The sequence below is a fragment of the Lolium rigidum genome, chromosome 3 (genome assembly GCF_022539505.1).
Source record: "Lolium rigidum isolate FL_2022 chromosome 3, APGP_CSIRO_Lrig_0.1, whole genome shotgun sequence".
NCBI classification, from domain to species: domain Eukaryota; kingdom Viridiplantae; phylum Streptophyta; class Magnoliopsida; order Poales; family Poaceae; genus Lolium; species Lolium rigidum.
The window spans coordinates 346,315,594-346,387,682 of record NC_061510.1 but is presented as its reverse complement, the minus strand read 5'-3'; the positions used below and the strand labels follow the sequence as shown (position 1 = coordinate 346,387,682).

At 43.9% G+C, this 72,089-nt stretch overlaps 1 protein-coding gene across 1 annotated transcript; it reads left to right on the top strand.

The window, feature by feature from the left end:
* Nucleotides 1–51,137: 51,137 nt before the first annotated feature.
* Nucleotides 51,138–59,745, top strand: LOC124704001. Its single transcript, XM_047236232.1, has 14 exons — nucleotides 51,138–51,294; nucleotides 51,889–51,979; nucleotides 52,090–52,174; nucleotides 52,270–52,354; nucleotides 55,680–55,749; nucleotides 56,668–56,737; nucleotides 57,437–57,482; nucleotides 57,560–57,809; nucleotides 58,100–58,305; nucleotides 58,452–58,526; nucleotides 58,662–58,731; nucleotides 58,836–58,916; nucleotides 59,031–59,110; nucleotides 59,207–59,745. The coding sequence occupies exons 1-14, from the start codon at nucleotides 51,161–51,163 to the stop codon at nucleotides 59,283–59,285; spliced, it is 1,422 nt and encodes a 473-aa protein (XP_047092188.1). The 5' UTR covers nucleotides 51,138–51,160; the 3' UTR covers nucleotides 59,286–59,745.
* Nucleotides 59,746–72,089: the final 12,344 nt, after the last annotated feature.

Below are 72,089 nucleotides of genomic sequence, written 5' to 3'. Positions count from 1 at the left end.
TAACTCAATATGAGGTAGTGACCATGTTCTACAAACTCTCATATTGACTTGGTTGATGACATTAACTTATGATCAAAGTAGTGTTAAATTGCATGAGGTACTCTACCTCATTTAAATCATTTTTCTCAAATGATGATGATGAATGGTTGAGCTTGGTCAACATGGATTCATGCATGATTTGTTGCAGGAAATTAAATCTTAACCAGATTCAATGAGAGGAGATTATTTCCTCCAAGAACTAAAGAGAGCATTAGTTAATAATGGTAATGAGAGGAAATTATTTTTCTTCAAGTAAGAAAACAAGTTCAACCCACATGTTATGTATATGATGATGCTAGGATAGTTTGTGTGAACCCCTTTGTGTGCTTAAACTAGATCTTAAGCTCGTTTGGTGATTGTTGCCTCGTATCCGTTTTTAGACGCTAGTACCGAGGAGTACCAGGAGGAGGAGGTCTACTACCAGGAAGAGGAAGACCACTTTGACCAGTACACCAACCAAGGCAAGATAATATTCTTGCAAGTGCAAAGCTCTCTTGAGCAAGGCACCATTCCACCTTACCTTATGTTCAATGATCCTATCCCAAGTTTATACCTTGCAAGTTTTTACTTTGTTTATTTAAAGCTTACTTTTATAGTTAACTTTGGTCTAAGTATAGAGTAGAGCAAGAGTATCAAACTTAGCCTAAAAAGCTTATGAGTTAAGTAGCACCCCTCAAGACTAGTTGCTAGTGCTAACAAATAAAATTGACTACTCTAGATGGGAACTTGTGAAGTGAAGTGACTTTGAAAACCTTGGAATGATGAGTCATTCTATTGAAAGATTTTGAAGGTGAATATGACTTATGAATGATTTGGTGAACTTTGATAAAACCGATGGTTGGTTTGAATGCGATACCTTTCCAATATTTGAGTACCCCCACAATACCTGATTATGGGTAGGGCTTAACTGGAAGTTTATGCATCTTAGTATGGGTTCCCTCTCGAACAAGCATCATAGGGGTTATGCCGAGGCTGCCTCCGTTACAAGTGATATGATGTGAAATGAGGTGAATGTACGGCCCAAGCCCTGTGCGGTTCCTAGTGCCGACGGTTTGTCCTCACACTGGGAGGCCAAGCTCATGGGGAGAGGTACCTATACTAGGGTATGTAAGTGAAAGGTTATGGTTGATGATCCGCGTATTGAGTTACGATGATTTAGGGTTATCCCTGATGGATGTAATCGAATGTTGTGGCACAAGTGTGCAACCTCTGCAGAGTGTAAATCTATTCGAATAGCCGTGTCCACGGTTACGGACGGTTGGAAAGGCCATATTGTACCTTTGTGAGATGTTTTCTTGAAAATGGTTGATGAATTGAATGGTGGCTTGACTTGAATCACAACTGAGTTGTGGGAATGACACTAATGTTCCCACTTGAGTTAGTTAGCATATGAGAGATTCTTTTATCAAATGCTTGTGAAATAAAATTGGCTTTATGCAAATAAAACTAGAGCTTAGCACCCCATTACTAGAATTGATAGTACTTACACTAGTATTAGTTTGCGAGTACTTTAAAGTACTCACGGCTGTATCCCTGGCTATTCCAATGGCCAGACTATGAAGAGGAGCCGCAGTATGAAGACGACGGCCAACAGGACGTCTACACCAACTAGGAGTTCTTCTAACGTCAAGTGTTGGCCTGTGGACTAGATAGTCCCCTTCTATTACGCTTCCGCTATGTAATGTGCTCGTTGATCCTTAGATCAACTATTTGTGTAATATTGGATCATGTGATCTGAATTTATAAGACGACTATGGTTTGTAATGAATGATGACTTATGATATCGACTGTTATGTCTCGCAACAACAATCTTCCTGGGATTGCGATGTATGGCATAATAGGCATCTGGACTTAAAAATCCGGGTGTTTACAATAACTTGTATGACGCAACGAAGTCTCTCAATTTGTCCCTGTCGCAATGCAACAGCTCTCAACCCTGTAAGATATTCGCAACTCCACACACTTGCGCACGTAGCCGCCGACCACGAAGCGGTAAGTTGCAACCGTCTAATTCCCAATGGAACAGCAGATCACACAAGACTTTTAGGGTATACACCAAATCAATGCAATATGGTGTAGAAATTCGATAGAGTTGCAAAGCAATCAACTATGAACTAGGGTTTATCTTAAACGTGGTCTAAACCTAATTTGGGGCGTCCTGGGCACTTATATAGGGGTTCAGGACGACCAGAAGTCGAAAAGATACATAGAAAACCGACCCAGATTGGATCTGGTCGAGACAGACTCGGACTCGGCCGGTCTGGGGGCCGGTCGACCGAGACTGGAACCGGGTGGTCCGGTTTCAACCGGGCCAGGGACCGGGTAGTGACCGGATGCGGGTCGTGTGGCTCAGTACACCTGCTCAGTTGGCACCAGCTGGGAATCCGGTCGGCACCGGGCTCATCCGGCGTGTGGTCCGGTTGGACCGGGCCTAGGACCGGGCGTGGTGGCCGGTCTGACCGGGCCTAGCACCGGCCTGGACTTCTTCCTCCTTCGCGCATGCCTCCCTCTCCTCCCTCGCGCGTCCATGGGATATCTTCATGTCCAGCTCCATGTCCAGCTCCATGTTCAGCTTCTTGTCCAGCCGCTCCTCTCCTCCTCGTGCGATGCTTGCTCCTTCTTCATACCTGATCATACATAAGTAATATGACTTAGGCAGTATAAAGTTCTCATCGATCAAAGTATTACTTAGGAACAAATTCACCTGTTGTTTAAGTAGCTTCGCACGAGCTCTTGTTATTGGTCCAATCCTGACTTCATTGGACTTGAGCTTCACAGCAGCATCATCTTCATCTTGTAATGACAGAGGTAATAATGTAGTAGGGATGTCCTCATCATCCCCCCCCCTTCAAAAGGCGTCGACCTCGACGCTCCAAGGTCTTCTCCGTCATATGGTGTCAAATCAGCACATTGAAAGAATTGCTGACACCAAACTCATCAATTGGAAGATCTATCGAGTATGCGTTATCATTGATCTTGGCAAGCACTTTGTAAGGACCAGCACCACGAGGAAGCAACTTGGACTTCCATAGCTTCGGGAACCTATCCTTGCGAAAATGTACCCATACCATATCACCAAGCTTGAACAACATGTCCTTGCGCTTCTTGTTCACCCTTGCAGCATTGCTCTTGCCTTTCTTCTCTATCAACTCTTTAGTCTTCACATGAATCTTTCGCACAAAATCTTCCCTCTTTGATGCCTCCATATTGATTCTCTCATGTATGGGCAAAGGCAACAAATCAAGTGGAGTAATGGGTTTGAAACCATCCACCACCTCAAAAGGACACAACTCTGTGGTAGAATGTACCGCCCTGTTGTAAGCAAACTCCACATGCGGCAAACAATCTTCCCACTCCTTCAGGTTCTTTTTGATCATGGATCTCAACAGTTGTTACAATGTTCTATTCACCACCGCAGTTTGACCATCAGTTTGTAGATGCCAAGTAGTGCTCAAAAGTAGCTTCGTCCCCAGCTTTCTCCAAAGCGTCTTCCAGAAGTAGCTCATGAACTTCACGCCACGATCAGAAACAATAGTCTTCGGGAATCCATGCAGACGTACAATCTCCCTGAAAAACAGGTTAGGAATATGCGACGCATCGTCGCTCTTGTGGAAGGCAATAAATGTGACAACTTAGAGAATCTATCCACTACCACAAATATAGAATCATGGCCTCTCTTAGTACGCGGCAAACCCAACACAAAATCCATACTTATGTCTTCCCATGGTGTAGTAGGTGCTGGTAAAGGAGTATACAAACCATGAGGCTTCAGCTTGGACTTGGACTTGTTGCAAGTAATGCACCTCGAGCATGTGATCATCGAGCATGAGTAGCGTCTTCTCACGCCCAAAGTGAACAATCAAACCTCCAGCATGTGATTCCTGCAATAAGAGTAAACGCACATACGATTCTGGAACACATAGTTTGTTAGCTCTAAACAAGAACTCATCATGTATGTGATATTTCTCCCATGCTTTACCAATAGCACACAAGCGATATGGTTCAGCAAAATCATGATCAGTAGCATACAAATCACATAATATCTCTAATCCAGGAATTTTAACATCAAGTTGAGTCAATAGCATATTCTTCCTTGATAGAGCATCAACAACAATATTATCTTTTCCCTTCTTATGCTTAATAATGTATGGAAAAGACTCAATGAACTCAACCCACTTAACAAGACGCCTATGCAAGTTAGATTGAGCTCTCAGATATTTTAAAAATTCATGATCAGAATGTATGATAAATTCTTTTGGCCACAAGTAATGTTGCCAAACCTCAAGAACTCTAATTAAAGCATACAATTCTTTATCATATATAGGATAGTTCAACTTAGCACCAGAAAGTTTCTCAGAAAAATATGCAATTGGGCGACCCTCTTGCATCAACACACCACCAATTCCAATACCACTAGCATCACATTCAATCTCAAATTGCTTATTGAAATCGGGAAGTGCAAGCAACGGTGCGGAAGTTAACAATCTGTTCAGTTCATCAAAAGCATAATCTTGGAAGTTGTTTACTACTGTAGCAACCTCTCCTTATCTTAGTTTTGTGCATTGTTGTGCCAAGTAAAGTCGTTGATAGTAAGGTTCATACTAGATTTGGATTACTGCGCAGAAACAGATTTCTTTGCTGTCACGAATTTCGACCTGCCTCTCTGTAGGTAGCTCAGAAAAATATGTCAATTTACGTGCGTGATCCTCAGATATGTACGCAACTTTCATTCAACTAGCACAGTGGCCCTCGCAAACGCGAGGGCATTGTCTTAGTAGTGTCTGAACTGATCTCTTTTTTGTATGACCAAGGGATGTCCACCATGAGAAGACACCGAATTGCAATACAGCTCAAACTTTCCCCTTATCCCTAACGATCATTCATAATTCATAGATCCTGTGTTCCATTATACCCTATTAGATAGAGATAGTACTTAATATGATATTTCTTCCAATGGTACTTAACATGATTGTCTAGTACCAAAATTATTCGTTTCAAGTTTGAATTATGGAAGTGCATGTGTGTGCGTTTCGTGATACTTTTGTGTAATTAAGCCTGTTGCTAACGTGGTATGCGAGGATACTCATCCACCTTGATATAATTTGCTTTACAACTTGTTGATCTGTTTCTGTGCAAAGAAAAATGGAACAGGAAGTAACCCCCTACAGCCATATATAGCTCCAATGGTGTAGCGTCAAGTTATAAACAATATAATTACTGTGTAATACACCTGTGTGCACTTCCATAACAGCAGAGTTTAACCAACAATAAAATAAATTGTTCTCGTTTGAGAGCCCTATTCTTGAAGACATATTTTTTGAAACTGAGTGTATATTATGCAATCTTTGTCTTTCTCTCACCAAATAATTACTGAGGCATTGCACGTCTCGCAAAAAAAAAAATCTCAAACCGCTGATAAACTCAGCTTGCATCCAAAAACGAACAAATTTATACTCGAACTGTAAGGGATATATATTAAGCCTGTTAATTTTCTTGTGGGTAAAGCTTGTTGATTGATGCTGCTATCTCTATAATTTAAATAAACTAAAAACTATGAGATAATACCTCATAAAACAAAAAATATCTTTAATCTAGAGTAGTGTTAAACATACATATTCTTATTTCTCCAAACGCGACAACAGAAACCTGTAAGTAAAATCGAACTTGAGTTAGCTTGTTCGGCTTTTGAAGGCAGAAAATGGTGAACATTAAATCCTGGTACCTTCAAATTTTCTTGAGTCGAATCAATCACACTTTTTGGTCCCATGATCCAACCCTTCCTCTCCATAGTCCATTTTAAACCTTGTACTTGTCGGCCATAGCTAAACCAAACCCCAAACTTACAATCCCTGAAGTTAGCACACTCAAGTTAGCAATCCCAGTCTACTTCCAACCTTTGGTCCATTCCAAACGCGGATTGACTATATGAAAAAAATTGTTGCTGGGATCGGTTAGTTTGAGGCTTTGGTTAAGTGCCTTTCGTTCTTTTGTTGGGCCGGCCCAGTCCTAGCAGACCAGTACGTAAGGAGGCTGTGCCTTGGTTTTCCTCTGCTCACGCGACTCAGGCGTGACGGCCATGGCGATGACCAGATGAACGCTGCGGTCGGCGATGATCGTGACGACAAGAAGAAAAACGAAGGAAAGGTAATGCCTCCGGCCTGATCCTCCTCCGTCGCCCGTTGTTTGTCTATTTTGACGCCATTAGGTTTAGCTTTTTGAGCTGCGATACTTTTCAGGAAGAGAAAGTTAGGTTTTTGATCGAGTTTGGGGTGATTGGTTCGGATTTGCATTCTTATGTGTTATTCCATTGCATTGTAGGAATTTTGTTCTGAACCATGGACCCGACAAAGATACTCAACGTGCGATTTCACTTTGGCGGCGAGTTCGTCCGCATTGGCCGTAGTATGGACTACGTGGGTGGAGATCAAGCGATTTCAGAGATAGAGAGGGACAAGTTGTCACTGCAGGAGGTTAAAGGATTTCTTAAAGATCATTTAGAAGTGAAGGATTCAATGAAAATGTATTTCCATGTTCCAGGGACTGAACTTGCTGAAGGTTTGGTTTTTCTACATGATGACATTGGTTGTGTGCATATGGCAGAGTATGTATGTGTTGATGGAGTTGCAGATGTGTTTGTGGAATATCATGGGGAGGAGGAGAATGTTTACAATAGCAGTGGAAGTGATTTTGAGGATGATTATGTGAATCTGTTTGGAGAAAAACCTGATGAAATAATTAGTGCTGAAGTTGTTAAATCTGATGAAGAGATTGAAGCGGTGGTATCACAAGTGTGCAATCCTAGTCAGGTTTCTTCGCAAAGGCCATCTTTTGAAATGCAAGAACCCCATGTGTTACCTGAAACTGAAGACAGTGGTGATAGTTCAGATTCTAGTGATGACAATGAGTACATGCCACACAGTGAAGATAGTGGTGAAGATTCAGAAGTAGTTGAATTGAGGAAACATTCTAGGAAATTTAAGAAGAGAATGAAGGATTCAAAAAGCTGGATTAATTCAGATAGTCCAGTTCCAGTAAATCTGATTGCTAATATGGAAGAACAAATAGGAGATGAGGAGAAGGACTGGAATTTTGAGTCATCTGATGAAGACTACAGCTATGATGAGGATTCAGATGGAGAGATTAAGAGGAGGAAAAGCAAATATCTCAGATTTAACCCTGAAGCAGATATTCCTCACTTTGCATTAGAAATGGTATTTAGAAGCAAAAACCAGGTGTGCAAAGCTTTGAGGAGGTATGGAATAGTTACCAAAAGGACCATAGTGTTCATCAAATCAGAAGTGGATAGGGTTAGGGCCAAGTGTGGGTGGCCAGGCTGTCCTTGGCTCATTTATGTTGCAAAATCAACAAGATGTTCCAGATTTCAGGTGATAACATATATATGAAGATGAACAAAGGTGTGCAAATAACAGAGACAACAAGCTTGTCACTGCCAAGGTTATTGCACAAAGATATGAACACTTTATCTTAGCAAATCCTATGTGAAAAATTGAAAGCATGCAATCAACTATGCTGCAAGATATGTGTGCTGATGTGTCAACTTCTAAGTGCAAATATGCCAAGAAACTAGTGATGGACAGACTCATGTGTGGACTGAAAAACGAGTACACTAGAGTGTTTGATTATCAGTTGGAATTACTTAGGAGCAACCCTGGTAGTACTGTGGCAGTTTGCTTGGATCCAACCAACATGCACCAAAATATTTTCCAGAGTTTCTATGTTTGCTTTGATGCACTGAAGAAAGGTTTCAAGGCTAGTTGCAGGAGAGTGATTGGACTGGATGGATGCTTCTTCAAAGGTGCAGTAAAGGGTGAACTTTTGTGTGCGATTGGCAGGGATGCCAACAACCAGATGTACCCAGTGGCATGGGCAGTAGTTGAGCAGGAAACAAATGAAACATGGGCATGGTTTATTGGCCTTCTCATCAAGGATCTGGATATTCATAGTAATGGAGCAGGGTGGGTGTTCATTTCTGATCAACAGAAGGGTTTGATCAAAGCTATGAAAGATTATCTTCCAGGTGCAGAACATAGGATGTGCGCTAGACACATTTATGCAAACTGGAGAAAGAAGTACAGAGCACATGAGTGGCAGAAAAAGTTCTGGGCAGTTGCCAAAGCAGCAAACAAACAAGATTTTAATTATTACAAGGCCAAACTTGCACAAGAAACACAAGATGTGGTAAAGGATACGATGAGAACACAACCAGAGCATTGGGCAAGATCATTTTTCTCACTGGGAAGCCACTGTGAGTCAATTGACAACAATATGTGTGAATCATTTAATCATGCAATTGTTGAAGCAAGATTTTATCCAATAATTTCCATGCAAGAGAAAATCAGGAAAAAAATCTTTGTTAGAATTCAGGAACAAAGGAAGAAAGCTGAAAAGTTCCATGGGAAAATTTGTCCAAGCATATTTAATAAGTTGAAGGCCAGCATTGCAAGGACACAATTCATGGAGGTTCTATGGAATGGTAAAGATGGATTTGAAGTAAAGTTGTTAACTGGGAGAAGAAGACAGTATACTATCAGTCTTGACAAAAGGAGTTGCTCTTGTGGATACTTCCAGTTGTCAGGCATTCCTTGTTCCCACGCAATAACAGCCATCTATAAGAGCGGGAAATTAGTGGAAGATTACATTGCTCCTTGCTACTCTATTGATGTGTTCAAGAAGATTTATGAGCACTGCTTGCAGCCTGTAGAAGGTGAGGAGATGTGGCCTATTTCAGAAAAGCCTAGACCCCAAGCTCCAGGATATGTGAGAATGCCAGGGAGGCCTAAGAAAAATAACAGGAGGAGGGAAGAGCAAGAGAAACCAAAAATAAAGAAAATGAGCAAACATGGCATTGTGATTGTTTGTTCTTTATGTGGCAATCCTGGACACAACAAATCTGGATGCAAGAATAATCCAGAGAGGGGCAAAAAGAAGTATGCACACCTTGTGAAGACTAGCAGAAAAACAAAGACAACAGAGGTATTATTTCTGTGAATTTTGGTGATTTGCTCTAGCATTTAGGATTTGGTCAAATTAAGGTGGGTAATAACAGTATCCATAGACATTAAAAATGCATTTTGCATAGGCATATCTCATAAAATATGAATCCATTATCCAACGATAAAAAATAAACTTCAAAGAATAATTTTGGAAATATATAGAGTAGATCCCTATATTAATTTTACTAAAATGCATCTGTACAAATGAACGATGTTGATAAGAAAAAACAGCAAATGAGACATGACTGACTACGCCTTCCATTTTACGATATACAGAAAAAAACATTAGATGATAAATAGTTGCAAAATAATAGAACATCAGAAGCCCATCGAGGACCCATAGTACCTAGGGAAATGCTTATTTCCAGTGAATTCAGATTTGGTCTCTAGCAGGGTATGCACGGTTCTATTTTACATGTGTCGGGCGAATCTAGGACGCACTTGTCTTTACGGCCAATGTTTTTATTTTTCCTGCTCATCTGCAAGTTCTAAAGATAAAATCAATTCCTGAGCAAACATAAGACCAACACAGCCTTTTGCAAACTGACACCGAAAGAACATTATTCCATTGCATTTACTTTACTTACTGATTGTAGTTGAATAATTGTCAGTTTACTTGATTTCATTGCATTTGTAGGCCCCGCAAGCTTCTTCACCTTCGCAGCCTACTGCACAAACTCAACCAGCTGCACCTGCAGCAAGATCTGAAGCAACTGCACCTACTTCAAGATTTAAACCTCCCAGGAAGAGTTCTGGAACTGTAGAAACCGGAGCATCTGCAAGTGCACAAGCTGGACCTTCTGGAAATGCACAAACTGGAGCAAGAAGAGGGAGGAAGAGAGCTGCATCTTCAGTTCCTAGCTATTGCTACTTCACATGTAGTGGCAACTAGTAAATTTGCTTGCCATTTGTGTGCTTTTGATGATCATGCACTACACTCTGTGCTTGTCATGATCGTGGATCAAGTAGTACTAATTCCGAGTTTGTATGTCGTGTTGCACTGGTTGTCATGGATCAAAGTAGTAGTTATTCCCAACAATTCCTAGCTATTGACGATTAAGGTTGTTCTTATCTTATTCATTTCAAAAAAATTAATACAAAATAGGAAGATCAGTAGACTTAAAAGCTGTTGAAATTGCATACCAAATGATATCATATATCAATACCACAATCTCTCCATTACATAGATCAGCATACATTATTCAAGTTGCATACATCACTTCACTAGTAGCACTAACCACATTTTTAGACACCATCATATCACTTCTCTCAGTTCTTATCTTAAGAGCTGCAATTTTTGCAATCTGTGCAAGCTGAGCTTGCATTGCATTGATCCTCTATTCCTCTGTGCTCATGAACTCAAACCTGGGAAAAAATTGTAGCGAACAAGCTCTGTAGATCATGCCTCACGTGCAGCCTGTGGAAGCCCGTCCTTGGCAAGCAGCTTCTCCATCGCATCAGGGGAGCACAACTAGTACTGCACCTCCCCAGTGCCCGGCTGCAGGAACACCTCGCCAGCTCCAGCTTCTCGGCCGTCCGGTGGAGTCCATGGTCTTGCTGAGGACCTTGAGAGTGAGGGCAACAACATCCTCGCGGGTGATGTTGTCGTGGTAGTCAAGCCCGTAACGCTGGGCGCGAAGGCGGGTGCTATTGACGACAACCACGCCGTCCGCCACGAGGATGCCGATCGAGGATCGAGCCGACGATACCGATCGCCTCCATCACGTACTCCACCTGGCGTAGACGGCCCTCCGGCCGCTGTCGTCGACCGCCGCCGCCGGCCGCTCTCCTCTGCTCTGATGAATCCTCTTTCCCCAAATTAGTCAATCCAACTCAAACCCTATTTCCTCAGCGAGATGGTCGAGTCCAACCTAGCAGTGGGCCAGCTCAAGTCAACAATCCCAGGGTTTGACTTGCCACGTCTACAGATTTCTACTAAAACGAACCAAAGGTTAGAAATAGACTGGGATTACAAAGTTGAGTGTGCTAACTTCCGGGATTGTAAGTTTGGGGTTTGATTTAGCTATGGCCTATAAGTACAAGGTTTAAAACGGACTTAACTCTATTTAGTTCAGCAGTTGATCGAGAATGATATATAGAAAAGACAAACCTGATGGTAGCCCTCTGACTCATCGCCTGAAACAAACGTGTGCAGATCAATTTTCGTCAAACCACTCTTTTTCATCAAAGCTTAATTAACTTGTAAGCTTCTAGCTAGCTGCATGGTGACAACAATCCAACTGGTATACATAGGTCGTTCATTAATTTGCTAATTTAATCAGCCTCGGCACCTGGATGCATATTTTCGACCAACTAAAACGGCACACTTCATAACCATTTGATGCATGCACGAATTGGTGCAGCAGATGGGCGCCCTACACGGCTACACTTGAGCCAGCACCTGAACTCGATAGCATCGAATCATCGACTTTATCCACCTCCACCACGACATCAACCTAGCACTGGGTGAACACATAAGAGTCAAATATGAGGTACAAAGGCATTGCATTGCTTCCCTAAGCTTCCCTCCTGGCTTATGCGGTATCAGACTTTGTCTCCACCGTTGGCAAGCAAGATTGCTAGAGCTAGAGCAAGGCTGGCCTACATTCACAGTGCTAAAACAATGACAGGCACGATAAGAGGGTGTGTTCCCAGCTAATTCCCACCCAACAGGTGGACGCATCTTCTTCCCAAATTCTAACTCCGATGCTGTCCCCGGCTACACTTCCGTGCAGCTCCCGCCGCACAGTCCTTGCTCCCTTGTCCCGCGTGCGTGACAGTACCAACCAGCTGCTGCGGCCGCCTCCGCCTATTCCCCTTCCGCTCGACCACAGCAGCAACAACACAGCTCACCACCAGAACCCAGCGCCACCGCTCCGCATCGGGCCCTGCTCCGGGTCGGCAGCGAACTGCTGTACCGTGCGGCACCATCAACATGCCATGAAATCCTCATGTGCGTGCATATGCACGCCTAGGGCCTAGAGTCATCCAGGTGCTACAACAAATCGCCGCCGGTCGAAAAGATTGCGCCAGTCGGCTACTCGTGATTCTTCGTGCGTTCTTGGCGGCCGGCTGTAAACGATGGAGGCAACACGCCTTTTTGTGTCGAGGTATTTTGCTTATTCTGATCGCTCCTACTGCTTTAGCGCAGAACCACCTATCTTGCCTTCAAAAGATCGCAAGGTATCCTAAATATGGAGTTATTATGGGTCACATAGATGGGTTTATGTTCAGAATTGGTAGAAAGGAAATCGTAGGGATAAGAGAAGGGTCTGTTTTTTTTTGTGTGGATCTGGACGTGTTCCAAACATTAACGTGTCAATGTTACATAATTACGTGACTTAACTACATCTGTTTTCTAGATAAATCACGGCCGTGACTTTGAGATCTAACTGTTGAAATAATTAGATTGATGTGGATTAATGTGATGCCTCGAAAAACACCCTTATTTTGCTTTTAGTATGTAATAGATTTTAGCATTTTCATTTGAGCAAGTCTGGTGCCTCAATAAAATCCATCTTTACGGACTGTTCTGTTTTGACAGATTCTGCCTTTTATTTCGCATTGCCTCTTTTGCTATGATGGATGAATTTCTTTGTTCCATTAATCTCCAGTAGCTTTGTGAAATGTCCAGAAGTGTTAAGAATGATTATGTCACCTCTGAACATGTGAATTTTTATTATGCACTAACCCTCTAATGAATTGTTTTGAGTTTGGTGTGGAGGAAGTTTTCAAGGATCAAGAGAGGAGGATGATACAATATGATCAAGGAGAGTGAAAGCTCTAAGCTTGGGGATGCCCCGGTGGTTCACCCCTGCATATTTTAAGAAGACTCAAGCGTCTAAGCTTGGGGATGTGATGTCTACGGGAGCTTCTATTCTTGTAGACAGTGTTGGGCCTCCAAGAGCAGAGGTTTGTAGAACAGCAGCAAGTTTCCCTTAAGTGGATCACCCAAGGTTTATCGATCTCAGGGAGGAAGAGGTCAAAGATATCCCTCTCAAGCAACCCTGCAACCACAAAGCAAGAAGTCTCTTGTGTCCCCAACACACCTAATAGGTGCACTAGTTCGGCGAAGAGATAGTGAAATACAAGTGGTACGAATGAATATGAGCAGTAGTAATGGCGCCAGAAAAGTGCTTGTTGGCGTGCAGTTGATGGTGGTAATATTGCAGGAAGTAAAGATGCGATAGAAACGAGTAAACAAGCAGCGATAGCGATATTTAGGAACAAGGCCTAGGGATTATACTTTCACTAGTGGACACTCTCAACTTTGATCACATAACAGAATAAATAAATAGATGCTAGACTCTACACTCTCTTGTTGGATGATGAACACCACTAACTGTGTAGGATTACACGAACCCTCAATGCCGGAGTTAACAAGCTCCACAATATTCGATGTTCATGTTTAAATAACCTTAGAGTGCATGACAGATCAACATAACCAAACCAAGTACTAACATAGCATGCACACTGTCACCTTCACACTACGAAAGGAGGAATAGATCACATCAATACCATCATAGCAATAGTTAACTTCATAATCTACAAGAGATCACAATCATAGCCTACGCCAAGTACTACACGATGCACACACTGTCACCATTACACCGTGCAGGAGGAATAAACTACTTTAATAACATCACTAGAGTAGCACGCAGATATATTATGATACAATACACATTGCAATCATAAAGAGATATAAATAAGCACTTCACTATGCCATTCATAACGAGTGAATAAGTATTCGTGAAATATAGCCTAAGAGACCCACACGGTGCACACACTCGTCACCTTTACACACGTGGGACAAGGAGTCTCCGGAGATCACATAAGTAAAATCCACTTGACTAGCACAATGACATCTAGATTACAAGCATCATCATATGAATCTCAATCATGTAAGGCAGCTCATGAGATTATTGTATTGAAGTACATAGGAGAGAGATGAACCACATAGCTACCGGTACAGCCCCGAGCCTCGATGGAGAACTACTCCCTCCTCATGGGAGACTGCAGCGTTGATGAAGATGGCGGTGGTGTCGATGGAGGAGCCTTCCGGGGGCACTTCCCCGTCCCGGCGGCGTGCCGGAACAGAGACTCATGTCCCCCAGATCTTGGCTTCGCGATGGCGGTGGCTCTGGAAGGTTTCTCGTACCGTGGCTTTTTCGTATCGAAGTTTTAGGTCAGGGACCTTTTTATAGGCGAAGAGGCGGAGTCGGAGAGGCGACGAGGCGGTGACACACTAGGGGGGAGCGCCCCCCCTAGGCTGCGCCGGCCTATCATCTGGGGGCCCAGTGGCCCCCTACGCGGCCTGTCGGGTGTTCTGGAAGCTTCGTGGAAAAATAGGATGTTGGGCCTTGATTTCGTCCGATTCCGAGAATATTTCCTTACTAGGATTTCTGGAACCAAAAACAGCAGAAAACAGGAACTGGCCCTTCGGCATCTCGTCAATAGGTTAGTTCCGTAAAACGCATAATAATGACATATAATGTGTACAAAACATGTAGATATCATCAATAATGTGGCATGGAACATAAGAAATTATCGATACGTCGGAGACGTATCAGCATCCCCAAGCTTAGTTCCTGCTCGTCCCGAGCAGGTAAACGATAACAAAGATAATTTCTGGAGTGACATGCCATCATAACCTTGATCATACTATTGTAAACATATGTAACGAATGCAGCGATCAAAACAATGGTAATGACATGAGTAAACAAATGAATCATAAAGCAAAGACTTTTCATGAATAGTACTTCAAGACAAGCATCAATAAGTCTTGCATAAGAGTTAACTCATAAAGCAATAAATCAAAGTAAAGGTATTGAAGCAACACAAAAGAAGATTAAGTTTCAGCGGTTGCTTTCAACTTATAACATGTGTATCTCATGGATATTGTCAATATAGAGTAATATAACAAGTGCAATATGCAAGTATGTAGGAATCAATGCACAGTTCACACAAGTGTTTGCTTCTTGAGGTGGAGAGAAATAGGTGAACTGACTCAACATAAAAGTAAAAGAAAGGTCCTTCGCAGAGGAAAAGCATCGATTGCTATATTTGTGCTAGAGCTTTTATTTTGAAAACAAGAAACAATTTTGTCAACGGTAGTAATAAAGCACATGTATTATGTAAATTATATCTTACAAGTTGCAAGCCTCATGCATAGTATACTAATAGTGCCCGCACCTTGTCCTAATTAGCTTGGACTACCGGATCATCGCAATACACATGTTTTAACCAAGTGTCACAATGGGGTACCTCCATGCCGCCTGTACAAAGGTCTAAGGAGAAAGCTCGCATTTTGGATTTCTCGCTTTTGATTATTCTCAACTTAGACATCCATACCGGGACAACATGGACAACAGATAATGGACTCCTCTTTAATGCATAAGCATGTAGCAACAATTAGTGTTCTCATATGAGATTGAGGATATATGTCCAAAACTGAAACTTCCACCATGATTCATGGCTTTAGTTAGCGGCCCAATGTTCTTCTCTAACAATATGCATGCTCTAACCATTAAAGTGGTAGATCTCTCTTACTTCAGACAAGACGGACATGCATAGCAACTCACATGATATTCAACAAAGGGTAGTTGATGGCGTCCCCAGAAACATGGTTATCGCACAACAAGCAACTTAATAAGAGATAAAATGCATAAGTACATATTCAATACCACAATAATTTTTAAGCTATTTGTCCCATGAGCTATATATTGCAAAGGTAAAGAATGAAAATTTTAAAGGTAGCACTCAAGCAATTTACTTTGGAATGGCGGAGAAATACCATGTAGTAGGTAGATATGGTGGACACAAATGGCATAGTGGTTGGCTCAAGGATTTTGGATGCATGAGAAGCATTCCCTCTCGATACAAGGTTTAGGCTAGCAAGGTTATTTGAAACAAACACAAGGATGAACCGGTGCAGCAAAACTCACATAAAACACATATTATAAACATTATAAGACTCTACACCGTCTTCCTTGTTGTTCAAAACTCAATACTAGAAATTATCAAGACTTTAGAGAGACCAAATATGCAAACCAAATTTAGCAAGCTCTAGGTGTTTCTTCATTAATGGGTGCAAAGTATATGATGCAAGAGCTTAAACATGAGCACAAAAATTGCCAAGTATCAAATTATTCAAGACATTTTAGAATTACTACATGTAGCATTTCCCGATTCCAACCATATAACAATTTAACGAAGAAGATTCAACCTTCGCCATGAATACTATGAGTAAAGCCTAAGGACATATTTGTCCATATGCAACAGCGGAGCGTGTCTCTCTCCCACACAATGAATGCTAGGATCCATTTTATTCAAACAAAACAAAAATAAAAACAAACCGACGCTCCAAGCAAAGTACATAAGATGTGACCGAATAAAAATATAGTTTCAAGAGAAGAAACCTGATAAGTTGTCGATGAAGAAGGGGATGCCTTGGGCATCCCCAAGCTTATACGCTTGAGTCTTCTTAGAATATGCAGGGGTGAACCACCGGGGCATCCCCAAGCTTAGACTTTTCACTCTCCTTGATCATAGTACATCATCTTCCTCCCTTGACCCTTGAAAACTTCCTCCACACCAAACTCGAAACAAACTCATTAGAGGGTTAGTGCATAATCAAAAATTCACATATTCAGAGGTGACACAATCATTCTTAACACTTCTGGACATTGCTCAAAGCTACTGGAAGGTAATGGAACAAAGGAATCCATCCAACATAGCAAAAGAAGCAATGCGAAATAAAAGGCAGAATCTGTCAAAACAGAACAGTCCGTAAAGAAGAATTTTATTGAGGCACCAGACTTGCTCAAATGAAAATGCTCAAATTTAATGAAAGTTGCGTACATATCTGAGGATCACTCACGTAAATTGGCATAATTTTCTGAGTTGCCTATAGAGAATTAGGCCCAGATTCGTGACAGCAAAGAAATCCGTTTCTGCGCAGTAATCCAAATCTAGTATGAACCTTACTATCAAAGACTTTACTTGGCACAACAATGCAATAAAATAAAGATAAGGAGAGGTTGCTACAGTAGTAACAACTTCCAAGACTCAAATATAAAACAAAGTTACTGTAGCAAAATAAACACATGGGTTATCTCCCAAGAAGTTCTTTCTTTATAGCCATTAAGATGGGCTCAACAGTTTTAATGATGCACTCGCAAGAGATAGTATTTCAAGCAAAAGAGAGCATCAAGAGGCAAATTCAAAACACATTTAAGCCTAACATGCTTCCTATGAAAAGGAATCTTGTAAATAAACAAGTTCATGAGGAGCAAAGTAACAAGCATAGGAAGATAGAACAAGTGTAGCTTCAAAAATTTCAGCACATAGAGAGGCATTTTAGTAACATGAAAAATTCCACAACCATATTTTCCTCTCTCATAATAACTTTCAGTGGTATCATGAGCAAACTCAACAATATAACTATCAAATGAAACATTCTTATCATGAGTCTCATGCATAAAATTATTACTCTCCACATAAGCATAATCAATTTTATTGGTAATAGTGGGAGCAAATTCAACAAAGTAGCTATCATTATTATTCTCATCATCAAATATAGGAGGCATATTGTAATCATAATCAAATTTATCCTCCATAACAGATGGTAATAAAAGACTACTATCATTATAATCATCATATATGGGAGGCAAAGTATCATCAAAGTAAATTTTCTCCTCAATGCTTGGGGGACTAAAAAGATCATGCTCATCAGAACAAGCTTCCCCAAGCTTAGAATTTTCCATATCATTAGCAACAATGGTGTTCAAAGCGTTCATACTAATATGTTCCATAGGTTTTTTAATTTTCGCATCAAACCATCCATGTCTTAAATCAGGAAATAGAATAAGAAGCTCATTATTGTCCATTATGCCTAACTAGTGTAAACAAGAAACAAAAAGATGCAATTGCAGGATCTAAAGGAAATAGCTTCGAGCACACACACAACGGCGCCAGAAAAGTACTTTACCTGGGACCGGAGTATGAGAGCCTTTTACCTTTCCTCCCCGGCAACGGCGCCAGAAAATAGCTTGATGTCTACGGGAGCTTCTATTCTTGTAGACAGTGTTGGGCCTCCAAGAGCAGAGGTTTGTAGAACAGCAGCAAGTTTCCCTTAAGTGGATCACCCAAGGTTTATCGATCTCGGGGAGGAAGAGGTCAAAGATATCCCTCTCAAGCAACCCTGCAACCACAAAGCAAGAAGTCTCTTGTGTCCCCAACACACCTAATAGGTGCACTAGTTCGGCGAAGAGATAGTGAAATACAAGTGGTATGAATGAATATGAGCAGTAGTAACGGCGCCAGAAAAGTGCTTGTCGGCGTGCGGTTGACGGTGGTAATATTGCGGGAAGTAAAGATGCGATAAAACGAGTAAACAAGCAGCGATAGCAGTATTTAGGAACAAGGCCTAGGGATTATACTTTCACTAGTGGACACTCTCAACTTTGATCACATAACAGAATAAATAAATAGATGCTAGACTCTACACTCACTTGTTGGATGATGAACACCACTAACTGTGTAGGATTACACGAACCCTCAATGCCGGAGTTAACAAGCTCCACAATATTCGATGTTCATGTTTAAATAACCTTAGAGTGCATGACAGATCAACATAACCAAACCAAGTACTAACATAGCATGCACATCTGTCACCTTCACACTACGAAAGGAGGAATAGATCACATCAATACCATCATAGCAATAGTTAACTTCATAATCTACAAGAGATCACAATCATAGCCTACGCCAAGTACTACACGATGCACACATCTGTCACCATTACACCGTGCGGGAGGAATAAACTACTTTAATAACATCACTAGAGTAGCACGCAGATATATTGTGATACGAAACACATTGCAATCATAAAGAGATATAAATAAGCACTTCACTATGCCATTCATAACGAGTGAATAAGTATTCCGTGAAATATAGCCTAAGAGACCCACACGGTGCACACACTCGTCACCTTTACACACGTGGGACAAAGAGTCTCCTGGAGATCACATAAGTAAAATCCACTTGACTAGCACAATGACATCTAGATTACAAGCATCATCATATGAATCTCAATCATGTAAGGCAGCTCATGAGATTATTGTATTGAAGTACATAGGAGAGAGATGAACCACATAGCTACCGGTACAGCCCCGAGCCTCGATGGAGAACTACTCCCTCCTCATGGGAGACAACAGCGTTGATGAAGATGGCGGTGGTGTCGATGGAGGAGCCTTCCGGGGCACTTCCCCGTCCCGGCGGCGTGCCGGAACGGAGACTCCTGTCCCCGCGATCTTGGCTTCGCGATGGCGGCGGCTCTGGAAGGTTTCTCGTACCGTGGCTTTTTCGTATCGAAGTTTTAGGTCAGGGACCTTTTTATAGGCGAAGAGGCGGAGTCGGAGAGGCGACGAGGCGGTGACACACTAGGGGCGCGCCCCCTAGGCCGCGCCGGCCTATCATCCGGGGGCCCGATGGCCCCCTCCGGCGACTCTCGGGTGTTCCGGAAGCTTCGTGGAAAAATAGGATGCTTGGGCCTTGATTTCGTCCGATTCCGAGAATATTTCCTTACTAGGATTTCGGAACCAAAAACAGCAGAAAACAGGAACTGGCCCTTCGGCATCTCGTCAATAGGTTAGTTCCGGAAAACGCATAATAATGACATATAATGTGTACAAAACATGTAGATATCATCAATAATGTGGCATGGAACATATGAAATTATCGATACGTCGGAGACGTATCAGGATGCCCAAGGCATCCCCTTCTTCATCGACAACAATATCAGGTTCCTCCCCTGAAACTATATTTTTAGTCCATCACATCTTATGTGCTTTGCTTGGAGCGTCGGTTTGTTTTTGTTTTTGTTTTTGTTTGAATAAAATGGATCCTAGCATTCATTGTGTGGGAGAGAGACACGCTCCGTTGTTGCATATGGACAAATATGTCCTTAGGCTTTACTCATAGTATTCATGGCGAAGGTTGAATCTTCTTCGTTAAATTGTTATATGGTTGGAATCGGGAAATGCTACATGTAGTAATTCTAAAATGTCTTGAATAATTTGATACTTGGCAATTGTTGTGCTCATGTTTAAGCTCTTGCATCATATACTTTGCACCTATTAATGAAGAAATACGAAGAGCTTGCTAAAATTTGGTTTGCATATTTGGTCTCTCTAAAGTCTAGATAATTTCTAGTATTGAGTTTGAACAACAAGGAAGACGGTGTAGAGTCTTATAATGTTTATAATATGTCTTTTATGTGAGTTTTGCTGCACCGGTTCATCCTTGTGTTTGTTTCAAATAACCTTGCTAGCCTAAACCTTGTATCGAGAGGGAATACTTCTCATGCATCCAAAATCCTTGAGCCAACCACTATGCCATTTGTGTCCACCATACCTACCTACTACATGGTATTTCTCCGCCATTCCAAAGTAAATTGCTTGAGTGCTACCTTTAAAATTTCCATCCTTTACCTTTGCAATATATAGCTCATGGGACAAATAGCTTAAAAACTATTGTGGTATTGAATATGTACTTATGCACTTTATCTCTTATTAAGTTGCTTGTTGTGCGATAACCATGTTCCTGGGGACGCCATCAACTACTCTTTGTTGAATATCATGTGAGTTGCTATGCATGTCCGTCTTGTCTCGAAGTAAGGGAGATTTACCACTCATTTATTGGTTAGAGCATGCATATTGTTAGAGAAGAACATTGGGCCGCTAACTAAAGCCATGAATCATGGTGGAAGTTTCAGTTTTGGACATATATCCTCAATCTCATACGAGAACATTAATTGTTACTACATGCTTATGCATTAAAGAGGAGTCCATTATCTATTGTCTATGTTTTCCCGGTATGGATGTCTAAGTTGAGAATAATCAAAAGCGAGAAATCCAAATGCGAACTTTCTCCTTAGACCTTTGTACAGGCGGCATAGAGGTACCCCTTTGTGACACTTGGTTAAAACATGTGTATTGCGATAATCCCGGTAATCCAAGCTAATTAGGACAAGGTGCGGGCACTATTAGTATACTATGCATGAGGCTTGTGATGTCTACGGGTGCTTCTATTCTTGTAGACAGTGTTGGGCCTCCAAGAGCGGAGGTTTGTAGAACAGCGAGCAAGTTTCCCTTAAGTGGATCACCCAAGTTTTATCGAACTCGGGGAGGAAGAGGTCAAAGATATCCCTCTCATGCAACCCCGCAACCACAAAGCAAGAAGTCTCTTGTGTCCCCAACACACCTAATAGGTGCACTAGTTCGGCGAAGAGATAGTGAAATACAGGTGGTATGAATAAATATAAGCGATAGTAACGGCGCCGGAAAAGTGCTTGCTGGCGTGTGGTTGATGGTGGTAATATTGCAGGAAGTACAGATGCGAGTAAAACAAGTAAACAAGCAACGATAGCAATATTTAGGAACAAGGCCTAGGGATCATACTTTCACTAGTGGACACTCTCAACTTTGATCACATAACAGAATAAATAAATAGATGCTAGACTCTACACTCTCTTGTTGGATGATGAACACCACTAACTATGTAGGATTACACGAACCCTCAATGCCGGAGTTAACAAGCTCCACAATATTCGATGTTCATGTTTAAATAACCTTAGAGTGCATGACAGATCAACATAACCCAACCAAGTACTAACATAGCATGCACACTGTCACCTTCACACGACGAAAGGAGGCATAGATCACATCAATACCATCATAGCAATAGTTAACTTCATAATCTACAAGAGATCACAATCATAGCCTACGCCAAGTACTACACGATGCACACACTTTGTCACCATTACACCGTGCGGGAGGAATAAACTACTTTAATAACATCACTAGAGTAGCACACGAGATAAATTGTGATACAAAACACATTGCAATCATAAAGGGATATAAATAAGCACTTCACTATGCCATTCATAACGAGTGAATAAGTATTCCGTGAAATATAGCCTAAGAGACCCACACGGTGCACACACTCGTCACCTTTACACACGTGGGACAAGGAGTCTCCGGAGATCACATAAGTAAAACCCACTTGACTAGCATAATGACATCTAGATTACAAGCATCATCATATGAATCTCAATCATGTAAGGCAGCTCATGAGATTATTGTATTGAAGTACATAGGAGAGATATGAACCACATAGCTACCGGTACAGCCACGAGCCTCGATGGAGAACTACTCCCTCCTCATGGGAGACAGCAGCGTTGATGTAGATGGCGGTGGTGTCGATGGAGGAGCCTTCCGGGGGCACTTCCCCGTCCCGGCGGCGTGCCGGAACAGAGACTCCTGTCCCCCGGATCTTGGCTTCACGATGGCGGCGGCTCCGGAAGGTTTTCTCTGGTTTCTTCGAACGTGATAGGGTTTTCGCGACGGAGACCTTAAGTAGGCGGAAGGGCAGCCTCGAAGGGGCCTCGGTGGGCCCACACACTAGGGGCGCGGCCCCCTCCGCGCCGCGCCGGGGTGGCGTGTGGGGCCCCCGTGGCTCCTCTCCGGTACTTCTTCGATGCTCCGGAACCTTCCGGGGAAAATAGGATGCTCGGGCGTTGATTTCGTCCGATTCCGAGAATATTTCCTTACTAGGATTTCCGGAACCAAAAACAACAGAAAACGAGCAAGCGGCCCTTCGGCATCTCGTCAATAGGTTAGTTCCGAAAACGCATAAATATGACATAAAGTATGCATAAAACATGTAGATATCATCAATAATGTGGCATGGAACATAAGAAATTATCGATACGTCGGAGACGTATCGGCATCCCCAAGCTTAGTTTCGCTCGTCCCGAGCGAGTAAACGATAACAAAGATAATTTCTGGAGTGACATGCCATCATAACCTTGATCATACTATTGTAAGCATATGTAATGAATGCAGCGATCAAAACACTGGTAATGACATGAGTAAACAACTGAATCATAAAGTAAAGACTTTTCATGAATAGTACTTTCAAGACAAGCATCAATAAGTCTTGCATAAGAGTTAGCTCATAAAGCAATAAATTCATAGTAAAGGCATTGAAGCAACACAAAGGAAGATTAAGTTTCAGCGGTTGCTTTCAACTTGTAACATGTATATCTCATGGATAATTGTCAATGCAAAGTAATATAACAAATGCAATATGCAAGTATGTAGGAATCAATGCACAGTTCACACAAGTGTTTGCTTCTTGAGATGGAGAGAAATAGGTGAACTGACTCAACATAAAAGTAAAAGAAAGGCCCTTCGCAGAGGGAAGCATTGATTGCTATATTTGTGCTAGAGCTTTGGTTTTGAAAACATATAGAGAGCATAAAAGTAAAATTTTGAGAGGTGTTTGTTGTTGTCAACGAATGGTAGTGGGCACTCTAACCCCCTTGCCAAACAAACCTTCAAAGAGCGGCTCCCATGAATTATTTTTATTTTTGGGTGGCACTCCTTCCAACCTTTCTTTCACAAACCATGGCTAACCGAATCCTCGGGTGCACGCCAACAATCTCATACCATGAAGGAGTGCCTTTTTATTTTAGTTTTATTATGATGACACTCCTCCCCACCTTTGCTTTCTCAAGCCATGGCTAACCGAATCCTTCGGGTGCCGTCCAACAATCACATACCATGGAGGAGTGTCTATTTAGGTTAATTAATTTGGGACTGGGAATCCCATTGCCGGCTCTTTTTGCAAAATTATTGGATAAGCGGATGAAGCCACTAGTCCATTGGTGAAAGTTGCCCAACAAGAATGAAAGATAAACACCACATACTTCCTCATGAGCTATAAAACATTGACACAAATCAGAGGTGATAAATTTTGAATTATTTAAAGGTAGCACTCAAGCAATTTACTTTGGAATGGCGGAGAAATACCATGTAGTAGGTAGGTATGATGGACACAAATGGCATAGTGGTTGGCTCAAGGATTTTGGATGCATGAGAAGTATTCCCTCTCAATACAAGGCTTAGGCTAGCAAGTTTATTTGAAACAAACACAAGGATGAACCGGTGCAGCAAAACTCACATAAAAGACATATTGTAAACATTATAAGACTCTACACCGTCTTCCTTGTTGTTCAAATTCTTTACTAGAAATTATCTAGACCTTAGAGAGACCAATTATGCAAACCAAATTTTAGCAAGCTCTATGTATTTCTTCATTAATAGGTGCAAAGTATATGATGCAAGAGCTTAAACATGAGCACAACAATTGCCAAGTATCAAATTATTCAAGACATTCTACCAATTACTACATGTAGCATTTTCCGTTTCCAACCATATAACAATTAACGAAGCAGTTTCAACCTTCGCCATGAAAAATAAAAGCTAAGAACACATGTGTTCATATGAACCAACGGAGCGTGTCTCTCTCCCACACAAGCATTTATTCAAACAAAAACAAAAACAAAAGCACACAGACGCTCCAAGTAAAGTACATAAGATGTGACCGAATAAAAATATAGTTTCAAGAGAAGGAACCTGATAATTTGTCGATGAAGAAGGGGATGCCTTGGGCATCCCCAAGATTAGATGCTTGAGTCTTCTTGAAATATGTAGGGATGAACCACGGGGGCATCCCCAAGCTTAGAGCTTTCACTCTTCTTGATCATAGTATATCATCCTCCTCTCTTGACCCTTGAAAACTTCCTCCACACCAAACTCAAAGCAAACTCATTAGAGGGTTAGTGCATAATCAAAAACTCACATGTTCAGAGGTGACACAATCATTCTTAACACTTCTGGACATTGCTCAAAGCTACTGGAAGTTAATGGGACAAAGAAATCCATCCAACATAGCAAAAGAAGCAATGCGAAATAAAAGGCAGAATCTGTCAAACCAGAACAGTCCGTAAATACGAATTTTATTGAGGCACCAGACTTGATCAAATGAAAATGCTCAAATTGAATGAAAGTTGCGCACATATCTGAGGATAATTCACGTAAATTGGCATAATTTTCTGAGTTACCTACAGAGAATTAGGCCCAGATTCGTGACAGCAAAGAAATCTGTTTCTGCGCAGTAATCCAAATCTAGTATGAACCTTACTATCAAAGACTTTACTTGGCACAACAATGCACAAAACTAAGATAAGGAGAGGTTGCTACAGTAGTAACAACTTCCAAGACTCAAATACAAAATAAAAGTACTCGTAGCAAAATAAACACATGGGTTATCTCCCAAGAAGTGCTTTCTTTATAGCCATTAAGATGGGCTCAGCAGTTTTAATGATGCACTCGCAAGAGATAGTATTTGAAGCAAAAGAGAGCATCAAGAGGCAAATTCAAAACACATTTATGCCTAACATGCTTCCTATGAAAAGGAATCTTGTAAATAAACAAATTCATGAAGCATGATGCAATAAGCATAGAAAGATAAAACAAGTGCAGCTTCAAGATTTTCAGCAAAAAGAGAGGTGTTTTAGTAACATGAAAATTTCTACAACCATATTTTCCTCTCTCATAATATTATCCAGTAGCATCATGAGCAAACTCAACAATATAAGTATCACATAAAATATCTTTATTCACATGCATAAAAGTATCATTACCCTCCACATAAGCATAGTCAATTTTATTGGTAATAGTGGGAGCAAATTCAACAAAGTAGCTATCATTATTATTCTCATCATCAAATATAGGAGGCATATTGTAATCATAATTAAATTTATCCTCCATAACAGGCGGTACTAAAATACCAATATCATTATAATCATCATAAATAGGAGGCAAAGTATCATTAAAGTAAATTTTCTCCTCAATGCTTGGGGGACTAAAAAGATCATGCTCGTCAAAACCAGCTTCCCCAAGCTTAGAACTTTCTAGATCATTAGCAACAATGGTATTCAAAGTGTTCATACTAATATGTTCCATGGGTTTTTTAATTTTCGCATCAAACCATCCATGTCTTAAATCAGGAAATAGAATAAGAAGCTCATTGTTGTCCATTATGCCTAACTAGTGTAAACAAGAAACAAAAAGATGCATTTGCAGGATCTAAAGGAAATAGCTTCGAGCACACACACAATAGCGCCAGAAAAGTACTTTACCTGGGACCGGAGTATGAGTGCCTTTTACCTTTCCTCCCCGGCAACGGCGCCAGAAAAGTGCTTGATGTCTACGGGTGCTTCTATTTTTGTAGACAGTGTTGGACCTCCAAGAGCAGAGGTTTGTAGAACAGCGACAAGTTTCCCTTAAGTGGATCACCCAAGGTTTATCGAACTCGGGGAGGAAGAGGTCAAAGATATCCCTCTCATGCAACCCTGCAACCACAAAGCAAGAAGTCTCTTGTGTCCCCAACACACCTAATAGGTGCACTAGTTCGACGAAGAGATAGTGAAATACAGGTGGTATGAATAAATATAAGCGGTGAGTAACGGCGCCGAGAAAAGTGCTTGTCTGGCGTGTGGTTGATGGTGGTAATATTGCGAAAGTACGAGATGCGATAAAAACGAGTAAACAAGCAGCGATAGCGATATTTAGGAACAAGGCCTAGGGATCATACTTTCACTAGTGGACACTCTCAACTTTGATCACATAACAGAATAAATAAATAGATGCTAGACTCTACACTCTCTTGTTGGATGATGAACACCACTAACTGTGTAGGATTACACGAACCCTCAATGCCGGAGTTAACAAGCTCCACAATATTCGATGTTCATGTTTAAATAACCTTAGAGTGCATGACAGATCAACATAACCCAACCAAGTACTAACATAGCATGCACACTTGTCACCTTCACACTACGAAAGGAGGCATAGATCACATCAATACCATCATAGCAATAGTTAACTTCATAATCTACAAGAGATCACAATCATAGCCTACGCCAAGTACTACACGATGCACACACTGTCACCATTACACCGTGCGGGAGGAATAAACTACTTTAATAACATCACTAGAGTAGCACACGGATAAATTGTGATACAAAACACATTGCAATCATAAAGGGATATAAATAAGCACTTCACTATGCCATTCATAACGAGTGAATAAGTATTACTGTGAAATATAGCCTAAGAGACCCACACGGTGCACACACTGTCACCTTTACACACGTGGGACAAGGAGTCTCCGGAGATCAAATAAGTAAAACCCACTTGACTAGCATAATGACATCTAGATTACAAGCATCATCATATGAATCTCAATCATGTAAGGCAGCTCATGAGATTATTGTATTGAAGTACATAGGAGAGAGATGAACCACATAGCTACCGGTACAGCCCCGAGCCTCGATGGAGAACTACTCCCTCCTCATGGGAGACAGTGGCGTTGATGAAGATGGCGGTGGTGTCGATGGAGGAGCCTTCCGGGGGCACTTCCCCGTCCCGGCGGCGTGCCGGAACGGAGACTCCTGTCCCCCGGATCTTGGCTTCGCGATGGCGGCGGCCACGGAAGGTTTTCTCCGGTTTCGTCGAACGTGATAGGGTTTTCGCGACGGAGACCTTAAGTAGGCGGAAGGGCAGCCTCGGAGGGGGCCTGGTGGGCCCACACACTAGGGGGGCGCGGCCCCCCCTCTGGCCGCGCCAGGGTGGCGTGTGGGGCCCCCAGGGCTCCTCTCCGGTACTTCTTCGATGCTCTGGAACCTTCCGGGAAAAATAGGATGCTGGGCGTTGATTTCGTCCGATTCCGAGAATATTTCCTTACTAGGATTTCTGGAACCAAAAACAGCAGAAAACAGCAACTGGCCCTTCGGCATCTCGTCAATAGGTTAGTTCCGGAAAATGCATAAATATGACATAAAGTATGCATAAAACATGTAGATATCATCAATAATGTGGCATGGAACATAAGAAATTATCGATACGTCGGAGACGTATCAGCTTGCAACTTGTAAGATATAATTTACATGATACATATGCTTTATTACTACCGTTGACAAAATTGTTTCTTGTTTTCAAAACCAAAGCTCTAGCACAAATATAGCAATCAATGCTTCCCTCTGCGAAGGGCCTTTCTTTTACTTTTATGTTGAGTCAGTTCACCTATTTCTCTCCACCTCAAGAAGCAAACACTTGTGTGAACTGTGCATTGATTCCTACAAACTTGCATATTGCACTTGTTATATTACTCTATGTTGACAATATCCATGAGATATACATGTTACAAGTTGAAAGCAACCGCTGAAACTTAATCTTCCTTTGTGTTGCTTCAATACCTTTACTTTGATTTATTGCTTTATGAGTTAACTCTTATGCAAGACTTATTGATGCTTGTCTTGAAGTGCTATTCATGAAAAGTCTTTTCTTTATGATTCATTTGTTTACTCATGTCATTACCATTGTTTTGATCGCTGCATTCATTACATATGCTTACAATAGTATGATCACGGTTATGATGGCATGTCACTCCAGAAATTATCTTTGTTATCGTTTACCTGCTCGGGACGAGCAGAACTAAGCTTGGGGATGCTGATACGTCTCCGACGTACCGATAATTTCTTATGTTCCATGCCACATTATTGATGATATCTACATGTTTTATGCATACTTTATGTCATATTTATGCATTTTCCGGCACTAACCTATTAACGAGATGCCGAAGAGCCAGTTGTTGTTTTCTCGCTGTTTTTGGTTTCGAAATCCTAGTAAGGAAATATTCTCGGAATTGGACGAAATCAACGCCCAGGGTCCTATTTTTGCACGAAGCTTTCAGAAGACCGAGGGGGAAAGGAAGTGGGGCCACGAGGCGCCGACACCACAGGGCGGCGCGACCTGGCCCTTGGCCGCACGGCCCTGGTGTGTGGGGCCCTCGTGTGGCCCCCCGCGTTGCCCTTCCGTCTACTTAAAGCCTTCGTCGCGAAACCCCCAGTACCGAGAGCCACGATACGGAAAACCTTCCAGAGACGCCGCCGCCAATCCCATCTCGGGGGATTCTGGAGATCGCCTCCGACACCCCGCGCGAGAGGGGAATCATCTCCCGGAGGACTCTTCACCGCCATGGTCGCCTCCGGAGTGATGAGTGAGTAGTTCACCCCTGGACTATGGGTCCATAGCAGTAGCTAGATGGTCGTCTTCTCCTCATGTGCTTCATTGTCGGATCTTGTGAGCTGCCTAACATGATCAAGATCATCTATCTGAAATTCTATATGTTGTGTTTGTCGAGATCCGATGGATAGAGAATACTATGTTATGTTGATTATGAATCTATTACCTATGTGTTGTTTATGATCTTGCATGCTCTCCGTTATTAGTAGAGGCTCTGGCCAAGTTTTTACTCTTAACTCCAAGAGGGAGTATTTATGCTCGATAGTGGGTTCATGCCTCCATTAAATCTGGGACGGTGACGAAAGTTCTAAGGTTGTGGATGTGCTGTTGCCACTAGGGATAAAACATTGATGCTATGTCCGAGGATGTAGTTATTGATTACATTACGCACCATACTTAATGCAATTGTCTCGTTGTTTGCAACTTAATACTGGAAGGGGTTCGGATGATAACCTGAAGGTGGACTTTTTAGGCATAGATGCATGCTGGATAGCGGTCTATGTACTTTGTCGTAATTCCCAATTAAATCTCACAATACTCATCATATCATGTATGTGCATTGTCATGCTCTCTCTATTTGTCAATTGCCCGACTGTAATTTGTTCACCCAACATGCTATTTATCTTATGGGAGAGACACCTCTAGTGAACTGTGGACCCCGGTCCATTCTTTTACACCGAATACAATCTACTGCAATACTTGTTCTACTCGTTTTCTGCAAACAATCATCATCCACACTATACATCTAATCCTTTGTTACAGCAAGCCGGTGAGATTGACAACCTCACCTGTTTCGTTGGGGCAAAGTACTTTGGTTGTGTTGTGCAGGTTCCACGTTGGCGCCGGAATCCCTGGTGTTGCGCCGCACTACATCTCACCGCCATCAACCTTCAACGTGCTTCTTGGCTCCTCCTGGTTCGATAAACCTTGGTTTCTTTCTGAGGGAAAACTTGCCGCTGTACGCATCACACCTTCCTCTTGGGGTTCCCAACGGACGCGTGCTGTACGTGTATCAAGAAGCCTCCCTTCAAGCCTCTTCCTCCTAAAGAAGGGAACGAGGAGAAGGAAAAGAAGAAGAAGAAGGGAACGAAGAAGAAGAAGAAGAAGAAGAGGTGGAATAAAAAGAAAGAGGTAACAGCATATCCCCGCGTGTACGAGATAACGATAGGTAACCGTAAGTATGTTGCTCCTAATGATTATTATGATAATGAATCTGAGTACAATGATCTTCCTATGCCCTTTACCTATATTAGTGATCATGATTTGGAAGAGCACACTACTTTTGATATTGAAGATCTCTGGGACACTAATTTTGAAAATGATGATGTTAATAATTGCCATAGTATTAGTACTATCCATGTTTCTTCCCATAATGATATAGAAAGCTCTAAGCTTGGGGATGAGGTGTTTGAAAATCCTTTTGCTGCTGATGATTATATGTTTGATACATTTCCCTCTAGTAACAATGATGGTATGTTTACAGATGAACACACTGTGGAAGATAACTATTCTATTTCTTATGATGACACTATGCCTCCAATCTTTGACAATTATTATAAAGAATACTATGACATAGGTTATAATTACAGTCATCCTCGTGAAACTTGCCATAGTTATGGAGGGATTACCCAAAACCATCTCTCTAATATACAGCTTGTCTGTCATATTCAAGTTCGTTATGATGACTATCATATTTTCAGTCCACCTACTATTGAGGAGAAAATTAATTATGATTACAATATGCCTCCTATATATGATGATTATGGTGATGAGAATAATAATGATAGCTATTTTATTGAATTTGCTCCCACTACAATTAATAGTAATGACTATGCTTATGTGAAGAATGATACTTTTATGCATATGAACCATGATAAGAATGTTTTAAGTGATGGTTATATTGTGGATTTCATCAATGATGCTACTGAAAGTTATTATGAGAGAGGGAAACATGGTTATATGCATCTTAATAATATTAAGTTTCCCCTCTTTATGTTGAGAATCTTGAAGTTGCGCTTGTGTTGCCTTTCTATGCTTATAGCATTATGCTTACATGACTTGTTTATTTACAAGATTCCTTTTCATAGGAAGTGGGTTAGACTTAAAAGTGTTTCTTATTTACTTTTGATGCTCTCTTTTGCTTCAACTCTTATTTCTTGCGAGTGCATCATTAAAATTACTGAGCCCATCTTAATGGCTATAAAGAAAGCACTTCTTGGAAGATAACCCATGTTTTTATTTTTGTTACTGTTTTGTTGTGTCTTGGAAGTTGTTACTATTGTATCAACCTCTCCTTATCATGTTTATTTCATTGTTGTGCCAAGTAAAGTCTTTGATAGTAAAGTTGATACTAGATTTGGATTTCTGCTGCAGAACAGCATTTTTAGCTGTCACGAATTTGAGTTGATCTCTCTGTAGGAGAATCTAAAAATTCTGCAAAAATTCATGAGTAATCCTCAGATATGTACGCAACTTTCATTCAATTTGAGCTTCTTCATCTGAGCATGTTAAGTGCCTCGAAAAAATTCGTCTTTACGGACTGCTTCTGTTTTGACAGATTCTGCCTTTTATTTCACATTGCCTCTTTTACTGTGTTGAGTGGATTTCTTTGCTCCATCAAATTTCAGTAGCCTTGGGTAATGTCCAGAAGTGTTGGGAATGATTGTGTCCTCGATGAACATGTGAATTTTTGATTATGCACTAATCCTCTAATGAGATTGTTTTGAGTCTGGTGTGGAGGAAGTTTTCAAGGATCAAGAGAGGAGGATGATATGATATGATCAAGAAGAGTGAAAAGTCTAAGCTTGGGGATGCTCCCGTGGTTCATCCCTGCATATTTCAAGAAGACTCAAGCATCTAAGCTTGGGGATGCCCAAGGCATCCCCTTCTTCATCAACAACTTATCAGGTCACCTCTAGTGAAACTATATTTTTATTTAGTCACATCTTATGTGCTTTACTTGGAGCGTCTGTATGCTTTTATTTTCGTTTTGTTATTTTCATTTTCTGAATAAATCGGATCCTAGCATTCCTTGTGTAGGAGAGAGACACGCTCCGCTTTTTCATATGAACACTAGTGTTCTTAGTTTTGCTTGGCGAAAGTTGAAAGCCGCTTCATTTATTGCTATTTGGTTGGAAATAGAAAATGCTTCATGTGGTAATTGGTATATTGTCTTGAATAATTTGATAATTGGCAATTGTTTTGAGCTCTCAAGTAGATTATGTTTAAGATCTTGCATCATGTAGTTTAAACCTATTAGTGGAGAACTACCGTAGAGCTTGTTGAAATTTGGTTTGCATGATTGGTCTCTCTAAAGTCTAGATATTTTCTGGTAAAAGTGTTTGAGCAACAAGGAAGACAGTGTAGAGTCTTATAATGCTTGCAATATGTTCGTATGTAAGTTTTGTTGTACCGGTTCATACTTGTGTTTGCTTCAAACAACCTTGCTAGCCAAAGCCTTGTACTGGGAGGGAATGCTTCTCGTGCATCCAAAACCTTGAGCCAAAACTTATGCCATTTGTGTCCACCATAACTACCTACTATGTGGTATTTTTCTGCCATTCCAAAGTAAATTGCTTGCGTGCTACCTTTAAAAATTTCATTCCTTGTCTTTGCAATACATAGCTCATGGGAAAGTATCCTAAAAAACCATTGTGGTAAAGAATATGTCGTTTATGTATCTTAGTTCTTATAAGTTGCTTGTTGAGCGGTAACCATGTTTCTGGGGACGCCATCAACCTGTCACACCTTTGTTGAATATCATGTGAGTTGCTATGCATGTTCGTCTTGTCTGAAGAAAGAGAGATTTGCCATGAGTTAAATGGTTTGAGTATGCATATTGTTAGAGAAGAACATTGGGCCGCCAACCAAAGCCATGTATCATGGTGGAAGTTTCAGCTTGGACATTAATCCTCAAATCTCATATGAGAATATTATCTGTTGTTGAATGCTTAAAGCATTAAAGAGGAGTCCATTATCTGTTTTCTATGTTGTCCCGGTATGGATGTCCTCAAGTTGAGATCTATCAAAATTGAGAAATCAAATGCGATCTATCTCCTTGGACCTTTGTACAGGTGGCATAGAGGTACCCCTTTGTGACACTTGGTTGAAACATATGTAATGCAATGATAATCCATGGAAGTCCAAGCTAACTAGGACAAGGTGCGAGCACTATTAGTATTCGATGCATGATGCTTGCAACTTATAGGAGGTTTTATGCATAACACATATGAATTATTACTACCGTTGACAAAATTGTTTCCATGTTTTCAAAACAAAAAGCTCTAGCACATGAGTAATCCCTGCTTCCCTCTGCGAAGGGCCTTTCTTTTACTTTATGTTGAGTCAGTTTACCTACTTCTTTCTATCTTAGAAGCAAACACTTGTGTCAACTGTGTGCATTCATTCTTACATGCTTACTTATTGCACTCATCATATTACTTTGTGTTGACAATTATCCATGAGATATACATGTTGAAAGTTGAAAGCAATTGCTAAAACTTAAATCTTCCTTTGTGTTGCTTCAAAAACTTCTATTAAGAATCTATTGCTTTATGAGTTAACTCTTATGCAAGACTTGTTGATGCTTGTCTTGAAAGTACTATTCATGAAAAGTCTTTGCTATATGATTCAGTTGTTTAGTCATTATCTATTTATTAACAAACTATAGACCATTGCTTTGAGTCACTTCATTCATCTCATATGCTTTACAATAGTATTGATCAAGATCATGTTGGTAGCATGTCACTTCAGAAATTATCCTTTTTATCGTTTACCTACTCGAGGGCGAGTAGGAACTAAGCTTGGGGATGCTTGATACGTCTCAAACGTATCTATAATTTTCTTATGTTCCATGCTAGTTTTATGACAATATCTACATGTTTTATCCATACTTTATATCATTTTGATGCATTTTCCGGTACTAACCTATTAACAAGATGCCGAAGCGCCAGTTCCTGTTTTCTGTTGTTTTTGGTTTCAGAAATCCTACACAGGAAATATTCTCGGAATTGGACGAAACAAAAGCCAAACCTCCTATTTTTTCGAGGGACACACGGAGCCGGAAAGGCAAGCCAGGGGGAGGCCCAGGGCCTCCACACCATAGGCTGGCGCGGCCAAGAGGGGGCGCGCCGCCATATGGGGTGGGCCCCTCGGGCACCCCCTCGCGCCGCCCTTTCGCCTATATATTCCTTCCGTCGCGAAAACCCTAAAATAAGAAGTCATATTCCACGAAGAGTTCCGTAGCCGCCGCCATCGCGAAGACAAGTTTCGGGGGACAAAAGTTTCTGTTCCGGCACGCCGCCGGGATGGGGAATTGCCCCCGGAGTCATCTCCATCGACACGACCATCATCTTCATCACCGTTGTTGTCTCCCATGATGAGGGGGGAGTAGTTCTCCCCCAAGGCTGAGGGCTCTACCGGTAGCTATGTGGTTCATCTCTCTCTCCCATGGTGTGATCTTTATGTGATCATGAGCTTTGTATCACTATTAATCTATGTGCTACTCTAGTGATGTTATTAAAGTAGTCTATTCCTCCTCCATGATGTAAAGTGGACAGCGTGTGCATCATGTAGTACTTGGCGTAGGCTATGATTGTAATCTCTTGTGGATTATTAAGTTAACTATTACTATGATAGTATTGATGTGATCTATTCCCCCTTTCATAGCTATTGTTGACAGTGTGTATGCTATGTTAGTACTCGGTCTAAATTGCAATGGTATTATCTTGGATTATGATTTGATGAGGATATCCCTATGTGTGGTGTTTGTCAAGTACTTGATGAACTTTGAGTGGAGCTTTTGTAGCCGCTACGTGATGATTAGTGATTCCAATAGGAGAGTAATTCAGAGTAGCACAAGTGAAGAGAAGTTATTTAATTGTCCAATTATGTGATCATTGTTGAGAGTGTCCACTAGTGAAAGTATGATCCCTAGGCCTTGTTTCTAAGCATTGAAACACCGTTTCCAACAAGTTCTCGCTACATGTTTGCTTGCTGCCATTTTTATTTTAGATTGCAATTACTACTTATAATCATCCATATTACTTGTATTTCATTATCTCTTCGTCGAACTAGTGCACCTATACATCTGACAAGTGTATTAGGTGTGTTGGGGACACAAGAGACTTCTTGTATCTTAATTGCAGGGTTGCTTGAGAGGGATATCTTTGACCTCTACCTCCCTGAGTTTGACAAACCTTGGGTGATTCACTTATGGGAAACTTGCTGCTGTTCTACAAACCTCTGCTCTTGGAGGCCCAACACTGTCTACAGGAATAGAATCGTGCGTAGACATCACCGGCGTGCATCTGCACCAGACCGCCTCGGCCACGCGCGGGACGCGGGCTAGCGAACTTGAAGGGGCACCACGCGCCGGCGAGGAAGCCCACCGCGCCGGCATGTTTCTAGGCGGAGGCGCCCTCTCGTCAGCGAGGATGTGCCGCCGGCATCGATATGACGCGAGAGAGCGGAGGCCTTCGAATTGGGAGCGGGAGCGGAGGGAGGAGGTCCAGATGGTGCAGTGCCGGCGAGATCAGATCGGAATTGAGGTTCGCTGGAGCTGCGTACGAGACGGGGGATCGAGGGAGATGGAAGATCGAGGGAGACTTTTTTTCCGTGAGGAAACCAGTCCGTGTGGCTCTGTGCGTGTTCGGCTGTGGCCTGTTGGCTTTTTTTTGTATGGGACGGAGATGGAATAGAATGGGTGGACTACGGGTTAAGTAAAAAAATAGATACGAGGCCGTTTTTACAAAATGTCCCGTCGGACACTTATTTCGGACCGGAGGGAGTATGTTATTTGCAGACAACAATGTTTCATTCTTTTAAAGAAAATCAGAGGATTGTGGTTGAATTAGATGATACTCTGAAGTTGTATTGTTTGGCCTTGGGCCAAACGATCAATGTTGACAAATCCTCAATTTACTTCACTAAGTGGTGTGCGGGAGGAGTGAAGGAAGAGGTTAAAGGTTAAATGTATTCTAGATGTCGCAAATGAATCTCTCAATGATAAGTATCTTGTATTACCGATAACCTCCAAGTGCAGGGGATCACCGCAGTACAATTCAATAAGTATTTGAGTGTCGAACCCATGAGAAGCAAAAGGTAAACTATCTATTTCCTAAAGCCCTATAACCCACTTATATGACCTTCTATGCAAAGCTAGGATCTATAATGTGTGTGTGTGTGTGAAGAGTTTTTTTACTATGAAACTATATGTGCTGAAATTAAAATACAAGAAGTAAAAACTAATGCAAGAAAATTAAAGTGCAATAAAATAAAATGTGATGAAGTGAAGTAAAGTGGAGTAACTCAAGAGAGTAAGTGTTCTAGCAAATGGCTACTTCATTTGTATGGTTGTCATAATTAGTGAAGCATAAAGATAGTCTTTTTTTATAGTTTCTTCTAGAGAGGATTCATAAATAGATGTAGCCATAAACATGAGCAATTACACCACTAGTGATTTATCCCAAGGCCAATTAAGAACAAACAAGAGAATTATTAAGACATAAAGTCTAACCATCGCTGAAAGTTTAAAGGTCCCCATAGTTATACCCACGTTGATTAACCATGAAATAATACTACATGAATATCTAAGAATTAGGACATGATTTCTGTCAAGCTGCCACTATCTCTCCTCCTATCATCATGAAACGCTAACAACCTTATGCATCCACAAACATATGTGTGCACTCATATATCAGTACAAAAGATCATCATAGTAACATATACTTGTATGCAACCATCATAAACTATCTCACAATTGCCATGAACAAGTCACTACTCAAACAAAGACATGGAGACACAAGGGAAATTGATAGATTGCAATACACATCATGTTTGACAAGAGATTATAAAAGGGTAGATGAAGATGTTGATGTAGAAGTTGATGAAGAGGTGCAGCCCGTGGAGGAGATGCCGGTGAAGATCCCCGTGGCGGTGGCCACAGGAGGCGGCGTCAACGGCAGGAGGGCAGCGCCGACAGCATGAGGGCGGCGGCTGCCCTTGGGGGAAGCGGCCCCTTGCCCCTTCTTCTTCTTCTTTGGACTTGGTGCTTGTGTGGAGGATTTTCGTCACAATGGATGGATGCTTCCAAAACAAGGGTTTCCCATTAATATATAGAGGTGGAGATGCCATCTTAGCCATGGGATGGATGCCCCTTTGATCCAAAGACTCTTGAGTACCTCTAGAACGTTCCTAGAACTCCCCTCTGTACTTTTATGAGGGCATCTCCAACGGGACGACGCAAACGGACGCTGAGCGACCGTTTGTGTCCGCGCGGTCGAAAAATGCATCTCGAACCAAGCCCAGCGGCTCGACGCATAGTGATCGGGCTATCCGCAGAGACGCAAACCTGGCCCAAATATGCGCCTCGGATGAATCTCCGCGGACGTTGCACGGATGCGCCGAGTGTCCGCTCACGTCTGACGGACGTTTCGTCGGGCCCGCCTGGCAGCGACCCTGGATCGATGCGTCTTCTTAGCCACTCCAGTCACTAGCTACGAGGCGTTGCTTTGGCAGTCCGCGCCACGTTAATGGCGATGCCTCGCTTGCCGAGCGGCAACCGCCTAGCTCTGCCAACAACTTTATGGCGATGACATGCGACGCGAAGGCGTGAGGGGTGAACTCGAAGGACCCGAAACGGATCGAGCCCTCCAAGATCGGCGACGATGGTGATGGCGATGCCGGCGAAGGTGTAGCCGGCACGATCGGAATAGCCGATGAGGTGCCTTGAACTAGCAGGTTTCCCACAGACGACGCCAATTGACGAGCGGGCTCCTCGGCAATGCCCACCATGAGGGGCTTAGGGTTAACGAAATCATGCAGGTTAGCACGAGACATCGGATACCAAACAAACAGAAGGCGAGATTTACCCAGGTTCGGGGCTCTCGATGAGGTAAAACCCTTACTCATGATCTTCTGATCTTGATTTATCGATGAAAAATGTTACAATGGGGCAGCCGATAGACTGCATTCTAGTGAACTTGCCATAAGGCAAGGTTTCTAGGGTTTTATGTATGCAGGATTGTGTAGGATGATTTCGGTGTCCCCCGACAGGCCCTCTCCTAGCCTTTATATAGGAGGCCAGGTCCCGAGAGTCCTGCTCGGGTTCAACTATGTTACAATGAGATCTAATCTATCCTTTCCTTATTCGACGTTTTCTCGCCTTGTCCATCAAGAATCTGTCTCCTTCTACCTTTCCTCCATCGCAACCGAGGTATTGGTCCATCTTGGGTTGCAGTGACCTTCATGGATCCCTTGTTGGGCGAAAGGAGGTAGGCCAATGTTGGGTACCCGAAGGGTAATGTTCACATCCTTGAGTACCAGATCTTGAGTTCCGGGATGAAAACCTCTTGAGTCAACCTATTGGTTGTACCGGGCAATGGCGACGGTTATTCATCGTTACTGTGTTGAAGGCATTGCAGGAAGATTGCTCAGACTTGCTCTCCAAGGTTGAAATCTTGATCTGATCTTGGCTGACTAGATCAAGCAACAAGGTTCCTTCTCACAACCTTTCCATGGAGGACCTTTCTCGCAACCAACCGGTGTGTTGTCTAGGTGGTGGTTGATGTCACTTCAGCTTGACACCTGGATGGTACCTTTGTTTATTTTTTATGTTTACACATGAATTTTGATGTCTAGACATGCATTTATGCTTAATTGGTGAGATGGCAAATATAATTGATATATTTTTAATATTAATATATTGTCTTTTATCTGAAAAATCAATTCTCAATGTGAAAAGGACATTAAGAACAAGAAGAAAAGGATGGACAAGATCTATATAGGTATCGTAGGCCTGTATTCACCATCCTTTCACAAAAAAAGGTCTTTATTCACCATCCAATCACATCTCCTCTGAACTAGTACATCATGATTATGCAATTTTAGCCTAGTACTATCATGGTAAACTGAAGATCGGGTCAAGTTATTACTAACAAAACAGTGCGGCAGCTGCTTAAGTAACGTGCGAAAGCTCTTGTAGATAAGCTTATGATGTAGGCCTGCTGTCACTGTCTCCATAAGTTGGAGGTTAGATTCGGACGCTACTCTATAGAGTATCTGCAATTCAATATCGCTCTTGTGAAACAATATAAAAACTATGCATAATAATATGTTTACTAGGCAAGAACAAAGGGCTCCAGAAGAAATTCACAATGTTCTTATTTGAACATCTTACATACTCCATCATCATGTCCAACGGTCCAAGATGCTCAAACTCTCCCGCTAATTAGGGTGTGTTCGGTTCTAGAATTTGGTGGAATGGAACGGGACGGTTCCGCAACCAGCACTCGTTCTTGTGTTCGGTTCTGTAGAAGGAACGGAACCAAGTCATTCCCCAGAATGGAATATACCTCTAATATGCGGAACCAACTCGTTCCACCAAATCGGTCGAACGTGGAGGAACGCATCAGCAGCGAACGAAAAAAAAACTTTTTTCTCCCCTAATCCCGCGGCAAGCGCGCGGCGGCAAGCTCGCGGCGGTGGAAGCACGCCCGGTGGCCAGCACGAGACGACGGCCAGTGCGCGACGGGAGCCCAGCCCGTGGCGGCAAGCTTGCGGCGGCGCCCAGCCCGCGACGGCCAGCACGACCGGCGAGGGCCAGTGCGCGGCGGGAGCCCAGCCCGCGGCGGCGCCCACCCCGCGGCGGCAAGCTCGCGGCGGCGCCCAGCGCGCGGCGGCGCCAAGCCCGCGGCCAGCACGACCGGCGAGGGCCAGCGCGCGGCGGCACCCCAGCACGCGGCAGCCAGCCCGCGGGAGGCCAGGCACGAGCGGCGGCCAGGCAGGGCACGTCGTGCTCCTCCGTTCCTGTTAATTTTGGCCTGAGTTGACTTTGGTTTGCAAAAAAATCATGTTTAGCTCATGTTAATTTTGATTTGGACAAATAAAATCATATTTAGGCCATTCCGTTTCGCTGTGGGATTCCTGAACCGAACAGGAAACGGAACCATTCCGTTTCTCGACTTTTTCTGAACCGAACACGGGGTTGGAACCATCCCATGCCGTCGGAATGGAACCTTCCGGTTCTCAAACCGAACACACCCTTAATGCATCATCAATTCAAGTTTGCGTACTAACGGGAGCCGAGGACTAGTACAAATAGATGGTGACGATACTCATCATGTAAAAAGAAAGAAAGATGGTGACAATACTACTTGCGGCAAAAGTAGGTACTGCTAGAAATGTGGAAACGAAAAGTAAAACAACGTCGAGGCGAAGCGATGCATGTCGCGATCGAAGCATCCAGGAAGCAGGAGTATGCTAAATTTCCTCTCAAAATTTCCTAATCTGCGGCATGCCTTTTCCGACGGCTAGCTATCATCAGTCCGTTCCTGGCAGTACAAACTCTTTGGACTAGTCTCGTCTGACCACGACTAGACTATTTCGAAATATCATGTATAGGCTTGGCGACAATACGAATGGAGCTAAAATTGTGGAGAATCTGTACTAACTAAACTTATACATGATTTTTAAGCGGTACCTCGAAATAGACCTTTGCCCTGTTTTATAATAGGGAAAATTTGCTACAAGACACCGTTATTTTCTGGCGTTTGCTAAAACACACCGCTCAATTCTGTCTCTATCAGGTACCATTACAATTTTGTGACACATTTGTCTGAACACACCACCTAGCCGAAAACGGCAAGTTTTGCACTTTTACCTAGGATGATTGGTTTTGAATACAAAATGCATAACTTTCCGTTTTCGGTCAGGTGGTGTGTTCTGGTAAATATGCCACAGAATTGTAATGGTACCTGGCAAAGACACAATCGAGCAGTGTGTTTTGACAAACGCCAGAAAATAACGGTGTCCTGTAGCAAATTTTCCCTTTATAAAAAAATAAAGCAACGACCATACAAGAGTTCTCAAACAAACAAAAAACTGTTGGGGCAACATTACAACATGCCCAACAAGATATAACTCTCAAACGAGTGAGAATGTAAGAGCATCTCTAGCCGCGTCCCCCAAAGCGTCCCCAAAGGGATTTAGGGGACGCCGGCAAAAAAAAATCGGTCCAGTCACGTGCCCCAAAGGCCGCTTCGGTCCGGACGTGCTCCAAATATTGTCCGGCGCCCTAGCCCATCCCATGTGTATAGATGCTCTATCAGGGATGCCGAACATGACTCTCACACTTGCTTTTTGTTTGCAGGTTGCGTTTGGGGGATGTGCTAGGAAAAGGACCTCCTTCAAACGTAAATTTGGTCCGGACGTCCCCAAGCGACCAATCCGGCGCTTTTGCTGGACGTCGTTTGTGGGATGCGACTGGAGATGCTCTAAGCAATGGGATGACACTGCGGTAGATTTTGTAGCCTAAGCGCCCTCCGAAGTTGTCCCACCATGCTACCCGCACTCCGGATCCCCGAGTACCAAGACAACACCTCCATGAATGGATGCGACGTCAACTATGCTACTGTCCGGACCAACGAGCTGATCCTAGGGTTTTCCCCGGAACTCCAAGGAGTGTGAAGCGGGGGAAACCTCGACGCCCTCCATGGAGGAATGGTGACACCCGCAGGCGCCGCCACGTCGATGCCGGACAAGCCAGCAAGGATTTCTCCTACTCCCCCATGACCACACCCCTAAAGGATCTGTTGCCGAGGAGCCCCGCGAGGACGCACTAGCACAGATTCAGGCGCAATAGGGTGGCGGGGCGAACGGACACCACAACAACCGACATAACTATGGCCCCAAAGGCCTGATGACCCACAAGTATAGGGGATCGCAACAGTCTTCGAGGGAAGTATTACCCAATTTATTGATTCGACACAAGGGGAGACAAAGAATACTTGAAAGCCTTAACAGCGGAGTTGTCAATTCAGCTGCACCTGGAAACGAGACTTGCTCGCAAGAGTTTATCGATAGTAACAGCTTTATAGCGAGTAGCAGTAGTGAAATAACAGCAGCAGAGTAACAAAGACAGCAGTAGTAATTTTAGTAAACAGCAGGATTAAAATACTGTAGGCACGGGGACGGATGACGGGCGTTGCATGGATGAGAGAAACCCATGTAACGATCATAGCAGGGCATTTGCAGATAATAATAAAACGGTATCCAAGTACTAATCAATCAATAGGCATGTGTTCCAATTATAGTCGTACGTGCTCGCAATGAGAAACTTGCACAACATCTTTTGTCCTACCAGCCAGGTGGCAGCCGGGCCTCAAGGGAAACTACTCGGATATTAAGGTACTCCTTTTAATAGAGTACCGGAGCAAAGCATTAACACTCCGTGAACACATGTGATCCTCACGTCACTACCATCCCCTCCGGTTGTCCCGATTTCCGTCACTTCGGGGCCATTGGTTCCGGACAGCGACATGTGTATACAACTTGCAGGTAAGACCATAAACAATGAATATCATGATGAAACAATAACATGTTCAGATCTGAGATCATGGCACTCGGGCCCTAGTGACAAGCATTAAGCATAACAAGTTGCAACAATATCATAAAAGTACCATCTACGGACACTAGGCACTATGCCCTAACAATCTTATGCTATTACATGACCAATCTCATCCAATCCCTACCATCCCCTTCGGCCTACAGCGGGGGAATTACTCACACATGGATGGGGGAAACATGGCTGGTTGATGGAGAGGCGTTGGCGGTGATGGCGGTGATGATCTCCTCCAATTCCCCGTCCCGGCGGAGTGCCAGAACGGAGACTTCTGGCTCCCGCGACGGAGTTTCGCGATGTGGCGGCGTTCTGGAGGGTTTCTGGCGACTTTGTCAAGAGTTTCGGTGTTTTTAGGTCGAAAGGGATTTTATAGGCGAAGAGGCGGCGCAGGGGGGCACCTGGGGGCGCCACACCACAGGCCGGCGCGGGCCCAGGCCAGGCCGCGCCGCCTTATGGTGTGGTGGCCCTCCGGCCCCTCTCCGACTCTTCTTCGGTGTTCTGGATGCTTCCGGGAAAAATAGGAGGTTTGGTCTTCGTTTCGTCGAATTCCGAGAATATTGTCCGAACAGCCTTTCTGGAACCAAAAACAGCAGAAAACAGGAACTGGCACTGTGGCATCTTGTTAATAGGTTAGTTCCGAAAAATGCATGAAATCATCATAAAGTGCAAGCAAAACATGTAAGTATTGTCATAAAACAAGCATGGAACAACAGAAATTATGGATACGTTGGAGACGTATCAAGCATCCCCAAGCTTAGTTCTCGCTCGTCCCGAGCAGGTAAACGATAAAAAGAATAATTTCCGTAGTGACATGCTACTTACATAACCTTGATCATACTATTACAAAGCATATGAAATGAATGAAGTGACTCAAGGCAATGATCTATAGTTGCTAACAAATAGATAACATATAGCAAAACTTTTCATGAATAATACCTTCAAGACTAGTATCAAAAGTCTTGCACAAGAGTTAACTCATAAAGCAATAAGTTCAAAGTAAAGGCATCGAAGCAACACAAAGGAAGATATAAGTTTCAGCGGTTGCTTTCAACTTGTAACATGCATATCTCATGGATAATTGTCAACACAAAGTAATATGATGAATGCAAATATGCAAGTATGTAAGAATCAATGCACAGCTTGACACAAGTGTTTGCTTCTAAGATGGAAGGAAGTAGGTAAACTGACTCAACATAAAGTAAAAGAATGGCCCTTCGCAGAGGAAAGCATCGATTGCTATATTTGTGCTAGAGCTTTGGTTTTGAAAACATAAAGAGAGTATAAAAGTAAAGTTTTGAGAGGTGTTTGTTGTTGTCAACGAATGGTAGTGGGCACTCTAACCCCCTTGCTAGACAAACCTTCAAGAGCGGCTCCCATGAATTATTTTTATTTTTGGGTGGCACTCCTTCCAACCTTTCTTTCACAAACCATGGCTAACCGAATCCTCGGGTGCCTACCAACAATCTCATACCATGAAGGAGTGCCTTTTTATTTTAGTTTCATTATGATGATGACACTCCCCCCAACCTTTGCTTACACAAGCCATGGCTAAGCGAATCCTCGGGTGCCGTCCAACAATCACATATCATGGAGGAGTGTCTATTTTGGTTAATTAATTTGGGACTGGGAATCCCATTGCCAGCTCTTTTTGCAAAATTATTGGATAAGCGGATGAAGCCACTAGTCCATTGGTGAAAGTTGCCCAACAAGATTGAAAGATAAACACCACATACTTCCTCATGAGCTATAAAACATTGACACAAATTGAGAAGCATTTTGAATTGTTTAAAGGTAGCACTCAAGCAATTTACTTTGGAATGACAGGAAATACCACATAGTAGGTAGGTATGATGGACACAAATGGCATAATGGTTGGCTCAAGTATTTTGGATGCATGAGAAGTATTCCCTCTCGATACAAGGCTTAGGCTAGCAAGGCTATTTGAAGCAAACACAAGTATGAACTGGTACAGCAAAACTTACATAAGAACATATTGCAAGTATTATAATACTCTACACTGTCTTCCTTGTTGCTCAAACACTTTTACCAGAAAATATCTAGACATTAAGAGAGATCAATTATGCAAACCAATTTCAACAAGCTCTACAGTAGTTCTCCACTAATAGGCTTAGACTACATGAAAAAACTTAATCATGATCTACTTGAGAGCTCAAAACAATTGCCAAGTGTCAAATTATTCAAAACCATATGAGGCATTTTCTGTTTCTAATCAAATATAAATAAGTGCAATAGCTTCCAACTTTTATCATTGAACCTTAAAAGTAAAACGAAGAACACAAGTGTTCATATGAAAAAGCGGAGCGTGTCTCTCTCCCAAACAAGGATTGCTAGGATCCGAATTTATTCAAACACAAACAAAAATAAAACATACAGACGCTCCAAGTAAAGCACATAAGATGTGACCGAATAAAAATATAGTTTCGGGGAGGAACCCGATAAGTTGATGAAGAAGGGGATGCCTTGGGCATCCCCAAGCTTAGACGCTTGAGTCTTCTTGAAATATGCAGGGATGAACCACGGGGCATCCCCAAGCTTAGACTTTTCACTCTTCTTGATCATATATCATCCTCCTCTCTTGACCCTTGAAAACTTCCTTCACACCAAACTTCTCATAAACTTCATTAGAGGGGTTAGTACTCAAAAAATTTGAATCCACCTTGGTCCTGTAGTGGCACATTGCAAGAACTCAATAAAACATTAGCTACAGCCCTCTACGTCTAGAAAACCTCGCTTAAAGTCCACAAGAGACAATGCAAAAAACAGAGACAGAATCTGCCAAAACAGAACAGCCAGTAAAGATGAATTTTAATAAAATACTTCCGTTGCTCAAATCAGAAAACTCAAAACTAATGAAAGTTGCGTACATATCTGAGGATCACTCACGTAAATTGGCATAATTTTCTGAGTTACCTACAGAGAATTAGACCCAGATTCGTGACAAGAAAGAAATCTGTTTCGCGCAGTAATCCAAATCTAGTATCAACCTTCGATTAGAGGCTTCACTTGGCACAACAAAACACAAAACTAAGATAAGGAGAGGTTGCTACAGTAGTAAACAACTTCCAAGACACAAATATAAAACAAAGTACTGTAGCAAAATAACACATGGGTTATCTCCCAAGAAGTTCTTTCTTTATAGCCACTAAGATGGGCTCAGCAGTTTTAATGATGCACTCGCAAGAAATAGTATTGGAAGCAAAAGAGAGCATCAAGAGGCAAATCCATAACACATTTAAGTCTAACATGCTTCCTATGCAAAGGAATCTTGTACACAAATAAATTCATGAAGAACAAAGTGACAAGCATAAGAAGATAAAACAAGAATAACTTCAAAAATTTCAGCATATAGAGAGGTGTATTAGTACCATGAAAATTTCTACAACCATATTTTCCTCTCTCATAATAATTTTCAGTAGCTTCATGAACAAACTCAACAATATAACTATCACATGCAGCATACTTTTCATGATTTCCAAACACATAATTTTTATCAAGTTCAAGAATAGTGGAATTAAAACTTTAAACTTACTTTTATTAATAATATAACAAGGTAGTTGATCAATCTCAATAGATATGGGACTCATAGAATAAGTCAAGAACTCTCCAATCCCATTTTCATTAGTAGTACAATTAATATTATCAAGTAACATAGGACCATCATCTAGAGCTTTATCATAGACATTTGCCAAACAAAATTCTTTAGTACCATGCATTTCGACATCAAGCACAAACAAAGCATTATCATAAGATTTATCAAAGTAGCATGGATTATCATAGATAACAGTAGCATAATTATTCTCACAAGTATTACTCATAGGTACTATTTCAAGAGAATCCACAGGAACATAACATTCAACCTCTTCCGGTAAGCATGGAGGACAATCAAATAGTGTAAGAGATAAAGAGTTACTCTCATTAGAAGGTTGACATGGGTAGCTAATCCATTCTTCCTCCTTTTGTTCGTCGCTCTCTTCTTCTTTTTCATCCAATGAGCTTTCAAGTTCATCAATTTCCTCCTCTTTTTCATCCAATGAGCTTTCAGGTTCATCAATTTCTTCTTCCACCGGTTCCCGCAAATTGTGAGTGCATTCTTGTGCATTAATGTGTCTCTCTTTATAATCAAGGATATAAGGATTCCTACCGTAGCATTCTATGCAAGAATTAAGGATAGTTGAGACATAATCTTTAAGGCCCTTACAAACAACACAAGTTTCATAATTCTCAACCATGAAGGATTCTATCTCGGAGGCTCCCATAAATAAGACAAATTGTTCTACCTCTTCGAACCCATAATGAATATAGCAATTCCGATTATAGTTCTTAATTAAAAATTCCTCACTAAAGCCACATTGAAATTTAAGATGTTTAGTATTCTGTTGAGAGCAACAGTTTATATCATGGCGTTCAAGCAAGATTTTAGCAATTGTATTCAATTTTTCTATCATAGCACTCATTATTTTACCAGTTCTTGATTCTCTATAACAATTATAACATTCTATAAGCTCCAAGTAGGTTGTTGGTTCTCCCATAACAACAGTTTTTAATTTTTAGATTTTTCAAATTTTTATGGATTTTTGGGTATATGAGACAAATAAAACAAGACAAAAAGTAACTAGGCAAAAGTAAACTAAGCAAAATAATACTAGACAGAAATAAACTAAGCACAAATAAACTAGATAAAAGTAAACTAAGCAAAACAAAATAAAATAAAATAGAGAGAACGGTGGAGTGTACTCCCCAGGTGAACTTATGAGTAGAGCTATGCCTCCCCGGCAACGGCGCCAGAAAATAGTCTTGATGACCCACAAGTATAGGGGATCGCAACAGTCTTCGAGGGAAGTATTACCCAATTTATTGATTCGACACAAGGGGAGACAAAGAATACTTGAAAGCCTTAACAACGGAGTTGTCAATTCAGCTGCACTCGGAAACAGACTTGCTCGCAAGAGTTTATCGAGTAGTAACAGCTTTATAGCAAGTAGCGATAGTGAAATAACAAGCAGCAGAGTAACAAAGACAGCAGTAGTAATTTTAGTAAACAGTAGGATTAAAATACCGTAGGCACGGGGACGGATGACGGGCGTTGCATGGATGAGAGAAACCCATGTAACAATCATAGCAGTGGCATTTGCGGATAATAATAAAACGGTATCCAAGTACTAATCAATCAATAGGCATGTGTTCCAATTATAGTCGTACGTGCTCGCAATGAGAAACTTGCACAACATCTTTTGTCCTACCAGACGGTGGCAGCCGGGCCTCAAGGGAAACTACTCGGATATTAAGGTACTCCTTTTAATAGAGTACCGGAGCAAAGCATTAACACTCCGTGAACACATGTGATCCTCACGTCACTACCATCCCCTCCGGTTGTCCCGATTTCGTCACTTCGGGGCCATTGGTTCCGGACAACGACATATGTATACAACTTGCAGGTAAGACCATAAACAATGAATATCATGATGAAACAATAACATGTTCGGATCCGAGATCATGGCACTCGGGCCCTAGTGACAAGCATTAAGCATAACAAGTTGCAACAATATCATAAAAGTACCATCTACGGACACTAGGCACTATGCCCTAACAATCTTATGCTATTACATGACCAATCTCATCCAATCCCTACCATCCCCTTCGGCCTACAGCGGGGGAATTACTCACACATGGATGGGGGAAACATGGCTGGTTGATGGAGAGGCGTTGGCGGTGATGGCGGTGATGATCTCCTCCAATTCCCCGTCCCGGCGGAGTGCCAGAACGGAGACTTCTGGCTCCCGCGACGGAGTTTCGCGATGTGGCGGCGTTCTGGAGGGTTTCTGGCGACTTCGTCAAGAGTTACGGTGTTTTTAGGTCGAAAGGGATTTTATAGGCGAAGAGGCGGCGCAGGGGGGCACCTGGGGGCGCCACACCACAGGCCGGCGCGGGCCCGTGCCAGGCCGCGCCGCCTTATGGTGTGGTGGCCCTCCGGCCCCTCTCCGACTCTTCTTCGGTGTTCTAGATGCTTCCGGGAAAAATAGGAGGTTTGGTCTTCGTTTCGTCGAATTCCGAGAATATTGCCCGAACAGCCTTTCTGGAACCAAAAACAGCAGAAAACGAGAACCGGCACTGTGGCATCTTGTTAATAGGTTAGTTCCGAAAAATGCATGAAATCATCATAAAGTGCAAGCAAAACATGTAAGTATTGTCATAAAACAAGCATGGAACAACAGAAATTATGGATACGTTGGAGACGTATCAAGGCCCTTAAGCACATACTAGATCCAGGCTCGCCTAGTCTAGATCTCTAGATCTGTCCCGCAAGTCTGCCTTGGCCGCCGGAGCCGACGCCCAGCCACTCTGCACCCACCCAACACCCGAGCTTGACGCACCTCACAACCACTATCACCTCCACTCGCCAGCACATGCTTCCTTGGTTGAAGCCCCATCACCCCTCCATGGCCTACACCGTGTGGAGCCGCTGCCGCAATGGTACATGTAGATTAGGGCCCGCCTGGCCCAAATCTGTCCCGCTATGCGCGCGACGGTCTTAACCGTATGCGCGCCCATGCCTCCGGTCGACGAGCCGCCTGCCCACCACCAGCACCTCACCTCCCTCCTGTGCGGGCCCGACGACCAACACATCCCTCCGCCATCGCCAGACCTCGGGAGAAGAATCCCTGTAGAAGCTACGTTGTCGACTTTCGCGAGGAAGAAGCCCACGCCGCCGAGCTCTGACGCCTCCAGCACGAAGAAAAGCCTCGCTGCGGTGCACCAGCCCACCACACGAGGAGCTGCCAATTCGTTTCCTTAGTCTGCCGCTGCTAGGTCGGGATCACCCCACGCCTCCACCTCGTGAGCAAGGACCGGAGATCCACTGCCGCCGGCACCGCACGGGCTTTGCCCAACTGTTAGCGATGACGGCGGCGGAGGAAGTGGAGGGGAGGGCTTGAGGATAGGGTTCTGGACCGCCCGCTTGTCGCTCCATGAATCTTTAAGTGGTTCAGGGCCAATAAAATATATACACAAAATTTTAAGTGGTTTGGCTAGCCCAATTCCGGCCCGCAGCGCGTGGCAGTCCTAGCCTTATGGGCGCCCATGCCTCCGGCCGACGAGCCACCTACCCACCGCCAACACCTCACCTCCCTCCCGAGATGCGCTCTCCACGACGAGCACAGGCTCCACCATCGCTATACCGCGGGGGAAGAATCCCTGAAGAAGCTACGTCGTCGACTTTCGCGAGGAAGAAGCCCACACCGCCGAGCTCCGCTGCCTCCAGCAAGAAGAACCGCCTCACTACGGTGCATCGACCCACCGCACGAGGAGCTACCGATTTGTTTCCTTAGTCCGCCGTCGCCAGGTCGGGATCGCCCCACCCCTCCACCTCGCGAGCAGGGACTGGAGATCCGCCGCTGCCGGCACCGCACGGGCTTTGCCCAACAGCTAGTGGCAACGGTGGCGGTGGGGGAGGAAGGGGAGGGGAGGGCTCGAGGCTAGGGTTCTGGACCGCCCGCCTGTCGCCCACGGGGAACGACATGAATCTTTAAGTGGTTCAGCGCCAACAAAATATATACAGAATTTAAGTGGTTTGGCGCAAAGTGCAAAGGCCCCAACCAGACTATTTTAGCTCCATACTAGTTGATGCCAAACTTAGAAGTCAGATTATAAAATCACTCGCTCGCGTCTACGAATGTACGAAGGCACACCCTTCCTCAAAGAAAATGAGCGCGGGAGATTGATTTAATGGGTCTTCAGATTGACAAAGTCACCACAAACGTTTCGTTATCAACGAAAACGTCGCTTTCCATGGATTTTTTCCGCTTTTTTTGTTTATAAAAGAGGAAAACATGAAACTAGGATTAGTTTGATTGCGCCATGACGCATATGCATGATTGATGGGTGGCTGTCTGGCAACCCCGGAGCGTACACGGACCCGTAGCCATCACCCGCCGTCGCGGAATGCGCCGAACCCACGCCACCCATCTAACCACCCGCCCCTCTCGTCGGGTCGTCGGCCGCCCGCTCGCCCGAGTACCGACACCCTACGCCGGCGCACCGATACAGTGATTCCCCTTGGATCGTCGTCATGTCTGTTGTTGCTGTGCCGTGCAAGCGACGCGGACGGGACGTGCGCGCGGGCGGAGCCACCAAACCTGTGGAGAGAAACCTGAATTAAACAACGCTGGAAATCAATCTACGGCGGAGAACGGCGACAAGATGGAAGGACCGGCCCGAAGAAAATATCTAGCTTTTTATTTAATTTTTTATAACGTAAATAAAAAAGTGATATCTACCTCGTCGGCAACCCCGAACCAAGAGTCGCACGGGCACTTCCTTCCTCCCTTGCTTCTCCCTATCCGATCCGAGCCGATCCGAGCCGATCCAAGCCGAGCCGATCCGAGCCGAGCGGCGAAACCCAATCCGCTCCCCCGAGAGGAGAGATTAACATTCCATCGTCAGCGTCCGCACACCGGAATTTTCTGCTCAGCAAACAGCGGAGGTAGAGACAACACAAGGAAGGCCTCAATCCTACTGTTAATCATCCTAGTCCATCGCCAAAGAGTAAACAAACCAGAGAAACCCTCGCCGCTTTCCCCCCACCATTACTGCCCCCGAGAGGAAGGCACAAGTCCCAGGGAGCAGCCACCGCCACCACGAGGAGAACCGGAGGCGGCTCTGTCTGCTGCTGACTGCTCAAGAAGGAGAGGGAGATGCAGCGGCGCCGGGCGCAGACGTGGGCCGGGGTGGGGAAGACGGCGCAGGCGGCGGCGGCGCACGCCGCGCTCTTCTGCTTCACGCTCCTCCTCGCGCTCAGGGTCGACGGCCGCACCGACTACTCCTGGTGGTATGCCATCTAAACCCTAGCTAGGCCTCTCCCCCTCCCCCGATCCCGCCTCGGCCCGTCGTCGCGAGTCGATCTGGTTGCGTGTGGACTGCTACAGTTGGGGATGAGATTGGGATGGGGCTGCTGCTGGTACGCGTGGACTGACTCTCGTGATTTGCGTCAGCTGCTCTGTTTCCCCCGGGATGTACGTAGATGCGGTCTAGAGGGCGGATTGGGTGCTGCCTCTTTGTGTTGGCTAGATTGGGGCCGTGGACTGGTCTGCTCTGGGGCTACGACTTTCTATGAATGAGGGTGGGGGAGTTGCGTGTGATGGGCCATTGGTGATTTTGATTTTGCTCTTCAATTCCTGCGGCGCTGGTGTCCGGCTTCTCATTGTTCTTGTGCTCAACTACCCTATGCCTCCCTGCTGAATTCTGAAACCTCAACATATCTTGCTGTTCGCAATGTCTATGTGTTTTGGGAAACTATCGAGCTCTTACCAGAATACAGACGAATTAAATTAATGCAACATAGCTGTCATGTACACCGCTGGCTTGTGTGTGTGTCTGTTCGTGACAACCCTAATACCGAATGCTCATTACTTCCATCTCCCAGGATCATATTCATCCCGCTATGGCTGTTCCATAGCGTCGCAGCCCGCGGAAGGTTTTCAATGCCAGCCCCTTCGCTGCCTCACGGGCGACATGTAAGATTCACTACTGATTTCCCTATTTAAGCTTGCTGCATCTCTGTCTGCGAGTATTGTTCGTTTACCACGCGTTGGATCTGATAAGCGCGTGTCCTGCACGCACGCAGTGGGCTCCTTGCCATTCCGTCGTCGCGGCGCCGCTGCTGATTGCGTTCGAGTTGCTTCTCTGCATTTATCTTGAAAGCTTAAGAGGTACGTTCTGAAGCCGCTAGATGGATGAAGCCGTCATTGTTAGCTCCACTCCATTCTGTGAACCCCACCTTTTCTTTCCTTTTGTGTTTGCCCAGTTAGAAATCAACCAGCTGTTGATATGAAGATTGTGTTCCTCCCTCTGCTCACCTTTGAAGTGATCATTCTCATCGACAATTTTAGGTAACATTTATTTCTCATTCTGTTGTTTAGAATACTAGTACCGAATTTACATTCTTTACATATATGAATTTAGTGGATATACAGATGCAGTATACTCTGGATATTACCTGTAAAAAGATCTGGCTTAATTTTTTTAAATCCTGATATAGATTGTTGAATCTTCTCCTGATTAGGTAATTAGCACAGGTGAAAGCTGTCATGATGTACATTTCTGCTTCCTGCTCCTAGTTCGCTCGTGCTATTTACATATCTTGTAGCTTTCTACTGCTTAGACTATATCTGGAAATCTAGAGAAATGAACAACAACAACAACAACAAAGCCTTTATTCCCAAAGAAGTTGGGGTAGGCTAGAGGTGAAACCCATAAGATCTCGTAACCAACTCATGGTTCTGGCACATGGATAGCAAGCTTCCACGCGGCTCTTTCCATGGCTAGTTCTTTGGTGATACTCTGGTCCTTCAGATCTCTCTTTACGGACTCCTCCCATGTCAAGTGTGGTCTACCCCGTCCTCTCTTGACATTATCAGCACGCTTTAGCCGTCCACTATGCACTGGTGGAGGCCTGCACTGAATATGTCCAAACCATCTTAGACGATGTTGGACAAGCTTCTCTGCAATCGGTGCTACCCCAACTCATCTCGTAAATCATCATTCCGGACTCGGTCCTTCCTCGTGTGGCCACACATCCATCTCAACATGCGCATCTCCGCCACACCTAACTGTTGAACATGCCGCCTTTTAGTCGGCCAACACTCAACGCCATACAACATTGCGGGTCGAACCGCCGTCCTATAAAACTTGCCTTTTAGCTTTTGTGGCACTCTCTTATCACAAAGAATGCCAGAAGCTTGGCGCCACTTCATCCATCCGGTTTTGATCCGGTGGTTCACATCTTCATCAATATCCCCATCCTTGTGCAGGATTGACCCCAAATATCGAAAGGTATCCTTCTGAGGCACCACTTGCCCATCCAGGCTAACCTCCTCCTCCTCGTGCCTAGTAGTACTGAAACCGCACATCATGTACTCAGTTTTAGTTTTACTAAGTCTAAAACCTTTCGATTCCAACTTTCCAAGGTTTGTCTCCGTAGTTCTAACTTCCTATTGACCCCGTTCGACTATCATCGATTAGGACCACATCATCCGCAAAGAGCATACACCATGGGATATCTCCTTGTATATCCCTTGTGACCTCATCCATCACCAAATCAAATAGATAAGGGCTCAAAGCTGACCCCTGGTGTGGTCCTATTTTAATCGGGAAGTCATCGGTATCGCCATCTCTTGTTCGAACACTTGTCACAACATTATCATACATGTTCTTGATGAGGGTAATGTACTTTGCTGGAACTTTATGTTTCTCCAAGGCCCACCACATGACGTGTCGCGGTATCTTATCGTAGGCCTTCTCCAAGTCAATGAACACCTTATCTAGAGAAATGAACTACCCATTTTTTTAATGTGGTTCGCCTATCAGAAGCAGCTAGATTCATTTTCTTGCAACCCCAACTCTCACGAAAACCATTCTCCTAGGTCAATTTCATCAGGGAACGACCTCATGCACATGGATGCACTTTCAGTATATTACTAAATAGACTTTGCACATTAGAAAAAATTATGAAAAAGTTTTCAAAGCTGTACAACATGGCTGGTAACCTCACTAATAACGCAAGATTTATTTTCAAGTGTAGCAACTACAGATGTAATTGTTTTTGTATAATTTATTAATGGTCATACTTTTGCATACATATTTAAAGTGCACATGTTATAGCATGTTCTATATCTACAATTTCCTCAACAAATTTTGTAAATGTAAAAACGTGCACTTTTGTAAGTGGTTGTGGATGCACCCATGCGTGGAATCTGCATTCAATCTCACTGCTTATTGTTGCTTATTGTAGCGGTTGGAGACAAATGTCAACGACACTTTATTCTCATTTTAGAGTTCAGTTATATCTTGTCAGAATCATGATTCTGCTATGCGATTCTACGACTATACGACCCAAATTAAGTGAACCAATTCATCGATTCTGCTAAGTAGAATCTAAGATTTTACGATTCTAAAAGTTAAGATCCTACAGTTTGCGACTCTACCATAGAGGTTCCGATTCGATTCAGAATCACCATTCTGACAACATTGCTTGTAATCACAGTTCTGATTTTGCTTCTGTTGGTTGCAAATTTATAGCTTCTAAATTTGAAGAACTTTTGTTGTGGACTGTTAAAATTGCCTTTTCATAGTTGTCAGACAGCACGTGTAAATCAATTCAACTATTGTGTTTTTCTAAACTATGTTAGATAGCTTCCATGTTCTCTTGAAGAGACTCAAAATTCTCACATTAATTAAAGAAAAGAGAGTTCTGAATGGTTTATCTTTTAGGGGTATAGATCACAAAGGTGCGTATTGGTCAAAGATGCAACGATGTTTCAGTAATAAGCATTAAGAGCTGTAAACATAATAGCTCTACAGCCCCATTCCGATTTAAATGTATCAATAGTATCTAGCTCTATTGAAATATAAATGTACTTTGCATCCACCCTTATTGTGTTACTAATAAAATAAGCATTCACCAATATATTATTGCTTATATCTTAAGAAGTACTTCCTCCGACCCATAATATAAGATGTTATTACAACCAATATAGGAGGAGTATATTGTGGAAACCCCAAATGTAGCCCAAGCTACATGGCTCCTGTTCTTTTTCAAAATTTGAATTCGATATTTATAGTTTCAAAAAATTCTGATTTTTTATAGATGTAGCCAATGATGTACTCTACCACTGTGCCACATCTCAGATGAAATACATTGTATACTAGGCTACACAAAAATGAAAAATTCTGACAAATGTTGGAGGTTTCAAAATCTGTACTGTTCACTATTTCAGATCCATAGTTTTGTGAACCTTGTACAACCTGAAATATTGAGTCTTTCGTATTTCTTTTTTGCATAGTCGCAGAGTACATTATTGTCTAGCTCCAGAAATTTGATCATAATTTTTGAAACTATGAAATACCATTTTGAATTTTTTGAAAAAAAGGGCTCCATGTAGCCTGAGGTCCAAACCAACACTCGAGTATAACACGCTATATTATGGGTCGGAGGAAGTACTTAAGACATAAGCAATTATCATTTAAAATGTTAGCATCCATTTTTTAAACTATTGTTGTGTCAATCCCTTCTCAGCAACTTCAATTAAAGATCCCCTTTGATGGAACTCTGCAATAACAACGAAAGTACTGTTTGTTATTTTACTAGAATAATTATGCTTGTAATAAGTATGGATCTTAACTTATATGTTTTTTGATGGGATATCCATTTTTCAGAATGTGTAAAGCTCTAATGCCAGGAGATGAAGAAAGCATGAGTGACGAAGCTATTTGGGAAACACTTCCTGTAAGTTATCTTGTATTTTTGAACTATCACAGTTCAACTTTTATTGATTAAACAATTACTTCATCTCCTTCCATTCACAAGGAAAGAAATGCAAAAAATATATTTGGATGCCGATGCCACTTAATTATAGACTTGAAAGCCATGCACCAAATAGCGAGCTCTTTTGTTTCGCTGTTTGGAATTAAATAATATAGTGGTATGTTACAATGCATTATATCAATATGGCCTCTTCCACATTAAAGCATGTTTATATGAATTGCTTCTATGTAGCCCAAAATAGGAACATGGTCCAACTGCTCGTATATCTTGCATCAATGTACTCTGAAATAACTGAAATTGACAAATATATCAATTATTATTTCACCAAATATATGGTTGGATTATTTCATTCTCTTTGATACTCTACTTGTAGATGTCAAATTGAATGCCCCTCCAGGGCAAGAGACTCACTCTGCAATGTGCAATTCTCACTGTTAGCAACCCTTTGCCAAATTGGTTGCCACATCAGGGCAGAAGTGCAAAACCCTCCTAGATTGATGGAATCCTGTGTTTTCGGACGTTTCAGAGCTCAGCGGTCTATTTTAGACTGTTTGGTGTTTATGGTCGAACGTCAAACTTGGGTGATAGTTGAACCTTGAAAAATGGACGTTTTCCACAAAATATAATACAGTACATAATATTCATGTATCCAAGTGACAAGTTTTTTCGACTGGAGGAGCATGTTAGTGCAAATCAATAAAACACAGTGATTTGGAATTTTCAAGGACAATTTCATCATGTGTTTTTCTGTTGTATATCACTATTAAATTCTTGAAGTTTTGACTGCACATAGTGTGAAAACACTAGCCATTTTTCTGTTACGTACAGTAGAGTAATACACATTTATCTTATATTAGATGACTTTGATTTTGTAACCAGCATTTTTGGGTCGCAATCTCTATGGTGTTTCTTATAGCTGCTACAACCTTCACACTTCTCAAGTTGTCTGGTAAATATCCTGACTTGCCTTTAATTGTTAGTTTGTTACTTGTTAAAATGAGTTTCTTTTTATTGTTGTTTTGACAAATATTATATTTTTTTTCTTAATGACTATAAGCAAGTGGATGTTCTGAGGCATATCTTTCTTCCCAGAGTCCTTCACCATAGAGCAACACTCTTTGTTTGCTTACAATGTAATCCAGATGCACAAAACAAAGATTCCATGGATTGATTGTTTTGTGCTTCTGTATTACATTGTATAGTTGAACCTTTATTTCTATACACTTGGCAATACTCTTTGTCTTTGTTATGGTCCTATTATATGAAATGCCTAGGCTTTCTAAAGGTTCTTTATTTGTTCACTAGAGTAGAAGGGTGACTGTTCGCTGTGAGATTATTCTTCTCTGAGGGCGACTTAGGATTTGAAAGGGAGACAATCTTGTTCTGAGATTCCCAAGAAGGATTTTTTGCTGTATAGGTTGTAGAAGCTGTCTACATACTCCCTCTGTTCCATAATTCTTGTTGTGGTTTTGGTTAAAATTTAAACTAAAATCACGACAAGAATTATGGAACGGACGGAGTACTTCCTGAGCATTTTGTACATCCAATCAGATCTTCGAAAACATTATCTATATAAAATCATTTTTTTATTGGGCCTCCTTACTTTGCACAATATTATGCTTTAATAGTGACTTATTGGATATGACAGGTGATGTTGGTGCTTTGGGATGGTGGGATTTATTTATAAATTATGGGTGAGACTGATATTGATAACATTTGTATTTAACAGCTGGAATGGTTGATAGTCTAACATATCACCTTGTTTATACAGGATTGCGGAGTGTTTTGCTTTTCTTGTTTGTACAAGATGGTTCAATCCCATGATTCATAGGCCTCCCACTCACGGGGAGGCTAGCTCGTCGTCAACCGCGATTAGATATCGTGATTGGGAGAGTGGTCTTGTCCTCCCATCACTGGAAGACCATGAACACGAGAGAATTTGTGGCCTTCCAGACATAGGAGGTCATTTCATGAAAATACCTCTGGTGGTTTTCCAAGTTTTGCTTTGTATGCGGTTAGAGGTACATGCCATTCAAGTCATATACTATGGTTGAGATTAATGGGTCATATCTACTATTAGACACAGTGGCAGATGAAAAACTGCCAGTGAAATAATACTTTTCTCTTTTCTTTTTGAAAGAACATGTTGCTTGAATTACTGAAAACATTGGCAACTGGTTTGAACATATTTCTGGAGTTAAATAGGATGCTAAATAAAAAGTAAAAACACTTGACCTCCTAGTAACTGAATTGCATCAATAATGATCTTCATAACCTCATTGTTCGTAACTTATTCTGTCTGTTTTTTCAGGGTACACCACCTAGTGCTCGCTACATTCCTATATTTGCTCTTTTCTCCCCACTATTTATTCTACAAGGAGCTGGTGTCCTATTTTCACTAGGAAGATTGGTTGAGAAAGTTGTTCTGCTACTGCGTAATGGACCAGTTAGTCCTAATTACCTTACTGTATCATCAAAAGTCCGTGATTGCTTTGCTTTTCTTCATCACGGTTCAAGGTAAAACTGGTAGTTACTATGGATCTGTTATTATGTTTATTTATTTTCTTGCTGGCTTATTTTTGGAGAGGCACTATGGAGCAGTATAATAATATTCCACCTTCATACCGATTTCTAATAAGGTAGCATCTGTATATGCTATTCAGGCTTCTTGGTTGGTGGTCTATTGATGAAGGGAGCAAGGAAGAGCAGGCCCGGCTGTTTTATACTGAATCTAATGGGTATAATTATCGATTTCATCTTGTTCATACGAGTTCATATATATTTTGTTAATTTGCTCAAGGTGCTGCTATGTGTCATTGCTTCTAATGTTTATAAGGTCTCTGAAGCTGTATGTTTATTTTTCTTTGTTGAAGGTACAACACATTCTCAGGCTACCCGCCTGAGGTAGTAAAGAAAATGCCTAAGAAGGATTTAGCAGAAGAGGTATCCCTTTTGTTGTTCTATGGACAATCATTAACCATATTACAGTTTTATTCACTTTAGGATTATAAACATAAGCAATAACTTTCCTACTTATTCTATTTCAGGTTTGGAGACTCCAAGCGGCATTGGGAGAGCAGTCTGAAATCACGAAATCTACTCAGCAGGAATATGAAAGGCTTCAAAATGTACTTTCCCTTTCGCTGACTTATCCTGGCCCTTTTTTCATTGAAATCAGTTTTTTGTATGGCGTGTTGTCATTCTCTCTATTGAAAAGGTCAAACAAATACTCCTCGTTTCAGGAGAAGGTACTTTGTAGGATTTGCTATGAAGGAGAAATATGCATGGTCTTACTTCCTTGCCGGCACAGAACTTTATGCAAGTACGATTCAACTGCTTGTGTAACTTTTTTCGATCTTTGCAACTGGGCTTTTCAATGTGTTGTTGATTAGAAACTACCATTTTCTTTGTTGTTTAGGTCTTGTTCGGATAAGTGCAAGAGATGTCCAATCTGCCGTAACCCCATTGATGAGCGCATGGCTGTATATGATGTTTAAACTTCACTGACTGGTCTGAACATTACAAATCTGTACATGTGGGCTGTGAGATGTCGTGCATATGGGGCTTGATCACAACTTTAAGCTGATTGAGATCTGCACAACTTCAGAAAAGTTTAGCAAATATGGGGAAATATATCTTGTCTAACCAAAAGGAAGGAAAGATAGCTGCTGAGCGGTTTCTGGTCCCAGTTATGTTCTGTAAGTATTGTAAGTATGCCATCCTTGGCTTTTGGCTTCTTTTTGTGCCTCATAGATGTTTCAGTTTTACTTAGATCGTGTTTCAGTGTAAATAAAAGTGTGTCCGTGTTGTTTGAATACTGTGTTCCTTGGCCTTGAGTGAGAAAAAGTGAAGTTCTCCTAGAGTGGCATCTGATGGAACTATTTTCTATTGGAATATTGTACCACTTGGTGAAGTGCTGTGTGGCCCTTCATGTCGTAAAGGGTTTACTCGTGAGCATGTCTGCCTGTCTCGTCTGGAAGGAAATCATTCCCAGTAGGACTCCCAGTATATATAGGCTATGCTATAAAATGCTCAGAGGCTTTGGCCTGATTACGTGTTATGATGAAATCAAGGATTTTAGGTTATCTTGTAACCCACAGCTCACGGTAAAATTTGCTCCAAGCTGAAAACCCACGTGTTACAAGTTACAACATTATTGAGCTTAATGCTGTCTTATCTGAATCATGATAGAGAACGAAGATGGCATTATGTGTTAACTAACTCACACATGTTACTTGCCGGTTGGTAAAAAACAAGTGATACGATAGTTTGGTAAACTTTACCACCTTTATGCACGGTATTGTTGAGGTAGGGTTGTATTTTTGGTGGGAAGTGTGGCAACTAGCAATGCTAGGGAGGGTGACCGACACATGAATATTGCGATCAGTTTATTTCTAAAAATGGATCACAAATTTGGTCGGAATAATAGAAACATGAATATTGCGGAGAGTGTGCAAACAATGAGGTTTGAGAAAAGCTGTGGAGTCTTGAAATTCTAGGTAAAATAAAGATCTTTGGTTGGAGGGTGCTCTATGCAATGATTCCACGTCGAGGGGGTACTAGCTAACCGACATATTCCGAATTTAGGACGATGTCTGATCTGCAATTCAAGCTGCGAAGATATAAATCATTTGTTATTTTTTTGTGCAAGAGCAAAAGAGGTTTGGAATTGCCTTGGTTTGTCAGAAACGTTAGAAAGTATTACATGTGTTGACAGATATAAATCATTTGTTATTTTGAGGTTTGGAATTGCCTTGGTTTGTTAGAAACGTTAGAAAGTGTTGACAAATCTGGTTCTGTGGTGGTTGAGGAGGTCATTAGAAGAGGAGGCTGTGTTACAGCACTTGAGAATATTGGTTTTGCAGAAATTATTCTAATATCGAGCTGGTATATCTGGTGGGAAAGACGACAACTTGTGCATGGAGAGACTATTCAAATACCCTTCCGATCGGCTATGCCTATAGCCCTATACGGGTGTTAGCAAATAACGATATGAACGTTTTAAAGAAACCTATAGCGAGACCAAGGGAAGGATGGAAGTAACCGTTGGAGGGACTGCTTCTGGTGACAAGGATTAACTTGTCAATGCCTACAGATTGTAGACTTGAGTTTTGTAGAAAGTAGAGGGCAAGTAGATCTCGAAGGTTCAGCCGAAAATGTGCTCGACTATGAAAATTAGGGGGTACGTTGACAATGGATTCAATCATTTCTTTCACCCTCGGCTTCCCTTTATATAGGAGGTGGAGCCGAGGCTTTCCGTGTCGTACAAGTTAGAAACTTCGGGAGACTATCGAAGTCCTTCCCGTACAATTACATAACTCTAAATCCCTAAAATAACTCTATCTTCCATATTGACATTTATTGGGCTTCCGGGCCTTGAAAGCTTCGGGTCGTAGGCCTCCAAATTTCCTCGGGTACCTTATTCGGCAGGCCCATTAGGTATGCCTATGTCAGTAGCCCCCGAGATTTTGTTTGAATCGTAGAATCAAGCAAAATCTCCAATGTAGAATCAGAGCATATTTTTACATACCAATGAGTCGAATATTTCTGTTTGACGTCTATTTTGTACAAGGATGCTGGTAAATGGGGTTGGTTCATCTGACGGATCAGGTACCAGTTAACTGCTCTTGGGGCAAATCCGCATAAATCTACTTCAAGCTCAAGTCCCCTGGACTTGAACTCGGGATACTGGCGTAATTCGACATGCGCCGCTTAAGGACTTATCGTGAATCGAATTCCAGTTATATTTTATCGAGTACCTAACACATCCGCTAGGATTTTTCTTCGTGTCTGTTGACACAGATAAAGTAGTAGAGCGCATTCGGGTGCGATACCACGCCACACAAGATGGATCCTGTGGACTTACCTTCGTAAAATACTACGGCATTCAGAGTTTTTACCACGACGGACGCGCTCTGAGAATATATTGTCGAGTGCTTTTGTCGGCTGCTGGAATGGTGTATCTACTCGAGTCATATGATGACATAATATCTTGATCTCCCGATGGGAGTACATGACGAGCTATTTATAACTCGAAGATGTACGATGAAAGTTCTTTCGATTGTAACTGTATATTGTCTTGATATCCCGATCTTTCTTCTTTCTCATATTTCATCGGGTGCGCGACCAGCGCTCCCGATGCGAGTAGCCCCCGAGGCTACAGCCGAGTGTTTGCACTTGGTTGTAGGCTCAACTTTATCTATTTTGATCAACTCTGAGGACGTGGGCATAGCCCAGTGGTTGGGGTCGCAGTGGCGCACCCCAACGACCAGAGTTCGAATCCTGTCAGGAACGAATTTCTGAAATTCTCACGGCAAGGTCCCGCTTCTACTATATCATTTAGTGTCTAGTTCCTCCTAGCACTAATTCATTTTTTTTATTTTGATCAACTCTGTATTTTTCTTTTTCACCTTTTTCTCTTATCAGAAGTATATACAAATATACAATGCTTTTGATAAGAGTAGCCCCCGAGCATATGGGCAGATGCTTGCATCAAATAAGTTCACCTTATTTTGAATTGGTCTGGCTCTTGGATCCAGATTGAGAGGGTGCTCGGCAAGTTCCCTGGGTACTCCTAGCATGTCAGCTGGACACCATGCGAAGATTTCCCAGCGCTCACGGAGGAACTCGACGAGCGAACTTTCCTATGCGCTATCCATGTTTTTTGCGTCGGCTGTCGTCTTCTTGGGATCTATCGGGTGAATCTGCACTTCTTTAGAGTTCTTGGAGGTGTCGAAAGCTTGCTCCTGCAAGGATCTACCTCCTTCAGGTAACATGTCGTAGTTGGTGGTGAGCTTGGATGCTTCATACTCAGCCTGCATCCCGAAGGTTTCAGAGAGCTTATGAAAATTCTTGTCGCATTTATCTACCAAAGCAAAGCTTCCTTTCACTGTGATTGGGCCATTAGGTCCAAGGATCCTCCATAACAGGTATGTATAATGCGGGACAGCCATGAATCTGGCATACGCGGGTCGTCCCAAGAGGGCATGATACTATGATGGAAAATCGATAACTTCAAATTCCAGCTTCTCCCTCCTGAAATTTTCTCGAGTTCCATACTGTACGTCGAGTAAGATCTTTCCCAGAGGATAGTTCAGCTTCTCAGGTGTAATGCCATGGAAACACGTGTCCGTTGGTGCCAGATTTGCCAGAGAGATATTCATATTTCTCAAGGTATCCGCGCACATAAGGTTCGGACTGCTTCCTCCATCTATGAATATGCGCGAGACCTCGAACCCCGCAATCACCGCCGGTGAAATCATAGCTGATTGTCCCGGTCGTGGAACTTGAGGTGGGTGGTCCGCTTGAGTGAATCGTATGTCCTGTGCCGATCAATTAAGGTACTCGATGGTTGGTGGAGGCATCTTCTCTGCCAAGTATACCTATCACGAAATTAACTTCTGAGCCCTATTCGAGGGTTTGCCTTTCTGAATCATCGACACAGCTCCCGTTGTGTTAATGTAGTCGCCATTGTTGCATGGATGTGCCGCCAATTGCAACTGATGTTGATTTGCATTGGTAATTGCGGGTGGTGGTGGCAGGTGGATTTCACTCCTTGGTCCCTGTACATACCCCCTGTTTGCCGCTTGTGTGTTGGCGTTCTCCGCATACCTATGCAAAGCTTGGAAAATTCGGCAGTCCTTCTGAAGATGGCCTGACTATCTTTTCCCTTCACTGTCGAGGTAAAAATTCATATGACACGGCCCGTTCAGAAGATCTTCGGGCGATATTTGTATGGCCTTGGAAACCGTGGTCGATTATTTTGTCTGCTAGAGCATGGCGCATCTCTATGATCATTGCGCTGGTCGTTGCCTCTCTGATAATCATCTCGATGATTTCCCCCACTATTTCCTCGGAAGCCAGCCACCACTTGGCTGGGACCGTCATTATCTGAGAAGTGGCGATAACGTCGCCTATTTTGATTGTTGTTTCTGTTGCCATCCTCTTCGGGTGATCTTTGTCGTTTGTTTTGGACATCGTCTTCGCCATCCGCCCAGCGATTTGCTATCTCCATGAGTTCTGCTATTGTCCTCGGGTTGGATCTACCCAAGTCCTGGATTAAATCTCTTCTTCGGATCCCTGCGACAAATGCATCGATTGCTCTTTCATCGGATACGTTTTCTGCCGAGTTTATTGTGATGCTCCATCGCTGGATATACGCCCTCATCGACTCATCATACTTCTGCTTGCAGGCTCTCAGCTGCTCTATTGATGCAGGCTTCTTGCACGTGGAACGGAAATTTTTCACGAACAAGTCCTCAAAAGTTTCCCAGCTGTCGATGGATCCTCCTGGTAACTTCTTCATCCAAGATCTTGCGGCTCCACTGAGCTGAACTTGGATGCTTTGCATGGCTGTTGCTCTAGTTCCGCCCATCAGCTTCACTGTTTCCAGGTAGTCGACCAACCAGTCCTCTGGATCTTGCAATCCATCGAACTTTTTATAATTATCAGGTAGCTTAAAGCCAGAGGGAACCCGAGTTTTGCAAACCCGTCGGGTAAAACAAGGGAGTCCACACATGTCTTCTTCACTAACTTCCGGTGAGTACCGACGCTTTCTTCTATTTTCACGGTCCCTCTCCTGTCGTGCTCTATTAACTCGTGCTTGCGTCACTGTATTTCTTGCGTCACCTTCTCGTGGAGGATCTCGCGCCACTGTAGTGGGTCGAGGACTATTTTTTCTTGGAGAACTCTCGGGTTGCGGTGTACTTGATCCTTGTATTGCTGTCCCCATGATTCCAACTCCTGCCATGACCATGTTATACAATGCTTCCCTAGGATCTCCTGCAGGTGGTTTGGATGCTAACATGAAAGCATCTGTCGCCAGATATCCTTCTTCCGGTGTTTTTGGGATGATGTGCCCTCTCGTGTCTATTGACATAAAGGACATGTCGAGGTTTTGGATCAGGTTCTCTCTTTCATGCTCAGACACGTTTGCCAGTCGAGATCTTCCTCTTGCACGGGCGTCTCTGTGATTGTCTCCCGATGTTCCTGATTGTCGACTTAGTTCGGCCCTGCACGCACTTGACGCAGAAGATGCGGCTTTCCTTGCCTCGAGTACTCTTCTCTGTTTCTCTAACTCTCGTCCGACGCGAGGGAGTTTATATTGGTATGCTTGCAACTCTTCTAGTGTAGCCGTGGTAGTCATCGGCTCTGTGCCATCCATAGCCCTCTGAGCTCTATCCCAAGCTGCTTGCGACAACTATACCTTCTCTCGCAGCGTGGGATCGACGTATTTGTTCCCTGTTCCACGCGTGAGATCTGCAGGGTTGATGTATGGATTGCCCAAGTCATCAAAAGCTTCCGACGCCTCGTCCTCTTGTCGGCTTGATTCCCCGATTGCGTAGACTTGATGATATATTGCAGTTGTGTATTCATCATCTTCAGGATTGGTGACACCGTCGTATCGATCGGTGAAGACCTCCCGAATATAAGTAGATCTGTCAATGAAGTCGAAGTTGTCGATGCTTTCCGAGTCGCTGCTCAGATCGGAGCCCGTGAACGACCCAAAAGACATGCCGCCGAGTAGATCGGCGAGTTCTCCGCTGATGGCGGGCTTGATGAAGCTTGGCGGCGAAACCTCGTCGTCGCCTGACTCGATTGATGATGATGATGATCCCGAGAAATCGGAATCGGCCGCTAACGGTCCCGAAAAAACATTTCCCGATGCGGAAGTGGAAACTCCCGAACATCATCTCCATCGACTCCTCCAGATCGGCATATGCTTGCAAAAGGGCGGGAGGGTGAGGAACAAAATCGACAAGATCAGGTTGGGCCTGTTTACCTCCATCCATTGTTGCTTGCTGTCGATGATGATGACGATGTTGATGATGCCATCGAGATCACCTCCTTGTCGCCTCTAATTCCCACTGACGGCGCCATGTGGTAAATGTTGATGCGGCGTTTGATATTAATTCTGGGAGGGGAGCTACAGGTGTTGTTATTAGAGATTGTACTGGTAGTTATATTTCAGCGCTGCAATCCTTCTTACCACACGTGGTGGATGCTCCGATGGCTGAAGCTTATGCGTTTCGGGACGGTCTGACTTTGGCACAACAGATTGGTATTCAAAATTTTACTATTCAAACAGATTGTGCCCACGTGGTGGAGACAATGAAGAATGACGGGTTTTCAGCAACTTAGTCGGCTGCGATCTATGATGATTGTAGTATCCTTTGGAGTGGTTTTGGAAATGTGTCCATTGAACATTGTAATGGGGAAGCTAATCAGGTAGCACATGAGCTTACTAGAGTTGCGTTTAGTTGAGGTAATTCTTGTACTTGGGTCGATGAGCCCCCTAGGTTTATCCTCAGTAAGCTCGTGAATGATGTAACCTTACTATGATGGTGGGTAGCAGGTACCAGACGGACTCTTTTCCTTCCAGGGTACCTAAGGGGGCTAGGAGGTTTTTAATGAGGCGGCCTGCTGTCCTTTAATAGAAAAGGGAGGGTGAACGACACAACACGGACATTGGACACCATCGTCTATGTCAGGTGTTCATACCATGTAAGGGAAGTGCTTACAAGTTACAAGAGACCATGTAGCTTGGGGGGCAGTGGAAGGTGGCACACAAAGTGCAGGAGTGGTGGAAGCTACAGCGACGGGTCGGGATTACGTTGCAGGTGAGTTGTTAGATTTTCACCCCATGGTACAAGAAACAAGTGGAACTAGTAATGCATCTTTTTATTATCAGCTTCAGGAACAGATGCATGATAGGAATATAATTTTTGCATCGAGCTCAATTTAAGTAATCGAACTATCTCTTGATCTCAATTCATAACATTTTGATGCCAAAGCCATGTGCACTGCCCATTTCATTCTAATAGGGAAATAAAGTGGAGTACAAAGAATATTTACTTTGGAGAAAACAGATAAGAAAAAAACGGAACCACTCCTACGTCTCAGCTGCCAAAGTCAACCTCTTTTGATCAATGGCCTCCTAATTCACAAGATATGGAACATTTAGAACGGCGAAGCAGGAGTGTATACGCTGGTTCCTTTACTTCCACACATTCCACAAGATATACATGGTAACCTCAATGGGAAGCTTGCATTCCATCGTCAAAGCCCTCGTCCTGCAGGTTCTACCAATCCTCTGGAGAACATAAAAGTGGCGGTATATTATGTCGGGTTGAAAACCGCTCACAGTGCCCCCAAAACCCCACGAGCAAAAACACAGCCGTGCGTGAGATGATCTATGGCCTCGATCTCCACCAGGCAAACACTGCGCATCCCCTCATGAGGCCAACCAAGAACTAGAAGACGATCGTACATCAAAATTTTGCACATGGCTTTTAATTGATAAGCCAAGCGAAAATTTTGCGTTTGGGCTCAACTTTTGCCTCCCAAAAATTTCGGCATGGAAAGAGATAGAAGCCCAGCAAACTGCAAACGGTGGGCTGTTGCCGCTGAATAAATGATGGGTTCTATAGAAAAGTTTTATTTAGTAAGGATAATCTGGCTAAAAGAAACTCAAACGAGTGGAAGCATACTTCTTCTGCGACCCAAAGAAGAACAGTGGGCATTTATTTAATGAGCATATATTTCTCTGCTGCCCATTTGTTCTTCTGTTATGGCGCATAGTGAATATAACGTATAATATTGCTCCACCAACCAATATCACAGATATGTATGGGAATTGGCTGAATGTAATCCACAAGAAAACAAAGATAGAATTTGCATAGGAGTTTCAACTCTTTGTTGGTCGATATGAAATTGCAGAAATAACATTGTTTTAACAAGATTAGATTGTTCTATATTTTTTTTGCAAGTTATCCATAGTCCACCCACTGGATTCAGCTATGTGACTATTTTTTCCATCAGATCAGCGGAAGCTTATAGTTTCTGGATGACCATCTAGTGACGATCGCTAAGGTAACTTTAGGTGGACTAGGTGGCGGCATATTAATAAACTGCAAAATGCATATATGCAATATGCTTTATCTTTTCCGTTGGTTAATTCATGTATCGACCTTATGTCATCCTTAATTTGTAACAGTTTGAATCACCAAGTTAGTAATAATGATGACTACGTGCATCGATTGATGTAGAGGGAGGGTTATACTCCGTTTTCAAAGAAACATAGGAATAATGATAGACTTGAGAGAGCTAAGAGCAATTCCAATAGTATAGCCAACTGCTGGCTATAACAAGATGTCATATCATTTGTAGTCATCTTATAGCTAACATGTATAATAGTTGGCTATAAGAATAAAACACTTTACTAACATATGGCCCACCTTTCACTCTCACAAAGTGCCTAGGAGCACGTGCAAGAGCTGGCTATTGCATAGTAGCCCACCTCCCTTCTCTCTCCTCTTCTCTTTCCTCCAACTCATCTAAAATATATTATTTAATGTCTTATAGTCAGCTGACTGGACTCTATTGTACTTGCTCTAATCAAGTGCTTGCCTTGCATCACCCTTAGGATGGATCTTCTTTTGCGCTTAGTGAGTGTTGAGTAACATATTGTACTAGGTATAGGTCCCCGTGTTTCTCAGGGTTGTACCTGTAATTGTACATGTGTCTGTCTATATATATATGAGCAGCCGGCCCAATTGGTGTTGTGCAATCTCCAATAACTCTTCTACATGGTATCAGAGGCCCTCTGGTCCTGACCAAGCCGCCGCCCCCTCCCTACCCCGGGCACTGCCGGTCACCCCCAGACCTAGCCGCCACCCCCTCCCTCCCCGGGCGCTGCCGGCCCCTCCCCCTAGCCGCCGCCTCCCACCACCACTACCACCACCACCGCTTCCGCCATGGCCGGTTTCTCCTCCTCCGGCTCCGATCCCTTCAACTCCTCCCGCTCCGGTAGCAGCAACCCCTTCGCCGGCCCCTCCGTCGCCGGCATCCGCGACATCCCCATCGCCGAGCGCGTGCCGGTGACGCTCTCCACCACCGCTGCCAACTTCTTCCCGTGGAAGACGTACTTCGGGCTGCTCTTCCGCGAGTATGATCTCCTCGATCACGTCGACGGCACCATCGACCTCCTCGCCATGCCGCACGACCCCGAGTGGCTCACGATCGACACCACCATCATCCGCTGGTTTACCAGACCGTCTCCAACGACATCTTCCGCACCGTCGTCTGCGACGGCGACTCCGCGCACACTGTTTGGGCTAAGATCACCGGCCTCTTCACCGACAACAAAATCCAGCGGGTCACCTTCCTCCAGCAGGAGTTCTTCGGCACCCACCAGAACGACCACTCTCTCAACGAGTACGTCCTCAAGCTGAAGAGCCTCTCCGACGAGTTTCGCGACTTGGAGTTTCCGATCGATGACAAGATCATGCTCTCCACCCTGTCGGCGGGTCTCGGCGAGGATCTCAGCAACGCCGCCTCCAACCTCACGCTCCTCACCACACCCTCCTTCGAGCAGGCCGTGGCCTACCTGCGCCTCGAGGAGCGCCGCCTCAAGCATCTCCGGGCTCGGGCAGCCCACACCGCCTTCGTCGCCGGCCTCTCCCACGGTGCCCAGGCACCCGCGCCTCGCGCCCCCGCTCCCGCCCCTGCGCCTCGCCCCATGGGTCCGCCTCCGGGCTTCCACCCACCCGGTCACCCGGCCGGACCGACCGGGACATGGACCGGCCCCGTCGGCGCCCAGGCCGGTCCAACCGGCCCCTGGGCCGGGCAGGCCGCTGCTGCTGGCGGTGGACGCCGTGGACGTCGTCGCCGCGTCGGTGGTGGCAACGGCGGTGGCCATGGTGGCGCCAACGCCACCGCCCCTGTGCCTCGTCCACCTCAGTACACCGCCCCCCTCCACTGTGGACCGCTGGCCACAATCCGTGGACCGTGGTTGTTCACGCCTACTCCATGCCCGTGCCGCGCGCTCCCTACCCGGGCATCATGGGGCCGCGCCCGACCAGCCACCAGGCCTTCTACGCGACACCCCAACCCGCCCCCCGGAGCTCGGCCTCGTGGGACCCCGTGCTCCTGACCGCCCTCCAAGGCGTTCCCACCGCTAGAGCGTATGGTGGTGGTGGCGACTGGTTCATGGACACCGGCGCCTCCGCGCATATGGCCGCGCACCCCGGTAACCTCCCCTTCTCTACATCCGCCTCCACTTCCTCTCGCATCATCGTTGGCAACGGTCATGCTCTCCCCATTACTCACACCGGTTCTGTCTCTTTTCCTTCCACTTCCACTCCTCTCTCTCTCTACATAACGTTCTTGTTTCTCCTGACTTGATTAAAAATCTTGTTTCCGTCAAGTCTTTCTATCGTGATAATCCTGTGACTGTGGAATTTGACGCCTTTGGTTTTTCTGTCAAGGATGGTCGTACTCGGATGCTCCTCCACCGATGTGACAGCCCCGACGATCTGTACCCTGTCGGTTCGGCCTCCACCGCCGCCGGCAGCCCACTTTCCCTCTCCACCGGTGTCGACCTCTGGCACGCTCGCCTCGGCCATCCTATCTCCGCCGCTCTGCGTCAAATAATGCAAGGCTTTTCCTTTACTTGTAATAAAACGGATACCCACTCTTGTGAAGCATGTCGCCTAGGCAAACATGTTCGCCTCCCGTTTAGTTCCTCCTCCACAATCGTGTCTTTTCCGTTTCAACTTATTCATAGTGATGTTCGGACCTCGCATGTTCCGAGTAATTCTGGTTATAGTTATTATCTAGTGCTTCTGGATGATTACTCGCATTTTTTATGGACTTTTCCCCTCCATCGTAAATCCGACATTGCCGCCACCCTCACCGCCTTCTTCGCCTTCGTCTCCACTCAATTCGGTCCCCCATTCACCCCCTACAAACCGACAACGGCAAAGAGTTCGACAACATCACTATTCGCTCACTTCTCGCCGCCCATGGCGCCGTCTTCCGCCTCACGTGTCCATACACTTCTCCACAGAACGGTCGTGCCGAACGGATGCTTCGTACCCTCAACGACTGCATCCGCACCCTTCTGTTCCACGCTTATATGCCCCCACGGTTCTAGCCGGATGCTCTCGCCACGGCGACTCTCCTCGTCAACATCCGCCCATGTCGTGTGCGTTGGTCTTACACGCCGCATCACCTACTCTACGGTGCGCCGCCTGCCTATGATGAGCTCCGCATCTTCGGCTGCCGGTGCTATCCTAACACCACTGCCACCGCCGCGCACAAGCTTGCGCCGCGCTCTCTCCCTTGTGTGTTTCTCGGCTACCCCGCCAACACCAAGGGGTACCGCTGCTATGACCCGGTCTCCCATCGTGTCCTCACCTCCCGGCATGTGTACTTTGACGAGTTGGTTTTTCCGTTTCAGCAGGGACTCTTGGCGACGCCTCCAACGACGCCCCCGGTGCCCGCTGGCCCCCTTGTGGCCGGCCCCGCGCGCCGACGACTGACCGCGGCGGCCCCCTCTGCGTCGGCCCCGCCTGGTCCCTTGGCGTCTCCGCCGCCCCCGTCGCCCACGGCGCCCCCATCGCCCGCGACGCCTGAGGCGCCTCCGGCGCCCCCGTCGCCCGCGGCGCCTCCATCGGCTGCCTCTTTGACGCCCGATTCATCGGCTACCTCGCCGCCCGTCGCTGCGGCCCCTGCGCCCATGCTCACCCGAGCACGTGCGGGCGTGCGGCGGCCGCCACACGCTACCCTGCCGACCAGTACGTCTATACGGCGTCCCCGTCCGCCGTGTCTGCCTTCTGGGCAAGCGGCAACAGTGTCCTGCCGCATGACGGCGGAGTGCCTCCCAGCCGCCCACCTGGTCACCAGGCCGGTCCAACCGGCCCCACGACCGGACTGGCCGGCCCAGAACCCGGTCGAACCGGCCAGACAACCGGCCGGCCCGGTCAAAACCGGCTCTCAGGCCGGTGTCAGCCGGAGTGCCGTCCAGGGACCTCCGCTCCCTCGCCCGGTCGGCCGCCCGGTCAAACCGGACCACCAGCCGGCCCACCCGGCCAGCAGGCCGGTCCAACCGGCTCCTCGACCGGACCGGCAGCTGCTGATGCGTCCAACCTCCGCCCTCTCGCCGGTGCCCACCTCGGCTCGCGCCGCCTTGCGCGACCCGCATTGGCGCACTGCCATGCAGGAGGAGTACGATGCGCTGCAGCGTAACAGGACCTGGGAGTTGGTCCCCCGGCCCCCTCGCGCCAACGTCATCACCGGCGAATGGGTCTTCAAGCACAAGCTCGGTTCCGGTGGTACTCTCGAGCGCTACAAGGCGCGCTGGGTCGTACGTGGCTGGTGTCGACTTCACGCACACGTTTGCCCCGGTTGTCAAACCGGGCACGATCCGCACGGTGTTGCACCTTGCCGCCTCTCGCATGTGGCAGGTGCATCAGATGGACGTCTCCAACGCCTTTCTCCATGGCCATCTGTCGGAGCAG

Coding starts and splice junctions, on each gene's coding strand:
- LOC124704001 (XM_047236232.1), top strand. CDS start 51,161: ATGCAGCGGCGCCGGGCGCAGACGTGGGCCGGGGTGGGGAAGACGGCG. Junction 51,295..51,888: donor CGCACCGACTACTCCTGGTG/GTATGCCATCTA, acceptor TCCATCTCCCAG/GATCATATTCATCCCGCTAT. Junction 58,917..59,030: donor AATATGAAAGGCTTCAAAAT/GTACTTTCCCTT, acceptor TCCTCGTTTCAG/GAGAAGGTACTTTGTAGGAT.